General features: G+C 46.1%; 1 protein-coding gene across 1 annotated transcript; it reads left to right on the top strand.

The window, feature by feature from the left end:
• The first annotated feature begins 23,834 nt into the window (after positions 1-23,834).
• Positions 23,835-55,255, top strand: STK35 (serine/threonine kinase 35). The gene is made up of 4 exons (XM_084774234.1): positions 23,835-25,615; positions 26,197-26,800; positions 36,059-36,808; positions 55,047-55,255. The coding sequence occupies exons 1-3, from the start codon at positions 25,115-25,117 to the stop codon at positions 36,769-36,771; spliced, it is 1,818 nt and encodes a 605-aa protein (XP_084630360.1). The 5' UTR covers positions 23,835-25,114; the 3' UTR covers positions 36,772-36,808; positions 55,047-55,255.
• The last annotated feature ends 16,329 nt before the right edge of the window (positions 55,256-71,584 follow it).

Genomic DNA, 71,584 nt, shown 5'->3' with positions numbered 1-71,584 from the left:
AGAGAGAGAGAGAGAGAGAGGATATCAACATGAGAAAGATGTTCTACATCATGTGCCAATGGAGAATCACAAATGAAAACAATAGATCTATCTATGAAGCTTTGATACCTAGTGGTTAAAAACACAAAACTTGACACACAAAAAAAATACTGTGTTGAGCAGCAAGAGCTCTAATTTGTTGTGGTTTTTTTGTTTTGGGGTTTTTTTTTTTAACCTATAAAATTGCACAGTCATATCGGAAGACACTTTGCCAGTGTCTTATAAAATAAAACGTGCTCTTACTAAATGACCCTCTTATTAATGACACAGTGATGATGCTCCTTATATCCATGCACAGCCCTGCACATGGATGTTCATAGACACTTCAGTTATAATTGGGAAATTTGGAAATAACCAAGACAGCTATCGGTAAGTGAGTGGGTAGATAAACTGTAGTGCATCCAAACAGTGGAATATTATCCAGAGCTAAGAACCAAACTACCAAGCTATAACCATACATAAAGGAGATGTAAGCATCCGAGGGCTAAAGACTGTATGGTTCCAACCTTCTGGAAGGCATCATACAGAAACAGCCACAGTATCGGTAGCTGCCATGCCTAAGGGGGAAGGGCAAGAAGACAGGGAGACGGTTAGGGTAGTGCACTGCCCTGTAAGACCCTGTAGTAGCAGAATCATACTTCATCAAAACCCATAGAATGTACAACACCAAGAATGACCCTGAAGTGAACGGTGCACTCTAAACGACAATGCTCCATCAGTGTGGCTACAGGGGTTACCAACAAATGCACCGCTCTAGGTCACAATGTCGCCAGTTTGCTGTGAACCTGAAAGTGCTCTAAAAAGAAATCATATTAAAACTCTCAGAGAAAGAAGCTGGCATTTGCTGCAAAATGAGATACTAAATGCATGTAACGTAATCTAAACAGCAGCCCTATGATGTGGCTCCATTATCAGGTTGATTTGCAATGAAATACTGTACAGCAATTATAGCTTAAGCACCTAAAAGACAAAGGTAGGAGACAGGAATGTTACTGGAAGAATTTTCATGCCTATGAGAACCTTTTTTTTTTTCGCCTTTTGTGACAGTTCTTTTGTGTCCCAGGCTGGTCTTGAGCTGGTTATACGTCCCATGACCACGATGATGATGACTTTTATCTTCTGCTCTTTCTGCCTCCGCCTCCTGAGTGCTGGAATTACAGGAGTGCACCATCGTACAAGGTTTATGGGGTGCTGGGCTTTGTGCCTGCTAGCTAAACACTTCACTTTAGTTCTTTTCATATTGAGACCTGAAGCCACTGATTCCAGCCCTGACTGGTGTAACACAGATGAAAATGAGCTAGCTGGAAAATACCAAGTGTGTACCCAGGCCTGCCAAGGAGACTGAAGAAGCGGGTTAGGGAAGAAAGTGATATAGGGAGGGCAGTTCCTCGGGCGACGGCTCTACCTCTGTAATCCTACCTTGGCGCTTTCTAGAAACTTCAGAGCCCTGCTAAGCTCAGGTATAGAGACAGTCCAGAAATGCACTAACCCTACTCCTCCTGGAGTGGGCACACGGGAGAGAGTACAGCAGATGAAGGCTGTAGTACTCCTCTTGCTTCCAAGGGATCTCGTGAGAATTTGAGCATCCTGTTTGCCTCACTTTGCTTTATGATGTGCCCGGAGTGACACTTTTGTGGACTCTTCCACCTCCCTAACATTTTCATTATTTTATCAAACCTGCTTCACATGCAGGGGTTGCCTCAGAAAACCACTGCTATCCATTTCTCATTTCGAGTTCTCCTTTTGGGAAAACTCAGAGGAAGACAGGTATTCTGCAGATTTCCAGACCATGCTGGAAATCAAAGTATAAAGCTTCTCTGGAGGAGCAGGAGTGAGGTGGGGGTGGAGGGCAGTGGCACTCCTATTCTGTGAACGTGGTCAGCATCGTAGATGTGTGACCAAGCCTTCCTGCAGGAAGCTTAGCTGCTTCCTTGGCCTCACAGTCATCCCTGTTGCAGGAAATTAATCTCTTATAACTACTGCTCCTTTATTCCAGCCTTTTCCCCATCCTTTCTCTCCTGTCACTGTGCTGTGCTGAACTCTGAAGTGCAATTCAAAGGGACAAGCTGACTTGCTCCTGTCCAGCTCCCAGCCCAATTAACAAACACTTCATCCTGTGATGGAGAGCAGGTGCTGCTGGGAATTTGGTGCTGAGTTCTGCAGCCGGGCTGCTGGGGAAAAGATGAGCTTTTTTTTTTTTTTTAATCTGGAGGCAGAAGATACAGTCTTCCAAGGAGGTGAAGAAAGCTAAGGAATCCTCTACCACAAGTTGGATAATGAGTACCCAGAAAGACTTCTGGGAAAGCAGATGTTTCTTGTGAGTCTAGCAGGAAGAGCAGCAATCAGCTCCACCTAAAAGAGAAGATCTGGTCTCATTGAAGGGACTGCATGTGCAGAGGACTGAAGGCATGAAAAGGCAAAAGATGTGCTTAAGGAACAGACACAGGGAAAGTACATAGAGACCCAATCAGTAAGTGGTCTATCACTGCTTAGAGTCTCTCAGAGAATCATACTCTACCCCAGGACTGAGCCCCTGTCACAGAGACACAAGCTCCCATTGCCAAGGGGTGCAGGGGTGCCAGGTGAACCATCCATTCTGCAGGTCAATCCACAAACAGACCAGGAATAACTAGAGGCAGGAACTTCAGCCAAGCACCAACTCACAAGGATGCTGTGAATGGCTTCTCTCACTCAGGTCATGTATTTGCCTGGAGTAACTGATAATCCTTATTTCAAAGGGAAAGCAAGTAAAAGCTGATTGGAAAAAATTTCAAGCAAGGGGATTGTGTGGCAAATGGCACATGTCTTGTTGAGCAACTTGGCATCCAGCAAGCTCTTCCGTGAAGCAGCCTCAAGAACCATGACTACAGAATCTTCATCTGGGGCAGTTCAATTTGTTCATAAAAATATACTCTAATCTGTAGTGGAAATGTTGGGTGTTTAAAAAAACAACTCAGTTATGTTATGTAAATATGTTTTTGTTCAAATCCCAAGGGTGGGATATGGAACTGCGTTTACCCACAGCTAATGATCTCACGCAGCCCGGAGAGGGGCGTGGTTTTTGCCAGCTGCAGTTAGTTTAATTCTAAGAACTTGGAGATGGTATAAATATGAGAGCCCAAAGAGAGAAAGAGCAAACGTTTGAAGGAGACAGATGGAGGAGGAAGCAGGATGCTTGTTCATCCTTCTGTGTCTGTCATTGCTAGATGCTAGATATCCTGACGACTGAGATTGGTATTTTCCCAAAGAACCAATGGCCCTAAGTCTAAATAGGTCTGTGTACCCTTTCCCTTCTAGCCTTCTTTCTCTCCTACCTAGGGTTGGAGGATCAGGAGGGAGGTTAGAAGCTTAAGAAATCCCAAATAAAATAGAGTTTAAACAACAGTGTAGGTGACCAGGAGAACCTATATATGGTGTTATGAGCTTAGATGCAAGACTTCACACAGACCTTTCTTAACAAAAAGGACCATGTGTTGATGTGAGCACATTGCACCCAATCTTTGAGAGGTGACTGGACCATGAAGGCTCTGGCCTAATCAGTGAATTAATCCACTGATGTGTTCATAATTTGATGACATTGAGAGAAGATAGATATTTCTGGAGGTGGGGCCTGTTTGAAGGAATTAGGTCACTGGGGAACATGTCCTTGGGACTGTATCTTGCCTTGAGCTCCTTTCTTTCTCTGTGTGGCCTGATACCATGAAGTGAGCAACTCTGCCCCACTGGACAATGCCATCACCATGATGTCACCACCATGTCCAAACTCACCCCATCCATAGCATTGGAGGCAACTGAAACCTCCAAAACGATGGCCCCAGATAATTATTCCCTACTTTCATGCTGTTCTCTTGAGTATTTTACATGGCAATGAAAAATCTAACTAACACAGATGTGAAACTTCCAGAGCTGGTCTGTGAGTATAAGGGCCATATTATTCAGTGGCATTACATGGAAACCTGACAGAAAAACCAATCATTGAGTTCTCCCAACCCCTCTCCCCCAAACTTACTGTCTTCGTTTCTTTTCTTATTGCTATAAAATGTTCTGACCACAACAAAGGGCAAAAAGGTTTATTTGCCTCGCAATTCCAAGTAAACTCCATCATTCTGGGGAAGTCAGGCAGCAAAAACTTGAAGCAGCTACTTGCGTTGCTTCCACAGTCAAGAGCACAGAGCAATGAGTTAATGCACGCTTGCATGCATGCTAGTATTTCACTCACTTTTTCTACTTTTCTACAGTCCAGGATCTCATGCCTAGGGAATGGTGCCACTCACAGTGGTTAGGTCTTCCAACCTCAATTAGTGTAATCAAGTATTTCACAGTGCAGTGAAAAGTCTAACACAGATGTGAAATGTTCTAGAGCTGGTCTGTGGGTACCGGGGGCAGTGTTATTCAGGACACAGCTTTTTAGTTAACCCTGTTGTTTAGAACTATCCTCCTAACTTTCCATTTGCTAGGACTATCTACAGTCATTAAAATTCCTAAATTCCTAGACATTATTCGAGCACTGTCTCATATTCCAGAGTCAGGAAGCTAAAGGAGGAGTATTGCCACAAGGTCTGGGATACACAGAAAAAACACTGTCTCAGAGAAATTAGCAACGGTGTTTTTAGAAACCCTCTACATCTGGGCAGGCATCAGTGTGGGGAAAAGAATGAAATCAAGTATAGGCTGAACACCCAAGGAGAGTTCAACTCCCCAGCCTGGGAAAAGAAAGAAATGATGGAAGGAAAAGAAGAGGTGCCAGCATCCTCTGGGCACCAGGCAGTGACAGGGTAAAGCGCTCACCAGTTTATGTCCTTATCATGGTTAATTCTCACAGTGTCCCTGAAGAACCTGAGTTTTAGGGAAGGTTGGTAAGTTAGCTAGATAAGAAAAAATTAACCCATTAATCCACAAGTAGAACCAATTCCCTCCCCAAAGTCCCACGGGCCAAATATCAGTATCATGTGGCTTTCAGAATTTTGAACACATGAAATTTAAGGAACATATCCAAACAATAGCAACATTCATGAGTAAATATGAAACCTGAATTTAAATTCAAACCTTATGAAAAATTAGCTCAAAGTATGTCAAAGATCAGATGAGAAGGTCTTCAGGAAGTAGGGCTGAGTGAAAGTTGTTAGATGATCCTCTAAGTGAAATCTAACAAAGAAAAAATTATGGAAATTAACCATTCAAAGTGAAAACCTTTTGTTCTGAAAAAACATCTGTGAAAGGGATAGAAACAAAGGGAAAGTGTTTGCAAAGCATATATCTGACAAGGTACAAACATCCTGTGAACACAAAGAATTCTCAGAATTCAAATTAAAAGTTGAATCAGAAAGTGGACAAAAGATATAGGGAGTTACTGCACTGGGAAATATCTACAGTTGCCAAGTATATATGTGAAAATACTCTCAGTATCATTACATATTAGGGCACTGCAAATTAAAGTCAGTGAAGTATCAACTATAGCTACCAGGACTTTTAAAATTTTTTTTTGGTTTTTTTGAGACTGGGTTTCTCTGTGTAGCCTTGGCCATCCTGGACTCACTTTGTAGACCAGGCTGGCCTCGAACTCACACCACCTGCCTCTGTCTCCCGAGTGCTGGGATTAAAGGCGTGCACCACCACGCTCGGCTTACCAGGACTTTTTAAAAGAGAGAGATAACTCAGATGAAATGGAGGGAATGGGGGGAAATGAGGCAAGTGAGAATGCTGAGGATATCAAATAGCTCAGCCACCTAGGGTGAGGCATTTTCTCATGAAGTTACATGTGTGTTCATAATACAGCCAATGAGGGAGATTGTTGATGAGATGTTAAATATAAGCACACATGCCAGGCGGTGATGGCGCACGCCTTTAGTCCCAGCTCTTCGGAGGCAGAAGCAGGTGGATCTCTATGAGTTCGAGGCCAGCCTGGTCTACAAAGTGAGTCCAGGACAGTCAAGGCCACACAGAGACACCCTGTCTTGAAAAACAAAAACAAACAAGCAAACAAACAAAACAAACATAAGCACACACATATGAATGGATGTTGAACATGAATCTGAAGAAGGTAGGTAGATTGTGTCCACACCAATTTTGTGGTAGTGGTATTATACTAAACTGACGCACAGTATTAGTTCTGGGATAAACTGCTCTACAGGACTTCCCTGTACTCTTTTTCTTTCTCTCTTTCTTTCTTTCTTTCTTTCTCTCTCTCTCTCTCTCTCTCTCTCTCTCTCTCTCTCTCTCTCTTTCTTTTTTTTTTCAAGACAGGGTTTCTCTGTGTGGCCTTGGCTGTCCTGGACTCACATTGTAGACCAGGCTGGCCTCGAACTCACAGAGATCCAGCTGCCTCTTTCTCCTGAGTGCTGGGATTAAAGGCATGCGCCATCACGCCCAGCCCTGTACTGCATGTCAGTGTACAGTGGTCTCAAAATCAGAAGATTTTTTAAAAAATGTTTTGAGAACTGCAATGATATTTACTATATTAGAAATTAGACCAGGTAGTGGTGGTGCAAACTTTTAATCCCAGCACCCGGGAGGCAGAGGCAGGTAAACCTTTGCGTTTGCGGCCAGCCTGGTCTACAGAGTGAGTTCTAGGACAGCCAGGACTACAAAGAGACATTCTGTCTTAAAAAACCAAAAAAGAAAGTGTAGTGGTAGATTTTCCCTTCTTGACTCATAAGCTTCTAGAATAACAACTGATGAGACTCATTAACTATTATACAAATAGCTAGGTCACATAGCTAGGCTCTACTCTGACTAGCTCATAACTTAATAACCCATTTATACTAATCCACATCCTGCCACGTGGCTGGTTATCTGAGCTCAGGCACCATGTGTGTTTGTTCTCACGTCTTGCTGGCTCAATGTCCCACACCTGACTCTATCCCAGAACTCTTTCTGCCTGCCAGATGTTCCACCTCCTAATTATTGCCTAAGCTATAGGCCATCAGATTTGTTATTGACAGATGCTACATCCTTACAATACACAAGATATTCCTTCCATACGACAGACAGACAGACAGACCAGGTGTGGTAGCATACCCCTTTAGCCTCAGCACTCAGGAGGCAGAGGCAGGTGGATCATTATGAGTTTGAGGCCAGCCTGGTCTACAAAGTGAGTCCAGGACAGCCAAGGCTACACAGAGAAATCCTGTCTCAAAAGACCAAAAACAAAAACAAACAAAACAAAAAACAAAAACAAAGACAGAAAGAAAAAAGGAAAGAGTAACAAGGACATTTTCAAATTTGTATTCAGCAACGTATTTTTAAATAACAAATCATTATATATTAATTTAAACATTTTATGAACTCTGATTATATTTGGCATTGTTCTGATGTTGTGTTCAACTGGATGCTCATATTTGCTTCCACAAAACATGCTAGTCATGTTGAGTAGATGAAGGATTCTCTAGGGATGCATTTAAGAGTACGTAGTTCTGGGGGCAAGAGAGATGGCTCAGAGGTTAAGGGCACTGACTGCTCCTCCAGAGGTCCTGAGTTCAACTCCCAGCAACCACATGGTGGCTCACAACCATCCACAATGAGATATGGTGCCCTCTTCTGGCCTGCAGGTGTACATGCAGGCAAAACGTTGTATACATAATAAATAAATAAATCTTCAAAAAATTAAAGAAACTATAAAAAAAAAAGCCAGGTGTAGTGGCACACGCCTTTAATCCCAGCACTCAGGAGGCAGAGTCAGGTGGATCGCTGTGAGTTCGAGGCTAGCCTGGTCTACCAAGTCCAGGACAGCCAAGGCTACACAGAGAAACCCTGTCTCGGAAAAAAAAAAAAAAAAGAGTACGTAGTTCTGGAATAGAGTCAAAGGTATATTGCAGTGGAATTTTTGGTTTCTTTAAAAACTCAGTACTATTATATAAATATGTTTTTTGTTTTAATCCCGGGTGTGGGATATGGAACTGCCTTAGCTTATCTACAGCTGAGAATAGACTCCTGAGGCTCAGAGAGGGCTGCGGTCCTTGCCAGCTGGAGAGAATTTAACTCTGAGGACTCTGAGAGGGTATAAATACCAGAACCAAGAGAAGCTCCGGAGAGGATGTTCCAGGAGAGAGAAAATGACTCTTCAAGGTCGCTTGGGTGTGGGGGTGCTTGGAGGAGATGGTCGGAGAAGGAAAAAGGCTGCTGTTTCCTTTGCTGGTTTGCTGGGTATCCTGACAGCTGAGGACCCTCACCAGCCTTTTTAACCTTCTTTCTTTCCTGCCTTGGGGGCAGGGGAGGAGGCGGGGAGGGGTGGAAGGGACGTAGAGGCATTAAGGAACCACAAATAAAAAATAGTTTTAAAATGCACTCAAAGTATATGATGCCTCATTGTTACCATGAAAATAGTTTTCAACCTCATAGACCTATTCAAATAGCTTCAGGACCCCAGAACCCCTCAAAATGCATGTTGGAAAGCTCACGTGATTGTGACCTCTGTCCACATTTGCTCTGCACATACAGCTAGTGAGGCAGGCATCCTGTGCTTTCGCTTTCCTATTCCAAATGCCTTATATAATTCCTGGTGCTATGCAGATACCAAATAAACATTTGATGAAGCTATGAAATATTAATGACTTGCTTGCCAAGGACAGAGAGAGAGAGAGAGAGAGAGAGAGAGAGAGAGAGAGAGAGAGAGAGAGAGAATCTGACTGACAGTTTATTACTGTAGACTTCTAGCTCTGAGTCAGAGTAAAGGTCAGAATGCTCTGATCTAGCTTGGTCCAGGGAACAAACATTGTTCCTGGAGCCTCCTAGGGCATAAAAAAACAGAGCATGTTTAGTAGACCGAGTGGCCTTTTGAGAAAGGTCTTTCCCCCAGGTTTGAGCCTTGCTCTTACAGCCTCGCCACACCATTCAGAATCAGCACGAAGAAAGGGACTTAGCGGGTCCTGAGGAAACAACATGCGCAGTTCTTCCCTGCTGTGCACCTTTCTCATACTCCTGATACCTTGGGCTGCTCTCAGAGGCTCCATTGGCGGCCAAAGTCAGTTCACTGGACCCACAGCAGCTCTAGAAGTAGGAAAAGGATTTTTGGGGAGGGGGGTGCAGTTTGACTATGAGTGTATTATTAGTTCTCATTTAACATATTAACCAAGGCTTAATTTAGCTGGGGACATAGGTGAGGGACTCGGAATAGAACAATTCTTGCTGGCACCCACTCTGGACTGGATGGTGAGCTGGTCCTGTGGATTTGCCCAAGCGGAGCCCCTGACTCAGTGAAGCCCCGCCCTCTAGGAAAAGGACCCGAAGCCTCATTGAGAGGAGGGTGGGAACTCAGCCTTGTTGCCGCGATAAAATGTCCCAAGAAAAGCAACTACAGGGAGACTGGATTTATTTCGGCTCTAGTAGGAGGGTAAAGTCCGTCATGAAGTTGAGTCCCGGCACGAAGAGCCTGAGGCAGGTGGTTGGGAATCTATAGTCGGGATGGACGGCAGCGAATCCTGCTGTTTAGCCCCGTTTTCTCCTTTTTTGTGCTGTCCTGTACCCAGGGTGGTGGTGGTGGTGTGAGGCCAGCGGGGGCAGGGAGGGGGGCTTGTCTCCTAGTGTCCCAGATCCTGCCATCTTGATATCGGCGCTAACCATTACAAACTCTCAAAGCGGAGAGCGCCCATGGAAGAGAAACTGACTCTCTTGGGATTGGGGAATGGTAGCAGATTTAATTTTGTCCTGGAGAGGAAAACATGCCATATTATCAAATAAAAACAACCAGATGAGCCAGTAGTGGTGGCACATGCCTTTAATCCCGGCACTCAGGAGGCAGAGGTAGGCAGATCTCTGTGATTTTGAGGCCAGCCTGGCCTACTGCGTGAATTACAGGCTAGCCAAGGCTACACGAAGAACCCCTGTCTCAAAAACCCAAAACAAACAAACAAACAACAACAAATAAACCACCCAGATAAAAACTGTTTTACTGTTCTATTGCTGTGAAGAGACACCATAACCAAGGCTATTCTTATAAAAGAAAGCATTTAATTTAATTGAAGCTTGCCAGAGCCTTAGTCCACTGTCATCACAGCGGGGGAGCACGGTCGCAAGCATGGCTTTGGAACAGTATCTGAGAGGTACATCCTGATCTGTAGGCCCAGAGATTGAGACTGGGCCTGGCATGGGATTTGGAAACCCCAGAGCCTATCCCCAGTGGCACACGTCATCCAACAAGGCCACACCTCCTAATCCTTCTAATTTTATAAGGAGTTCCACCCCCTTGGTAACTAGGCATCCAAATATGAGCCCACAGGGGTAGAGAGGTAGTTCTTATTCAAACTACCCCACTGTATGAAGGTGTTGTGTGGAGAAAGTGTGAAGTCATTTGCTTGAACACACATCTAAAGTAGCGGTGGTCAAATGAAACGAGACCGTCTTCTCTTTGCTTTCTTTCTTCCTTCCTTTCTCCTTCCATCTGTGTCTTTAGACATTGATGTCCCTAACCACATTTGATATACAGCCGTTGACACAGTTCCCTGCTAGCTCTTGCCTCCCTGGAACTATAGGATTATTAGGTACTGTGTTCCTGTTCCTACGATAGGAGCATGCTGCTGTATGCAAATCAAGCATCCTAACAGTGCCTATTTCAACCAATTATGTACACCTATCCTAGAAGCCCCCCCCCACCCCCCTCATCCTTAAGGGCTATATAGCCTTTGCTCTCCCCAAATAAAGTTGAACTAGCTCCCTGCAGTGGTTCCCAGAGTGTTCGATCACCACTGTGCTCCAGGCCTTGTGAGCTCTGTGCCTCGCCTTCTGCCCCTCCTGCCCTGGTGATCTGGTAGCCAATAGTCCCCTAGGGAAGAAGAGACCCCCAGTGAGACACAGAGATCTTGTCTCAAAACAAACTACCCATGCTCAAGTGCAAAGATAAGGTTATTCAAAGTATTACTAAGCTTTCCATGGCTATAATTAAGTACTGAGGTAATTATTTATAAAGGGGGGGGAGGTTATTTTGGATTCTAGTCCAAGATTGAGGGCCTTGTGGCTTGAATGTGAACTGTCTTCGTCTCCAGATGGTGGCAGTGTTTGGAAGATAGTGGGACTTTTAGGAGGCAGATGGAGGAGATGGGCCACTCGGGGTAGATACTAAGATTTCTTTTGGCTAACACAGAGAAACCCTGTCTGGGGGGCGGGGGGGGGGGGAGACCAAAAACAAACAAACAAACAAAATTTATTTGGGGTCTTCTGTTTCTTTGTTTCTTTGAGACAGGGTTTCTCTGCAACAGCTGTGGCTATCATGGAGATCCACCTACCTCTGCCTCCCAAGTGTTGGGATTAAATAAAGGTGTATGCCACCACAGCTGGTGAGGTTTTAAGGTTTTGGGTGGGATTTTTATTTGTTTGTTTGCTTGCTTTTTTGTTTTGTTTTCTTTCTTTCTTTCTTTCTTTCCTTCCTTCCTTCCTTCTTTACAAAAATTTTTTTGTTTGTTTTTTGTTTTTCCAGACAGGGTTTCTCTGTGTAGCCTTGGCTGTCCTGAACTCACTTTGTAGAAGGCTGGCCTCGAACTCACAGTGATCTGCCTGCCTCTGCCTCCCGAGTGCTGGGATTAAAGGCGTGCGCCACTCTGCCCGGCTTTAAGACCAGCTCCTACTTCCTGTTCAATTTCAGCTTCCTGATTAAGAATGCTATGTAAAGAGCTGTCCTCAGCCTCCTGCCCCCCATGTCTTTCCTGCTTGCTGCCCTGGCTTCCCACCGTGATAGAATGATCCCCCTGAACTGTGAGCTATAACAAACCCTCTCTCCCTGGACTTTCTTCTTGTCTGTTATTTGATTACAGTACTGGTACAAACTCCCAAGAGGGCCCTCATCACAGCTGCAGTGCATGGCCAAGCAAACTGATCTCCTAAGGACCTCCCAAAGGCCTACCCCTCTAAAATGTCACCATCTCCCAATACCACCAACCTGAAAACAAGTCTGGGCCTCACATTGAGATGATGGCGAATGCCGCCCGTCTCTGCTGTCAAGAGATGGGAAATAGCTGGGTGGTGGTGGCGCAAGCCTTTAATCCCAGCACTCGGGAGGCAGAGGCAAGTGGATCACTGTGAGTTCGAGGCCAGCCTGGTCTACAAAGTGAGTCCAGGACAGCCAAGGCTACACAGAAAGACCCTGTCTTGAGAGAGAGAGAGGGGGGGGGGGACACTAACACAGATGCCATGCAGAGTGCACCAGTTAAATAGAGCATGGCAAATTTTAAAATGGAGTAATGAGTAGTCCTTAAATATTAATCAGGGGCTGATCGTGGGGACACATGCCTTTGATCCCAGCACTCAGGAGGCAAGAGTAGACAGATCTCTGTGAGTTCAAGGCCAGTCAAGGCTACATAGTGAGACCCTGTCTCAAAGACCAAAGCAAACAAACAAGCAGATCTAAGTGCACCCACTTAGAATAGACTCTGAGACTGTATCCTGTAGGTATATATGCGTGTACACATGTAATCATATGACCACTGAGATTATAGCTATCCCCTGAGGTTTGTTGTTGTATAATAGGATATTATACAAAAAACACACAGCTAACCACTGTGTGACATGCTATCATTTATAATATGTGGACATGTATCTATCTGAAAATAGACAGAAAAGCACCCTGCCTCTCAGAATAGGAATTGGGATGGCCCAGGCTGAGGGAAAAGACTTTTTACTGCAACTTTTTGTGTGCATGATTTTTTTTTTACATTGTGTATGAATTATTTAAACTCACAATGCTCCAACCTCTTGGGCATTAGGCATGCACACAGTGCACATAAATACATGCAAGTAAAACACTCTGCACACACAGAAGAAAAATAAATAAATCTGTTTTTAAAGAAAATGAATAACAATTGGGATGTAATCTGAATAAATTATTAAAAAATAAAGAAAAGACTGGGTGTGGTGGCGCACGCCTTTAATCCCAGCGCTTCGGAGGCAGAGGCAGGCGGATTGCTGTGAGTTCGAGGCCAGCCTGGTCTACAAAGGGAGTCCAGGACAGGCAAGGCTAACACAGAGAGACCCTGTCTTGAAGAAGAAAAAAGAAAAGGAAAATAAAGAAAGAACGAAAAGGAAACAATGATGAATAGGGGAGAGATTTTTGCTAACTTTACAAATTACAAGCTCTTTAAAGACAGAGCCTCCTTTGTCCTGTTTAACCCTTTGATAAGAATGGTTGCACATCTTATTACAGCTTTGTGAGTAGAATTGCTTCTTTACTGTGACCGGTACCACACCCCATCTGAAGTGAATAGATGTTTGCTCATATCTCCCCAGGAAATGTCACACTATAGCCCCTAATTACCTTATTCTAAACAATAAAGCATAATTTGGGAGAAACCCACATAGATGCCACCTAGAGATAATGGATAGAAAAACAAACAATTCTGCAATAGCTGCAAGTAAGTCATTTTATTGGGAGTTGGTCTCACTGTCAACTCTTCATGCATGTGTTCATACATATTAAGTTGCATATATGTGCACACCTTTGTGTGACAGTGTTTAACCATTCGAGCATAGGCCAAAGAAAACCTTGGCTAGTCTTTCTCGGATGCGAACTACTTTGTGTTTTGATATAAATTCTGCCTCAGAGCTGGGCGTGGTGGCACACGCCCTTAATCTCAGCACTTGGGAAGCAGAGGCAGGTGGACCTCTGTGAGTTTGAGGCCAGTCTAGTCTACAAAGTAAGTCTAGGACAGTCAAGGCTACACAGAGAAACCCTGTCTTGAAACACACACACACACACACACACACACACACACACACACACACACACCTAAAGAATCTTGGAGAAAAATAGCAAAATGCAGTGGTAGAAAATAATTGCAACAATGTTAAATATCACACATAAGCAAGTAAATATCTCACCTACAACGTTATGATAACACATTCCACTGGACACATCCCAAATGTTTTTGCAATCTTCTTACTCTGAAAAGTAGGACTGAGACAAACTTGTCTGCACTTTAGCGCCCTCATCTGTAAAATGGATGGTAACAGCAACCCTCCCATCACCGGCACGTGTTTGAAATAGTGCTTGACAAGTGCTTCTTAAAATTTGGTTCTGAATGTTGTTGGGCGGTGGTGGTGCACGCCTTTAACCCCAGCACTCAGGAGGTAGAGGCAGGCAGATCTCTTAGTTTGAGGCCAGTCTGCTCTACAGAGAGTTTCAGGACAGCCAGGGTTATACAAAGAAACTCTGTCTCAAAAAACAAGAACAAAAACAACCCCCCCCAAAAAAACCCCAAAGCAAATAGTTGTAAAAATTGTATTCACAAAGAACATTGTCTTCATTTATATTGAAAAATGTTTTAAGCCGGGCGTGGTGGCGCACGCCTTTAATCCCAGCAGTCGGGAGGCAGAGGCAGGCGGATCGCTGGGAGTTCAAGGCCAGCCTGGTCTACAAAGCGAGTCCAGGACAGCCAAGGCTACACAGAGAAACACTGTCTCAAAAAAAAAATGTTTTATATATTCTGAGGGTATAGATTAATGAATGAATGAATGAATAAACAAATAATAAATATTTTAAATTGAAGTCTACTAATTACATGTGCACAGCGTACAGTATCCCATCCATATATTATGTAATGTGTGGCAATTGCATCAGAGCAAGTGACATGTATCACCTTTGATGTCTACTATGTCTTTGCGCTAGAAATGTTTACTTGATACTTTGAGACACTCAATTATCATTGCCTACTAGCTGCCCTTCTCTGTGCTCTAAAATGCTGAAAGTATACCCTAGGACTTTCCCAGGTGCTTATCAGCTCAGCTGTCTCCCCATCCCTTGAGTTTTCCTAACATGAACCCCTACTTCCTGCCAGAACCTACACATAAGGCCTAACACCTACTACTGTAAATTTGCTGAGCTATTAAATAATCTCTACAGAGAAAGGCAACGTGCGTGATTTGGGAACAGCATAGACCCTAGTTCTGTGAGTTGGGTGGCACATGCTCTGCCCTGTGCCACAAGCACTTTTCTCACGGGCAAACCGGAGCCAGAAAGACTCCACCCACCCAGCTAGACCAGCCCGCTGAATGGACATTCCTCTCTGTCTTCACTGAGACCCTGAGTTCCTGCTAGACAAGAGCTGCTCCTAATCATCTCATTCGCCAGGCCAACGACAAAACGGGGTCCTAATAAGTATCCACTGTACAAATAAAGAGCATTCTGTATTGATAGATACTACTTTTTATTGAATTTTATTGTTTTTCACACGCGAAAAATTATTAAAAGTTAATGTCCCAAATACGTACACGAAATGTTCAAATCATACGTTATTATGTTGACTATGAAGGAGTCAGCGGGAAGAAAATTCTCCTTGGCTTTTGGAGCATTATTTACACAAAGATTCCTTTATTATGCAAAGCTAATTGTAATTACAAAGCTACATAAGTCATGTAATTGCTCAAGGTCAGGAGCCTTGGAATTGCATATGACTGTTTGAATCCAACCATCATTTAGGGCTGTGGCCTTGAGGAAGTCACTTAACCTCTTTTTGCCTGAAATTTCTTTGGGAAATGAAGATAGTGATCAAATATACCCCAAGATTTATTGAAAAATAAATTAGCTAACACATACAAACACTTAGGATGGTCCTAAATACAATTATAACTCAATGAAAGTTAGCAATTGCATATGCATATTTTTTAAAGATTTATTTATTTTTATTTTATGTGTATGGGTGTTTTGCTTGCAAGCATAATTATCTTGCACAACAGATATACATGCAGTGCCCATATAGGCCAGAAGAGGGCGTAGGGTGCCCTGGAACTATGCCTACAGCTGGTTATGAACCCTCATGTGGGTGCTCAGATGAAATCTGGGTCTTTGGCAAAGCGAAAGGTGCTCTTACCCACTGGGCCATCAATCCAATCCAATGCATATTTAAATAAAAATATGAGCTCATACTGTATATATCACATGCATTTTCTTTCTTTTTCTTTTTGGGTTTTTTTGTTTTGTTGTTTGTTTGGGAGGGGGTCTGGGGTTCTTGTTTGCTTGATTTTTTTTTTTTTTTTTTTTTTTTTTTTTTTTTTTTTGCTTTGCTTTGCTTTGCTTTGAGACAGGATCTGCTCATGTAATTCTGGCTTCCTGGAACTCTCTATGTAGACTGAGCTGGCCTTGAACTCACAAAGATCTGCCTGCCTCTGCCTCCCAAGTGCCCATCTCACCTCCTATTTGTTTTTCTCTGTAACAAAATATCACAAATATATACATATATAATGCATATATATTTACGTGGTATGAAAATATATTCATATATGAGAAGCAAATCTCTACTTTCTGGTGCCTATATTGCACTCTAACATATAGCTCTACATAACCAACCCCTACATAAGTGTTTCTAACAATTTATTACTATAAATAACTATGATCTTGCCACATATAAATATGTTTATGAAAGTGTGTGTTTATGTAGGGCCTGCATGGAGGTCAGTGGATAACTTCCCAGAACCAGTTCTTTCCTCCCACTATGGGTGCTGGGAATCAAGTCAGACGGTCAGGTTTGAGTGGCAGGTGCTTCACCTGTTAGCCATCACACCGCCCCTCCCACTTGAGTTTTTATTTTTCCTTCTCATTTTGTGTGTGTTTGTGAGTGCTGAGTGTGGAGCAGGTAGCTCGTGCATCAAGGGGCACGAAATAAAGGAAGTAATATATTTTATTTTAAAATTGTCAAATCGTTGAGCTGGGTGTGGTGGCGCACACTTTTAATGCCAGCACTAAGGAGACAGAGGCAGGCGGATCGCTGTGAGTTCAAGGCCAGCCTGGTCTAGAAAGCAAGTCCAGGGCAGCCAACACTACATAGAGAAACCCTGTTTCAAAAAAACAACAAAAAAATTAAAATAAAACAAAACAAAACAAGCAACAACAACAAAAAACCCCAAAAAATAAAATAAAAAATTTTTCTTTTATGTGCATGAACGGCTACCGGCATGAATATCTGTGCACCACGGGTGTGCCTGGTGTCTGAGGAGCTCAGGAGAGGGTTGAGATCCTGTGGAGCTGGAGTTACAGATGATTGTAAGTTACTACGTTGGTGCTGGGAACTGCACCTGAGTCCTCTGCAAGAGCAGCAAGTGCTTTACCCACTAGAACATCTCTCTGGCCCCTAATTGTCCTTTTTAACCAGTCTGTGACTTATTTATTTATTTATTTATTTATTTATTTATTTATTTATTTTTGAGACAGGGTTTCTCTGTGTAGCCTTGGCTGGCCTGGACTGGCTTTGTAGACCAGGTTGGCCTCGAACTCACAGCGATCTGCCTGCCTCTGCCTCCTGAGTGCTGAGATTAAAGGCGTGCGCCACCACGCCCGGCAGTCTGTGACTTTTGCCTTCCATGAAATAGCATATTTTGCAGTCTTTCGAGTGTATAAATGTTGGCCAGACTACAGTTCATCTCAATTTATTCACCTCAAATACCCCAGTAGTTCCAAAGCTGGCGAGTTCAGCTTGCTAGTTTTACAGCTTTCCTACAATTTATAAACGACCAAGGATTTACCAGTCACTATTCCACAACCAATTCTCACATACAACCTACAGATAATGTTTACGCTAGCCCCGATGAAAAAAGATGAAAAGTCTTGGGAGATGTGTATTTTTTATTATTATTATTATTTATTTATTGTTGGCTTTTCGAGACAGGGCTTCTCTGTGTAGCCTTGACTATCCTGGTCTCGCTTTGTAGACCAGGCTGGCCTCGAACTCACAGCGATCTCCTGCCTCTGCCTCCCAAGTGCTGGGATTAAAGGCAGGCGCCACCACCGCCCGCCTTTGCACTGTGTATTCAAATGCTGATTTCTGTAAGCAGAGACCTGGTTACAGTTGGACTTTGGCATTGTCATTTTAAAGTATCTCCTGTCTTGATATGTTGTAAACATTGTTCTCCAACATCTTCTGAATGGTTAAATAAGGAGCTGAACAGCCAATAGCTGGGCAGGAGAGAATAAGGCGGGACTTCTGAGCCCAGAAAAAGGGTCTCAGGTGGAAACCAGAAGGACACAGTTACCTCGGGGACACGGACAGAGAAGGAGCTGCGGGGGCGAGACTAAGACACCAGGTAACGGGCCACGTGGCTGCGAAGTAGGCCAGGCTGGAATTGCCGGGTTAGAATAGCTAAATGTCAGCCCAGCTATAGTGCCCCAAGCTTTGTTATTGTTGTTGTTTGCTTTGCTTTTTGAGACAGGGTCTCTCTGTGTAGCCTTGACTGTCCTAGACTCACTTTGTGGACCAGGCTGGCCTTGAACTCACCAGCGATCCGCCTGCCTCTGCCTCCCTCAGTGCTGGGATTAAAGGCCTGCGCCACCACGCCCGGCATGCCTGAAGCTTCACCAAGCTAGCTAGCAACTCCCACACAATGGTTAAGGGCAGGCACAGAAAAACCCTTGTATCTTACAGAAATGGGAGTGTTTTGTAGCGAAGAACGTTTGGAATTAAGGTCATTCAGGGTTTGGGAGACCGGTGGCATCTTTCTGGTTTTTTGTGACAAGCACACTTATTTAATGCACAAGAAGCCTTCCTTCTCTGTGGAGCCTTTCTAGAAATTGTCTTTAAGCCAGTGTGTGATAAGGTTTGCCTGGTAGCCCCCAGATGAAGGTAGGTGAGACAGGTGTACCTCTTGGTCAGAACCTGTTCAACAGCACCAAGTAGGAAGACCAGTTACTTTACTGGTAGTTAAGGTCTATAGGAACTTTCTAAAAATGTTTATTTGTGTGTGTGTGTGTGTGTGTGTGTGTGTGTGCGCGCGCGCGCGTGCGCACTCGCCTGCCGTGTGTATGTTTGGTGTCGGTGGAGGTCAGAAGAGGGCGTCGAATCCTCTGGAACTGGAGTTGCCGATGTTGTGAGCCAAGGCATGGGTGTTGAACTGGTCCTCCCAAAGAGCAGCAAGTGCTCCTAACTGAGTGATCCCTCATTGGTGTGTGCGTCACTTTCATAATACTCTGGGAGTCCTGAGACCTTACTCTCTCTGCCTTTTCACTCATTAAATCAACAGAGAAAAGAAACTCTGCAACCATAGAGGGCTCAACCTTGAGGGCAGCCTTACTCCCAAGCCCAACCTAGGGGCAGCAACTTTAACTCTATAGTTGCTGGACCTTACCTGATTATCATGTCCTAGGTCTCCTTCTCTTTCCTCTTTTTTCCCCTTCCTTGTCTACCTACATTAAACTCTTCCTGTCACAGCCTCCTGAGCTCACCCTCACTCCTGTGCCCACCACAATGCCTGGCAAGTGTCACTTCTTAATGTCTTAATTTTAAAGCTTTCCTATGATATGAAAGATAAGGATTTTCTTTCTTTCTTCCTTTCTTTCTTTCTTTCTTTTTTTTTTTGAGACAGGGTTTCTCTGTGGGACTCACTTTGTAGACCTGGCTGGCCTCGAACTCACAGCGATCCGCCTGCTTCTGCCTCCTGAGTGCTGGGATTAAAGGCGTGCCCCACCATGCCCAGCTCTCCCCTCTCTAATTTTCAAAAAATAATCAGCATGGCTTTTGGTTAACTCAGTGTGTGTTTTACATTACACTACAGTCTTATTAGTCTCAAAGGCGCATTTAGTTAATAATGAGTACAACGTTTTTCTGTTTATTTTCTTTTTTGAGATAGGGTTTCTATGTGTAATAGCCTTGGCTATCCTGGAACTCTCTTTGTAGACCAGGCTGGTCTCAAACTCAAGAGATCTGTCTGCCTCTGCCTCGAGTGCTGGTTTGTTTGTTTGTTTTTTCCCTCTATTTTTGGTTTTTTAAGACAGGATTTTGCAGGGCATGATGGCACATGCCTTTAATCCCAGTGCTCAGGAGGCAGAGGCAAGTGGATGGCTGTGAGTTCGAGGCCAGCCTGGTCTACAAAGTGAGTCCAGGACAACCAAGGCTACACAGAGAGACCGCGGCTGTCCTGTAACTTGATCTGTGTAGACCAGGCTGGTCTAGAACTCAGATCCTCCTGTCTCTGCCTCCTGAGCACTGGCATTAAAGGCATGCGCCACCACTATCAGGCTTCAGGCTGTTTTTCCCCTCCTGATTTGAATAATCACATTAGGTCTTATCTGCTTAATGGTTTATATAAGAGCTCCAAGTAAGACCAACATTTGTTGCCAGACCTCAGACCCGCATCCACTGCAGTTACCTTTGATTTGTGCTCTGCCTACGAGTAGGGAAACATCAGGCATTCATTCCCAAAGTGGGATCTCAAGGAACCAGCAGATCAACTTGAACATCATTGGGACTGGAAAGAATTGCAAGTCATCACATCCTTAGTGAAGTTTCTATTGCTGTGATAAACACATTTACCAAAAGCAACCTGAAGGCGAAAAGCTCTCTTTGGCTAAGCAACCACCATCTTGGAGAGGTTGGGTGTGCCCCCTTGCAAAATGATTGCCTCAGCTGCGTTTGCTGTTTACCACCCCTCATAGAAGTTTGGGGACAGTCACAGGACCATCACCTAAGGATCCAGCCACTCTCTATCACCTGTTTTATGCAACTTTGCTTTAATTACATGTGGCCTGGGGTGGGGTGGGGGCTAAAGCATACAGGTTGAGGGGTTCCATCTGTGTGGCTACTGGGAAGCCTTCATTTCTACTGGGAAGCCTTCATTTCTGCTGTGAAGGCTTCCCAGGTAGGGCCTATTGGGGGGAAGGAGCACCCACACCCCTGTAAGTAGCCCCTCACTATGCTCTGTAAGGAAACCTAATAACTTAGTGGTTCCCCAGGGTGAACTTGAATAGTGTCTTGAGATCCTAGGAGAAGGGGTAGACATTGCTTACGCTCCCCACTGGGAAAGAATTTTAACAACAGGCTTCCTGGTCACCGTCCATCATTGGGGGAAGCCAAGGGAGGAAGTGGAGGCAGGAAGTGACACAGAAGCCATGGAGGATCACTGCTTACTAGCTTGCTCTCTGTGGCTTCTTCAGCCTCTGTACTCACACCGACCAGGATCACCAAGCTAGCTAGCAACTCCCACACAATGGTTAATCAAGAAAAGGCCACACAGACTTGCCCACTGGCCAATCTGATGGAGGCAATTCCGCCCTTCAGATTCCCTTGGCCCAGATATGTGTCTCTCTTTCATAGGTTTGTGTCAAGTTGAGAAAACCCACCAGTGCTCATCCTGTCCCAGACTAAATGAGTGGCTCTGCAGAGGACCTAGGAATCTGGGTGTAAACAACTCTAAAGAGGGGCAGGGCGTGGTGGTACACCACCTTTAATCCCAGCACTTGGGAGGCAGAGGCAGGCAGATCACTGTGAGTTCGAGGCCAGCCTGGTGTACAAGGTGCATCCAGGACAGCCATGGCTAACACAGAGAGACCCTGTCACAGAAAACCAAACCAAACAAACAAAAAAGAAAAAACTCTGAGGAATTTTTATGGGCACTCAGCTTGCAAGCCCCAGTCTTCTCATTCATAAAAGGAAGACACAGTCTCTTTCAATTGTGAGTGGCATGGTGGTAGGCATTACAGGAAGTTCATTTCTCCTGGAGACTATACTCATTAATCTTGGATTGGATTAAGAAACACCTAGGGCACCACTCGGTGGTGGGCATGCCTTTAATTCCAGCACTCTAAAGCCAGCCTGCTGTACAGAGTGAGTTCCAGGACAGCTAGGGCCACACAGAGAAACTGTCTCAAAAACAAGTTTGAGGTGGGGGTAAGGGGGAGGGGGAGAGAGGTGGGGGTGGACTTTCATAGGGCATTAATGGGGCACACACATCCTTAGGCATGTCTTTCAAAGAGATTGAACTGAGAAAATGCAGCCTGTATGTGGGTGGCACCATCCCATGAGTTTCCAGGTAGAAAGAGAGTGTGCTCCTTTCTCTACTTCCTGGTTCAGTAACTTGGACCAAGAGACTTCCATCAGCACACTTTCCTCATCGTGATGGATGGACTGTGTTCCTCTGAACCGTGAGCCAGGAGAGTAAACCTTGACTTCCTTAAGTTGCCTTTTGTCAGATATTTGGTCTTGGAGATGATAAAAATAGATAATGAAGAGTCCTTGGAGTTGCAGTTTTGTTACTTAGGGGAGCTCCACAAACTAGCTGCTTCATCTGCCCATTGTCTCTCCCAGCGTCCCTTGCTCAAGCCTCACTCCACTGAGGTACTCAGGCATCTGTCTTCAACGTTCCTTTATCTCAGAAGTCCCTGCCCCACATCCTGGTCTTGTCTCTCCCATCCTTAGCCCACTCCCACCCTCACATCACCCTATTACAATCACCATTCCACACAGTGTGGCCCAGAGAAGCCCTCCTGACGCCTCCCTCAGGCCCCTAAAGCTCTTCTCTTACTCCGCCATTCTTCTACTCCCCACAATTTTTATCTACAAGCCAAGAACCCCCCACCTTCTCATGGAACCAGACCCAGAGCTGGTGTTTCTTGGGTGTTCTTAGCCCAGACAGTTGAGAGCTGCCATGAGTACTGAAAAAAAAAAAAAATGAAACTGGGTCCTCTGGAAGAGCAGCCTGTGTTCTCAACCTCTGAGCCAACTAGCCAGTCCCAATTTGAGGTATTCTAGCATTTTCTATGAAAACTATCACCACATACAATAATGAACATATTGTTCACCCCAAAAAGGTTTTGTCTCTTTTTCCTCGCTCCCTCTCTAGCATAAATTAGGCCACATTTCTCTCTAGAACTGTGTGATAGTCACCCAGCATGTGCTCTTTCATGCCCGGATTCTTTCACTCAGCATTATTATACAATTATTAAACAAAAAGGTCATTATATAACCGTGCTGTAGAGTCTCAATTCCATTTTGTTCCCGTTGTCTGGAAGTGACACAGTTTGTTTATTTGTTGGTGAGCACAGGAGAGTCTCCCAGTTTGTATTTATCACTGTGTTCTTGTTTTTTGTTTTGTTTTGTTTTGTTTTGTTTTTGGAGACAGGGTCTCTCCGTGTTAGCCTTGGCTGTCCTGGACTCACTTTGTAGACCAGGCTGGCCATGACCTCACAGCGATCCACCTGCCTCTGCCTCCTGAATGCTGGGGTTAAGGCGTGCGCCACCACACCCGGTGTGTTCGTGTTTTTCAAGGATGTCATCATCACTTTTTGCTCATTAGATAGAAAATGTTAGCTATCAAGCATAAAAGTGGAGGTTACTTTAGAAATTAAGTAATCACACAATAAATAACACTTGAATCCAGGATTTATCAGCTAATCCAACAGCTACAGGACTCAGGGCTTTGAGCCTTCAGGTCTCATCACCAGTCTCTGTAAGATTGTGGGCACTAGGGGAGAGGACACACAACTTGGTGGAGTTGGGTTTTTTTTCCACCTTTTTGTCAGCTCAGAGAATTAAAATCAAGTCTATATATTCACTCGGCAAATGGGTTTACCACTGAGCCATCACCCAGGCCATTTTAAATTCTAATTTTCTCAGTCTCTCTCCTCTCTTGCTGGCCTTGAACTCAAGAATCTGCCTGCCTCTGCCACACAAATGCTGGGATTAAAGGCACGTACCACCACACCCGGCTCTGATAGTCTCTTTAATAGATAAAGCTTAGCACCAGTCTTGTTCCATCACTTTCGTACTTGCTGTTCTTTTCCTTGCAATGTCCCCACCACTAGCTTTGGCATGACTAGCTTTCTTGCCATTCATTACTCAGACCAATGTCATTTTCCAAAGAGACTGCTACAACTGAATTATGTGCCTACCTCAAAATCTTGTGTGAAAGCAGGGTGTGGTGGCACAAGCCTTTAGTCCCAGCACTCTGGAGGCAGAGACTGGTGGATCTCAGTGAGGTTGAGGCCAGCCTGGTCTACAAAGCGAGTCCAGGACAGCCAAGGTTCACACAGAGACCCTGTCTCAAAAAAACAAAACAAAACTATATATATATATAGTGTGTGTGTGACATCTAAATCCAAAGCATTTATAAAAGCATATACACACACATAATGTTTATACATATATATTTATGTACACAGAAAATGAAAATATAGCAAAACAATGTAATTCTGGCAAAAGGGTGAGACTTCTGTACCATTCTTATACTGGGTGTACACGTGACTATCTACATACACAAAAGTTATAGAAATTTCAGAAACTCATTTTTTGTTTTGTTTTATTTTTAGGGTTTTTTGAGGCAGGGTCAGGGTTTCTCTGTGTATCTGGACTTGTTTTGTAGATCAGACTGGCCTCGAACTCACATCAATCCGCTTGCCTCTGTCTTCCAAGTGCTGGGATTAAAGGCGTGCGCCACCAAGCCCAGCTTCCGTTCACTCTTTTACATTACATTTTATCTATCTTGTGTGCTTGTGTGCCTACAATGTCTACTATTTATTATGTAAAACTCTTCTGTTCTAAGTACTTTAACTCTGAAACCTCTACTAAGACACAACGCTGATTGACACCTTCAGTGACAAAGAACCGCAATTAAGTCCGCTGCTCTGCTCTTTCCCCAGACTTAAAAATAGGGTGTAGCAGAAACTCTAGTTATGATCCTTCGATATCTGGAGAAATAGCTTACAAAATATTTACTGGACATCTAGGCACTGGAGTACAAAGCAGGGCACAAAATATTTAAAAACCCATGCCTAAGAGCTTTCTTTGGTAAAGCGCTTGCATAGCATGCACAAAGCCCTGGGTTTGATTCCTAGGGTGTAAAAACTGGGTGTGGTGGTGCATGCCTTTACTCTAATTACTCAGGAGATGATGGCAAGAAGAAGAGTCCAAGATCATTTTTTTGTTTGTTTTTTGAGACACGTTTCTCTGCGTAGCTTTGGCTGTCCTGGAACTCATTCTGTAGACCAGGCTGGCTTCGAACTCACAGAGCTCCGCCTGCCTCTGCCTCTGGAGTGCTGGGATTAAAGGCGTGTGCCACCACTCTGGCTGAAGATCATTCTTAATTACATAGCCATTGTGGTCCCTCCCCCTGCAATGGGCGGACGGGAGGAGGGTGCCCAAAATCCAAGCCCAAAGCAGCTTATATCGGGCACTTCAATTAGCCAGCCATCATATTTCATTTACTTCTTTGCCCCCAGGGGAAGTGCGGACCACCCGATTCGGCAGAGGATATAGAGGATTACGCGCGGCTGAGATCACTGGGGTCATTAGTGGGCGTGAGGATCAGCGTTTTTAACCCAGGCCCGAGCTGTGAATCAATTAAACCGAAGCCATTCACCCAATCAGCATAAAGTGCCGAGTGCGGGCGTGGAGGCGAAATGCAGCGCAGGTCCGGAAAGGCGTTTGCGGAGCGCAGAGGACTCCCGAGGGCCGTCGGCACCAGTCGCGGGATTTTGGCGCGCTCTTTTTGTTGGTTGGTTGTTCTCGCCGGTGATTGGTTCCGGGCTGTCGCGGCTGCCGGGTCGGCGTCGGCCGTGCAGAGGCGGCGCCGCTGTCGGCTGGCCTCCTGGGGGATGGGCCACCAGGAATCTCCACTGACCAGGGCAGCGGCGGGAGGTGCAGCTTACATAAAGAGGTTACGTAAAGTGCTCAGCTGGCGCGAACTCGAGGACGGCCACGGGAACCTGGAAGCCGAGGCCTCCCCCGGGAGCGTCGCTGTCATCACAGGAGCCGCGCCGCGGCCGGCTACACGTCCAATCCGGCTCGGCATCTCGCGACCCGCTCGCCTCGGCAGACAACTCCGGCTTGGAACGGACCATCCTCCGGCGCGGGCTCCAGCGGGGAACCGGTCCGCCCGGAAGAGGAACAGCGCCGGCCAGGTGAGAGCGAGTGGAGGGAAGGAGGGAGGGCCGAGGCGGGAGCCCCGACGGCTGCACAGCACGCCGGGACGGCCGTCGGGGCCTCGGCTTGTCGTCCTCGGAAGCCGAACTTTTAGCCAGTCTCCACCCGCCGGCCCCGGGGGCTTTGGATCGACCCACTGGGCTCGGCTGGGTTTAATTCAAAGGACTGTTTGACCCCGGGAGAGAACTCCGTTTAGGACGTGGGGAGGGGGCGGATGGGAGGCTGCTGAGCATCAGAAAAGTTTGAGCGGCCCGAGTCGCTCCTGAAGACGGGTGTCTTAGGTGGTGAAGCTCCATGCTGCTTTATTTTCCCGTACAATTGACGGGTAAATCAATGGAGAAAGGGGACGGTTTGTGCTTCGGCTTCCGGCCCTCCCTCTGTACTTCCCGGTGGTTCCGTCTTTCCCGCTTTCCTTTTCCCTTCCCCCGTTCAATCCGAGGCGGCGGCTCCTTCTTAAAGGGGCCGCGACTGGCGGCGGAGGTGGGACTCTGGATACTTTGAGCGCTCCTTGTCTGCCCTTCTCGGCCTAGTGGTATTAACTTGATTCTTTCGCCCTCAGATCACAATCCAAGGTCCCGCTCCTCCGCATCTCGGGGCTAGACGGAGGGATGAGGCAGGGGGGCCCCGGGCGGCGCCGTTGCTGCTCCCCCCGCCCCCCGCAGCCATGGAAACGGGGAAAGAGAACGGAGCCCGCAGAGGGACAAAAAGCCCGGAGCGGAAAAGGCGAAGCCCAGTGCAGCGGGTGCTCTGCGAGAAGCTGAGGCCGGCGGCCCAGGCCATGGATCCGGCTATGGCCGAGGCCTCGGGCGAGGCCTTCCTGGCCCGGCGGCGGCCGGATGGCGGCGGCGGCGTTGTTAGCCCTGCGCGGCCGCGCTACAGCCTGTTGGCGGAGATCGGGCGCGGCAGCTACGGCGTGGTTTATGAGGCTGTGGCCGGGCGCAGTGGGGCCAGGGTGGCAGTCAAGAAGATCCGCTGTGACGCTCCCGAGAACGTGGAGTTGGCGCTAGCAGAATTCTGGGCCCTGACCAGCCTCAAGCGGCGCCACCAGAATATCGTGCAGTTTGAGGAGTGCGTCCTGCAGCGCAATGGGTTAGCCCAGCGCATGACTCACGGCAACAAGAGCTCACAACTGTACCTGCGCCTGGTGGAGACCTCGCTCAAAGGTAGCGTACTGCAGGCAGCCCTGCCCTGTCCTGGATCCCCCTGTTCTCCGAACTGCTCAGCCCTAATAGCTGTCTCTGGCGCGCTGAGGCCCTTGTCCCCAGCCTTGGGGACACCGCAAAAACACAGTCTGTACCCCCCACAGTCTGTTAGGGCAATCCACAACAAGCTCACTAAGTGCTAAGCTTTTTGTTCACTAAGTTTTTGTTTTTGTTGTTTTTTGAGACAGGGTTCCTCTGTGTAGCCCTGGCTATCGTGGAAGTGCTAAGCTTTTTAAGTACTCACGCAGTGGGGTTTTAGCCATAATTACAAGTCCAGCGTTTTAAAGATGGGTGAAGAATAGGCCTGGTGGGATTCAAAGTTGTTGGCAGACCTGCAGAGCCCCCTTATGCCTCTTTCTCTCTTCATAACATTGGGGAGGGGGGGGAATTAGCAGACACACCCACACAGTCTCCTTTCCTGGTTTCTACTTTTCTGGTAACTTCCAAGTCCGTTCCCAAACCTAGCCTCCCAAGTGTGAAGTTTCCTCTGAGAACCCCACCCCTTTACCAGAGGGCAGACAATCATTCAGTTGTTTCTCAACTTAGTCTCTGAGGCACGAAGGTTAATCTCTCTCTCTCTCTCACACACACACACACACACACACACACACACACACACACACACACACAACCCCTACAGGTGGGCCAAGAGCTGTCACATAACAAAACAGTGTTACATCTTTTCCTGTTATTTTACAATCTCAGTCCTTTTCATAACTTCCAGGGCTGGCTGAGAAGTGGTTTTGCACAAAAACAAAAACAGAAAATGGGCTTCTTGAGGCCAAAGGGGTGGTGTTGCATTTCTGGGTGAACTACTAGAGGAGAGAGACAGTGGGGGAGACAGCGGAGGCTTCCTGTGGCAGGAGAGTCCTGGCGCAGAGTGACTCACAGAGCCCCAGCTATAATCTGAGCGCTAGAGCAGTGGTGGATAATAGCTATAAAAGTAAATTCTGTCTCCTCTCTATAAATAGAGAAACTAAGCCTTAGAGGGAACAAATACAACTTGATTAAGGTTAATCAGCTTGAAAGACATGGACTCCTGGCTTCAATTCCTGTGTCCTTGAAGCTGAAGTGTTTTGAACCCAGACTGGTCAGCCTCAGAGGGCTTCTCAGGTGTAATGCCGCCTTCCCCACCTGAGGGTGAACTTAGACGAATGGGTAGGATTTTCTGCTAGATTTCCTAAAATCTTTTTGGAGCATCTGTCAGATTTTGCCGTAAGATCCCAGGAGAACCCCTTGCAGAGTTTTGAAGTAATTTAGCAATGGATGGGTGTGACGGAGATGTCTGCGGCCTTTCCTGCACGGCTTGTCCGGTCTGAAAAGGAGAGTGGATGCTTTTTCTTTTTTAAAGACATTCTAGGGAGAGTCTTCTGCTTCGTCCTCATTCTCATCACTTATTTTCGTAGTCCTTTTATATACCAAGTTCTTGATTGAGTACAAAGAAACATACTTACTGTTTGGTATGTCCCTATTTTAATACTGTGTTTGGGCTGTATGAATTTGCATTGCCAACAATACTTTCTACCTTGAGTTAACAGCCCTTGCTGATTGTCCTGGTATACAAATAAATGCTTTAACGCTTTTCTCACAGTAGCATTTTAAAAGAATCTTAAAGCTGGGCATGGTGGCACACGCCTTTGGTCCCAGCACTTGCGAGGCAGGCGGATCGCCGTGAGTTCGAGGCCAGCCTGGTCTACAAAGTGAGTCCAGGACAGCCAAGGATACACAGAGACCCTGTCTCAACACCCCCCCCCCCCAAAAAAAAGAATCTTACAGCAGACAGTGGCAACATAGCAAGTGTTGAACGCCCTGGAGTTTAGGCCTCACTTGCAGTCCTGGCTTGTTCTGAATTGTTTGATGACACGGGACAAGTTCAAAACCCACAGGGAGCGTGTCTTTATCCTAAGATGGGCTGTCTCTGTCATGAGGTGGTTGTACATGCTGAGAATAAGTATTCTATAAGGAATCCACTGCCTCATTAAGTTCAGGCTTCTTTCGGAATCGCTTCCATCATTATCTCTTATTGAAGTCTCCCAGACGTTGACTATGGAACACGTTTCCTGTGTGGTTGGAACAGTAGTTGAAAGCAGCACTAGTCTTTTCATCCTCCCTTTGTTAGCTAAAACTAGAGAAATTATTTTTTTTTTCATTTGGGTCACACACATACTTAATATTGTCTGTTTTAATTTAATTTGGAGTCTTAATATGTATTGTCTCTCCTTGTGAAAATGACAGTTAAGCTGTCATATGCCAATTTAGCAAATAAAATAGTACATGGCCAATTTTTCCTTGCTAACAGTAAAGTGGAAAACAAAGACTCAAACTTCTTTATCACTGTTATCTGTCCCGTGGCCCTGGGTTTTTAACATGCTGTTGCTGTCCAGTGATAGCAATGCTGAAAGGAAGTCTAGAGATAACCAGGGATAGCTTTCCTTAAACCCAAATGGTTTCTTTGCAACCATTCTTTGCCCTGTTTCTCATAATTGAGAATGATTTCCTGCATGCCTCTGGTAGTATTGGGAGACGGGACGGGACCGGGATGGACACTTTTTTAGCCATTATGGATATTTGGAAAGTTGAAGGCATAAGTGGTGATCAGGGTCACTGTCCAGTGTGACAGGTTAGCTCATTAGCCAGAGGGTTGTAGAGCAAATTTTAAGAGAGAAAGAGAAGGGTTAGCAGAAGGGTGATGTGAAAAGGACAGTGCCCTGGCCTTAAGTGGCAGAGTAGTAGACCACTAGATTAGGTGCTTTCCCCCTCTTACCTCAGCTTCTAGTGAATACACAGAAAGCAGTTTTATAGTTTACAGCAATAACTTGATGTATAAATAAGTATCCAAAGTAGATTTTAGCTGGGTTGTGGTGGGGCACACCTTTAATCCCAGGACTTGGGAAGCAGAGGCAGGTGGATCCCTGTGAGTTCAAGGCCAACCAGGTCTACAAAGTGAATCCAGGACAGTCAAGGCTACACAGAGAAACCTTATCTTAAAATTTTTTTAAAAAGAAAGAAAAACTACGTTCTTAGTCATATCTCACTCCATTAGCTTCTGTGGGTTAAATTCATCTTTTCTGAGCATGGACCCAACAAGTCCCACCCAGAAGTACACTGCGGTCAGAGTATCTGTCTCATACTGCTTTTGACCTTTTGTGGGGGTGCATTATGGGGGAGAGGGTCTCAGGTAGCCCAGGCTAACCTCAAGTTCACTATGTAGCCAAAGATGACTTTGAACTAAGGATTCTCTGCCTTGAGTGCTTGGGCTAAAGGTATGCACTATCATACTTGCTATATGTGCTGTTGAGGATTAAAGCTGTGGCTCTGTGTATGCGAGGCAAACACTCTCCCAACAGGGTTCTGTCCCTAACCTTTAGCCTCTGTTTCATAAGGGGCTCTGAAAAGATAGGACTTGACCAAGATGAAGTAGTGGCCCAACACTAACTAGCTGTAGGGCTTTTAAAAAACATACTAAGGCTAGGTGTGGTGGTGCACGCCTTTCATCCTAGCACTGGGGAGGCAGAGGCAGGCAGATCGCTGAGTTCGAGGCCATCCTGGTCTATAAAGAGTGTATAGGCTGCACAGAGAAGCCCTGTCTCGAAAAACAAAAACAAAACAAAACAAAAACCATATTATAGTCCTGTAAATGTGATTGATGGGTTAGTAACAGGAGTTTTCAACTTTGAAGTCCTTCAAGGAAAAGGGGAATTAAGGCATCAACAGTTGCTTTTATCACCTTGTTTTCCATCCCTAAAACCCCCTGTCCTGAATGTACCTAAAACAAAGCTTAAGGTCATTGTCACTTAGAAAATAGCAAGCTCACCTCACTCCTTTTCACACCCAGAAATTTTTTGCCGTAGTCTAAATCTTTCTGACAAACAGGTAACGTGTTCCCCAAACACATAAAAATTGTGGACTAACTCTCTTAAAACTAGGAATTAGAGCTGGGCGGTGGTGGCGCACGCCTTTAATCCCAGCAGAGGCAGGCGGATCGCTGTGAGTTCGAGGCCAACCTGGTCTACAAAGTCCAGGATAGTCAAGGCTACACAGAGAAACCCTGTCTCGAAAAACAAAAGAAAACAAAACAAAAAAATCCAACCAGGAATTAGAAGAGCTGGGGGACTGGCTTGTTATTTGATAAGCTCTGATGTTTATTTAGACTGCTTTTGGTGAGCCAGGTTTGATGCATCAGAGGCTTTGCAGGCTTTCCTCCAGAAGCCATGTGCACCTAAGTGATTTGGTGGTGTCCTATTGAACAGGCTCTTGTTGAGAGTTTCATTAGTGGCCCAGGCAAGCAGGCACAAAAGTAGCTGACCCAGGAGCTTGCGTAGGGGAACCGGAGTCTGCAAGTGACTTAACTGCAAACTCTTGGGTTGCTGGATGCTAAGGCAACCTAAGGGGCTCTGGGCAGGGTGGTCATCCTTTGCCCAGGCTTCCACAAAGCAACTCTGAATTCTCCAGTGCTGTGACGCAGGCCTTGGGATTTAGAGAGCCTAGTTAGTGGAATTGCATGGTCTTTGTCTTGACATCGATAAAACTGGCACTGGGGACCTTCAGAATTAATGGGATACAATAAGACAATGCATTTAGGGTCCAAAGGTTTTATTCCCAATTTTACTAAAAATTACTGGATGAAACTAGTTGTAGCGGCTCATATCTGTAATCCCAACACTTTAAGCGTAAGCCAGGACTACAGAGTGAGTCCTAAATCAGAATGATAAATAAATAACAGAAACAAACAAAACCTTGCTGATATGTGTCTGGTATGTAAAGGCTTTATGGCATAGCTCAGTCAGCCTTCTGATCATCTTTTGAAGTGATACTGTGTTTTTCCGAGGGTGAGGTATCCAAACTATTGAAGTTGATGAAGTGTAAAATAGCTAAACAGGTAACCCAGCCAGGAGTCAAGTACAGCCCTTCTGACTTACTGTCTTATAATTGCTAGGGGTATGCCTGAGAACGTGGCTGCAGGTCCAGCACTGTGGTTTATTTGTTTTGCTTTGTAAAATGTGTGTAATTATACTTACTAACAGAACTTAATCCTAATGTATTAATCCTACCCACTAATTGCTGCTGCCTGTGTTAGATGCTGCTTACTGTACTGCCAAAGACACTGCACCTGCTTTCGGATCTGTTCTTGGATGCCTTGGGGCATCTATGTGTAGGGATTTTAGGAACCAGCCCCAGGAGACAGACACCACCCTGTCTTAATTGAGAACATTGGTTAATTGGGGTTGCTTTGGGTAAGGTTTTTTATAGTGCAAATTCTCAGGGAGACCGTAGCTTCCCTCGTAGAGTATCAGTTCACCTTGAGTCTGCCCTTCAGCCCTGTCCTTAGGGCTGGGAACCCTCCCGAGTGGCTCACGTGCTGGGTCCCTGTTTAGCTGAACCCTGACGAATAGCTCTCACAAAGCATACTTCAGTCAATCAAAATTCCGTACCACAACAAGGAGTGTATTTTCTGTTGTTGGATGATCCAGCACTAGGGACTTGATGGAGCTTAAGTTATGTGGTGTATGCGAGTGCCTACATGTAAGGAGCTTGTTTAACAAGGAAAATAGAATATCCCAGTGTGAAATTGCTGCTAGCACCATGAAGCAATCAAGCTTTGAGGGAGGAATGAGGAGTCGTGCCCCGAGTTAGCTTCAAGATGAAAGACAAATAGTTAAATCTGTTGAGCCTCAGTCTTCTCACCTGAAAATGGGGTGGGAAGTACCAGGATTACGGGTGTAATTACCAGGATTACAGTTTGGAGCAGGGACAGTTGGAGAAATGCTTTGAGTTCTTTGATTACCACAAGAGATTAGCTACTAAATTCTGATATAAGCCTTCAAATGGTTTGCCCTGTCCCACTCTGGCTCCCTCCCTTGACTGCCCTCATTCTCAGTTTCAGACCCCCTAATGACTTGTTAGCTGCCCAGCTGTCTTCCATGCCTTTCCTCCTCCGTCAGTGGGAACTCCTCATTCACTGTCCAAGGCATGCCTGGCAGTTAACCTCTCCTGGTCTAGCATTTGGCTTCAGCTGTCACAGCCCAAGACATATGATGTAGATGGGACAGTCTACCTTTCTTTTTGTTGTAAATGTCATCTTTTGCCTAACAAGTAAAATATTCTATGGCCTGTATTGTTACGGGATTATTGAAGTCAATAATTTCCAACTTGAGTATGGTGGCGCACCCGGGATTCCAGGGTGTGGGGACAGCCTGGGTTACGTATCATGACTGTCTCAAAAATAAAAATAAATAAATAAAATATAAAAGCATAAAGCTGGGGGCTGAGGACATGTTCAGTGGTTGAGAGGATTTCCTGCTCTTCCCGAGGACCTTAGTTTGGCTCCCATCGTTGGTGCTAGGTGGCTTACTGCCTCCTGTAACCCCAGCTGCTGGGAATCTGGTAACACCCTCTTCGGGGTTCTGCAGCTGCACGCCCCACTCCACCCCACCTTCTTGCAGGTGATTTTGAGGGACTTTAATGATGGTCAGTATACAATTCTCCACAAGTATCTTATGCTCTGCACAATATGTTCTATACCCATGACTTAATTCACTGACCGGTGTCGGGTACTGTTAAATACTCAGATTCAGTGGGTAAAAAATCTGAAGCTGAGGTCAGATGTTCCCAAGACCTGGTCACCTTCCATGTGAGCTAAAGAGCTAATTAGCCACGAGGGTGGAGGTGGGGTCTGCAGTCACTCAGACTATTTTCAGGTCTGTGTTTGTTCTGGTTACTGCCCTTCAGCTTGCTTCTCCATAGACTCCCACTCAGTGCGAGACACTGTCTGTGCCTCCTCCCTTGGTCTCGGTCATGAGTTGGCAGAGGCCCAGGTAGGTTGAGGCTGGGATCCTAGTGTGGGATCCTAGAAGTGTCCTCTGTTCTGGGTGGGCAGCTGGGAATCCTACAGGAGCGCATGCTTGCTCTGAGGGAACCCCAGCCCTTGCCTGCTCAGAGAAGGACCATTCTGCTGTTCCTACCTGTTTGGTCAATGGTGTTGCCTGGGTTCTGAGGATGCTGCCCTGTCCCGCGTTTCTGTCACAGGGCTCCTCCGGCATCTTCAGGCTCTATCTGCCCCACCTACAGACTAGCTTAGATTGCTTTTCACCTAACTTCTCTTCCCCGGGATTCTAAACAACCTAGATCTGTGTTATAGTTCCTTTGGCCAACTTCTTTTCCTTTTTTCCTCTTTGTTACCATAGTTATTGGCTTTGTGTATAAATAATAATTTTCCTGTCCTCCGTATCTCCTAATAGAAGTTCCCTTGCTATCTGATGTGTTCTTTGCAGAAAGGAATGCGATGGCTGTCCTCTCTCTCCGTACTGTCAGGGAACATTTCCTGCTGTTCCTTTCTGTCTGTCTGTCTGTCTGTCTGTCTGTCTGTCTGTCTGTCTGTCCGTCCTACCATTTAGATGGGTTTGGGCTTCTGGTTGTGGTTTCATTTTTCAGCTCTTTAGGTAGACTCTGCTTGCTTGCTAGCTAGTGGCCAAAAAGAGGATTATAGAGCAGGAAATGGGGGTAATGGAACAGTTCAACCCTGGGTTTTTAAAAGAAGCCGTGTGCCTTGAACTGGTTCTGTTCAGTTTACTTGGATTGTGAGTAATATAAACAAATAAATTGTACAATTACAAGGGAAGTGAGGTCAGCCAAAAACTTTGGTTGTGTCTTTTCCTACCTCTGGCTTTTGTAGACTCTGATTGTACTGTGGTGATTTAAGGGCCATTGGGGAAGCAGAGCCTGGCCTGGCTCGTAGGCTCACTGTGGCATGGTACTATAGTAAATGGCTGGGAAAGGAGCCTCCTTCCAGAGGCTGAGGAAGCGTTAGCCTTGTCTATTGGATCATGGCTACTCTGAGCCAAGATACCTGTTTGCAGCTCTTGACTCACTTAACAAATGACTAGTGTATATTAAGTCAGTCTGTCTGGCTGTCTTCCTTTTGTTTCTGTTTGTTTTTGAGACAGGGTCTCAACTATTGTAGCCCTTAGCTGTCCTGAAACTCCTAGAGAGCCACCTGCCTCTGCCTTCCAAGTGCTAGGATTAAAGGCATGTGCCTGCACACATAGTCTTTCTATTGTCAAAATAAGACATCTGCCCACTTGGACTTAGCTTATAGAGCATTTGTCATCCAGTAACTTCCACATAAGGACTCAGTGTTCCATCGGTTGCTTTATGAATGTTGGGATTACCATGGAAGTGCCAGTCACTAGCTTTCCTGGTTTGAATCCATATAGCCCAATATTAACTAATGCATCTGCGTCAGATCTCACTGTCCATCAGGCTAAGTTTCCCTCACCACATCTCCCATTTATTTATACCTTCCCGGTCCACTTGTCCCCGTGTCCCATTATCTTTTTCATGTCTGCCTGGAGTTCTTGTATGTGTGTGGTGATCTTCGATAGAAGTTGACATTATTGCCAGCACGCCAGTTAAAGATAACTGCTGTCATAGGTACTTGTGGAACCAAGCATCATAGAGCCAGGAGGTATGACACAGACCCAGCTTGGACTAGGCACATGGTGAACTAGCAGAAGATAGGGATGGATTGGAGTATACTTGTGAAATAAAATTGTAGTGCCATTTTGTTTGTGTTAGTAAAGTTGCCTCAGCGCATCAGGGAAGAGAACAACATATGCCTGGAACGGATTAGCAGTCAGAGGAGCTGGGCCTTTCGGCAGCAGTGTAAACAGTGTGCGTTTATAAAGCTTTCTGTATGCTTTTATTCTTGTTCTTTCCAGCAGCTCTACAAAGAATTGATAGAACCGTATACCAGTTTGAAAAAACGTAAATAAACAAAATGGCCTCACCGCCAACTAGGTGGCAGTAAACTTAAAACTTAAGATTCTCTCTCTCTTTTTTTTTTTTTTTTTTTTGTTTTTTCGAGACAGGGTCTCTCTGTGTAGCCTTGGCTGTCCTGGACTCACTTTGTAGACCAGGCTGGCCTCGAACTCACAGCGATCCGCGCGCCTCTGCCTCCCAAGTGCTGGGATTAAAGGCGTGCGCCACCACGCCCGGCCTAAACTTAAGATTCTTAAATTCAAACCCCAGGTGCTTGACCCCGGGCCGTAAGGCCACTGCCTACCGTGACTTGTTCTGTATGGGTAGAAGTGGACTGTGGCCATAGACTTTGCTTGGTGCCAGTTGTATAGATCCTCTTGGCCCAGTTATTTGTCACCATCTTCTTTCTTTGACATAGTGATCTGAATGTCCACTCAAGCTCTCTCCTGTCCTTTGGTTTAGGAGAAAGGATCCTGGGCTATGCTGAGGAGCCCTGCTATCTCTGGTTTGTCATGGAGTACTGTGAAGGTGGAGACCTCAATCAGTATGTCCTGTCCCGGAGACCAGACCCAGCCACCAACAAAAGCTTCATGCTGCAGCTCACAAGCGCCATTGCCTTCCTGCACAAAAACCACATCGTGCACAGGGACCTAAAACCAGACAACATCCTCATCACAGAGCGCTCGGGCACCCCCGTCCTCAAGGTGGCAGACTTTGGACTGAGCAAGGTCTGCGCAGGGCTGGCACCCCGAGGCAAAGAGGGCAACCAAGATAACAAAAATGTGAATGTCAATAAGTACTGGCTGTCCTCAGCCTGTGGCTCAGACTTCTACATGGCTCCTGAGGTCTGGGAGGGACACTATACGGCCAAGGCGGACATCTTTGCCCTGGGCATTATCATCTGGGCAATGATAGAGAGAATTACTTTTATTGACTCTGAGACCAAGAAGGAGCTCCTGGGGACCTACATTAAACAGGGCACCGAGATCGTCCCTGTCGGTGAGGCGCTGCTAGAAAACCCAAAGATGGAGTTGCATATCCCCCAGAAACGTAGGACTTCCATGTCTGAGGGGGTCAAGCAGCTCTTGAAAGACATGTTAGCTGCTAACCCACAGGACCGACCTGATGCTTTTGAACTTGAAACCCGAATGGACCAGGTCACATGTGCTGCTTAAACTCCAGGGCTGAACGTCTTGGGTGTTTTTAAACTAGGTGAGTGCTTTCTTATTATTGTGCATACACACTCCCTGGGCTGGCGGTGTGTCCTGTGCTGGGCTGCACTCGGGAGCTGTAGGGAAAATGCGGGGTCAGGAAGAAGTAAGTCTTGTTGATCGGTCCCCTCGTATTGGTGAGTGGAGAAAGTCAGGTTATTGGAGTACAAGATGACAAGTGTAGACAAGTGTCAAGAAGAAATTACACTTGCTCAATCTGCCAAGTTCTGTAGAAACACCTTTTGTTTTATTAATTATCAAGTAATAATTCTTCCTGTAGAATGGCTGAAAGGAATGTAGTGTTTAGAGAAGGAGCTTTATCCCAACTGGGTTTCTGCTTTTCATGTGTCCAGTTCTATCCAGATGGGACCTGATGCTGGAGGAAATTGGGACTTGAAGCGACTAGAGCAGTTTGGCTTAGTGTGGAATATAGGTAATATGGAAGTGGAAGAGGACAAGGACCAGCCAGGATGAAGAGCAGACAGTCTCCAGAGGTGTTTGTTTTCTACCCAAAACAGACACCAGAGTCTGAGGTGTGGACAAAGGAGGATATTAGAAATTGACTGCCATATTGTTTATTTTTTTATTTTTTATTTTTTTGAGACAGGGCTTCTCTGTGTAGCCTTGGCTATCCTGGACTCACCTTGTAGACCAGGCTGGCCTTGAATTATCAATCTGTCTGCCTCTGCTTCTCTGCCACCACACCTGATTGTGCTGAGTGTTCTTACATAGACTGTGATTTATCTCATCCCATAAAATTAAGGGCAAGTACGTATTAACTGAGTTCACCTCCTTTTTCCTGGGTTATGAAGATGACAGGGTAGAAATAAGCGGTACTTAGTTTGCCGATGTCTTGAGGTGAAGTGGTGGGGACAGTGCTGGTTTCACAGTCACAGGAATGGGCCATCGGCACAAGGTCCTGGCTCCTCCGTTCCTCTGAACCTCTGCAGAAGATGACGTATACTGAGCTGAGCAACTTGCATCTGTTCTCAGTAGAGTTGGCTGCCAGTGCGCTAACTGTATATCGAACCGTAACTTGCCACTTCCATCCTAGCCTTTGCATTTCTGAACAGCATAAGAGAAAGATTGTCATTGAGAAAGGACCTGAATTTAGGTTAAGATTATGGGACTGTCTCAGTTGAGATCCAGGCTCCTATTTGGATCAGCACATGAGATTTGTGCTGGTTTACAGGGCAAAGTTGTAGCTAAAGAGAAGAGACTTCATTAAAAGAAATAGGTGACCTTGAGAGGAGTGGGGTGGTGAGGGACTTGGTTTTGGGTTTTGGGTAGGTAGCCCAAGCTCTTGGGTCGGTTCATTTTGTGGTTCCGACAGTTAATCAGTGTTGTGCTTATGGTGCCAATTTGACTGGCTTGTTTTGTTCTGTCCTAGTTGAGCACTTTGAATTATGGGACAAAGGGTCCCAGCTGCGTGACGGGACCCGGGCTCGGGTTGTATTGTCAGATGAGCCATATCTGCTTAGCTAGAGAAGCAGAAAGAAGCTGGAGGTGGAAAGGAGGGCCTTCCGCCTCGTTTCCTCTCCCATCGCCAAACTAATTCCATTTATTCAATATTTTTATTGGGAAACATTTTTGCTAGTTACTGTTTTGGGCAAACGTGGTGCAATAGTAGGCAAAGCCAAAACTGCACGGTTAGAGTTTGTATTTCATTGTGGAAGCTGACCGTGAACACAGGCCTGAGTTTGGAAAGGCGAAGTGTGTATATAGATAGGGTCTTTTAGACAGACAAGATCAGGGTGGGTCCCCAGCAGTGCCCTCTAAGCAAGCACCTCTAATAGCTGAGGGGAGGCATCCTAAGACTTTCTGGGGGAACTGTCTTAAGTGTAACACATGGTACACTGACCGGAAGCTGGAGAGGGGTGTATGAAAAGAAAACAAGAAGCAAGGTGGCTTAGGTAGACGCTGTGCGCCCGCAGGGTGATGGTCCCCGGGAGTTACAGGTGTTTGTGAGCCCCTGATGTAGGTGCTAGAATCCAAATTCAGGTCCTTGGAAGAACAGCAAGCCGCTTAACTACCGAGCTCTCTCCAGCCCCAAAAAACACTTTTTAAAATGTTCTCTTTGGATGAATGAATGAATGAAAGAAATAGTAACAATATTGCAGTTATTGTCATAAGTAACTATATTTTAAGAAAAATAACTATTTTTTTAAAATTGGAGATGACTAGTATTGTTGTTACAAATCTGCTTTTAATTCTTTCCTTCATCATCTCACTGGCTTCTGCATTCTAATATGGTACAGACAACTTATCATCTAAACTCTGGGAAACATTAGCATTGTATACTAAGGGAGAAGGAAAGTGGAAAAGCAATGGCGTCCTCTTGTCATGATGAAAAGTATAACCTCAAATTCCCAAACTAGATAGCACGTAGAGAAGCAGCAATGCAGATGGCTCTTTCTGAGGAAAATGCTGTGAGGAGGATCTGAGAAGTGGGTGGTAGTTAGAAGCCTGCACAGAAATGGATTTAGCTTGAGGACTATCACAGATAAAGGGCTAGAACTTGAATGCCCTGGCCTCTAGGTAACTTTGGGGATGGTAAGTGTAACTGGCCCAGCGCTAGCATGAGCAACCCAATGGGATGACACTCAGGTGAGTGCAGAAAGAGGAGGAGTTGTTGTTGTTGTTGCAGCAACAGTGACAAGAGGGGAGATTGTACCATGGAGAAACAATTAGCTACAGTGTAGGGACTGAGTCTTATTTCTGTGGTTTATTGGCTATGTGACAATCAGGCTGGTTATTTCACCACTCTGGGCTTTGGTTTTATTACCCACAAAATGGGCTTAACCATGTATATTTTACAAGGTGTGAACGTGCCTCAAACAATTTGTAGAGTGAGGCAGTAGGTTTAGGTGTGTCCTCAGGCTGAGAGGGAAGCACGCAGATGCTTAGCACCTTTGCTTCTGTAAGCACATTGGGTAGTTTGTCTCTAACACAGCCAACCTGTTCTGTTGATTGTTCTAGAAAGGCATATCTGGGTTTTGTTGTTGATGTTGTTGTTGTTTAAGTTTTTCAAGACAGGGTTTCTCTATGTTATCTTGGCCATCCTGGATTCACTTTGTAGACCAGGCTGGCCTTGAACTCACATCGATCCACCTGCCTCTGCTTCCCAAGTGCCCGGCTGGCATATCTGTTTTTAACAGTTGATCAGTATGGCCTATCTTTCTCCCGTATTTGTCACTGTTAGAAGAGAGCCATTTCTAATGAATCCTATCAGTCAGCAGCCTTATCCCGAGTAGAAGCCAACCAAACTGATGTTCTTGTGCCATAGCCCACACTTTATCAGGGAGGGTGCTGGGCTATGAAAGCCTTTGTATTAATGACCATGCTTGTGGTCCAGTACACATGTTTCTGTTACTAGGGCCTCTTGAAGCCAAGCCTCGATGACGTATTTGGAATGGGCAACTAAAGCCTGCTGGAAGAAATCAGATGTTGGGGTGTGTGCTGAGGTGTCTGGAGAGGTGGGGTCATAGAAGATATGAGGTCTTGGTAGTTGCCTAACATCAAAGCATTAGGCCTGGCTGTTGTTGAAGGCCATAAAGCTAATAAGGTATAGAGTTTAGATTTTAACTGGAGTCTCCAGCTATCTTCATAACTAAATTCAGAGAGTGAGTTAGCCCGGACCAGCTTGATGCTGGCTGTTTAGCTCTAAGCATTGCAAAGTGCAGGCAGAGACTGGAGAACTTAGTAGGTTTCCCATGGAAGGTAGTCTCTTCTGTGAGAGTTCGTGGTCCAAGCGAGGCCTCAAGGAAAGGTAAGGTGGCTGAAGGGCCAAGGCTTCTGCCCCAGATTAGCCTTAGTCTATGGAGCATTGAATTGGCCACAATGCCCGTTCCTTAGGTGAGGGGGTGGGGGGAGGGGGCAGGAGGAGGGACTTGCTCTTCTGTGGCCTGAAATAGATTGTTGCACCCATAAGAGTTAAGAATGAGGCCTTCATTTAACTAGACTGATCGCTTGGCTACAGGGACTCCATTGATTAACAACAGGGTTTTTTTTATTTGTTTGTTTGTTTGGTTGGTTGGTTTTGGTTTGTTTGGTTGTTTTGGTTCAGGCAGTGTTAGATTTGTGAGTCTTTCCCGCCCTGTCTGTATAGGGGCTAATTAGGGTCAGGGCTGTGCTTTGTCTCCCTAGCACTTCACAGACCTGTGCCGAGAGAGAGCTTGAGGATGCGGTGGGGGGAAGATGCCATATTTGGTTCTCATGACCCGGGAAATAGAAGCTTTGTCTTTTGACTGTGATGGCTTTGGCTTAGGTACCAGTGCACGTATATGTCCCTTGGGGCCTTGCCCTTCTAGTTGTTTTGGAGTTTTCCTCCACAGATGGGGAAGGCAGGTTCAAACAGCTTCCTGGGGCATCCTCTAAGACAGGAGAAGCTGAGCTGTCAGTTCTGTAATGGGTTGTGCACCCACCCAGAGGTCCTCTGTTCCCGCAAGTTAGATAGATACACGCAAGCATGTAGAAGGAACCGGCCTGCCTTGGAGCTGTTGGTAGCAAGGCCCAGACACTGCTCAGAGTCTCAGCTTTCTCCAGCATCCTTGCCTCCCCAGCAGAGATCTCATCCCTTGGGCAAATCTGAGGGACTCTGATAATCATCCAGCTGCCAGCAAAGCTGCCTGAAGGTTTGGCTTTCTTCCAACTTGCATCTCTTGGGACCCCAGGGACATGAAGACACTCCCACTGACCAAAGTAATAGCTTCATGTTATCAAAGAAGCCTGCTTTGAGGGGCCTGTGAATTGGGGCCTGAAGTAACTTATTCAGGGAATAAATTGTTGTTACGTATTACGTCACCTATGTAGTTGTGCTGTTTGTCCTCGTTCTGTGCACGAGAGAGCAGTGCTTCCCTCAGAAGCTGGTCCTGGGGATGTGGTTGAAGGCTCCACCCTTCCATTCTGCCTTCTGCAGTCTCTTGAAAGCCACTTGTGAGTGAGTTCATGCCTTGAGGCAGGTAGTGCTTCACTTTCGGCCTTGCACGCTTAGGGCTGCAGGTGTCCTCCACAGCTGCAGCTGCTCCCAGCTCTGCGTGCTCAGCAGGACTCCAGATCAGCCATTTCTTCAGGTAACACAGCCTGTGAACAGCTGCAGTGAACTCTGACACTGCCCTAGACATGGGCAAGGGAGGCAGGCTAGGATAGAGACACCCGTATAATCAAGCAGTGTTCTCATTCAAGCAGTGTGGCACCAGCTTGAAAAAAGAAGAAAAGTGCCATGGCTTATTGGCTGCGGCCTATTCCCAAGAGTCAGCCAGAAATTTCAGGTAGACAGGGCCCAAAGCAGAACAGCAGCATTGCTATATAATTCTCAGTGGCAGCTCTCCCAGATCCCAACAAAAGCTGGGGACGCCATCACTCTTGTCTGGTCTGATGGGTGGGGCTGCCTGCAACCCTGTGTTGAAATATTCCAGGGCCAAGGCAGGCAGGCAGTGTAGCCCATTGGTCACATTGGCCATTTGAATTCACTGAGAGCTTGCAGTTTACTTATAGGTGATGGCTCAGAGGGTAGCGGTGAAGCCTTTGGGGAGGGGTACTTAGGACTGGTTTTTCTTTTCTTTCTTTTTGTTTGTTTTGTTTTGCTTGTTTTTCGAGACAGGGTTTTTCTTTGTAGCCTTAGCTGTCCTAGACTCTAGACCAGGCTGGCCTCGAACTCACAACAAACCGCCTGCCTCTGCCTCCTGAGTGCTGGGATTAAAGGCCTGCGCCACCACCCGGTGAGCTGGTTCTTGAGGAAGTTTGGGAACGTCTTATCATAGTTGATATGTGAGGTGATTACTTAGGTAGGTGCTGAGAGGCTTTGTTCAGCAGACTCCTTAGGACTGCTCTGCTGAGCCGGGAGGGGGCGAGGTTCCCAAGCGCTGTTGCCCAGATTCGGCCCTGGGGAGAGAGAGTACCCTTGACAAAGTAGGGACGAGCAGATAACTTGCTGGCCCCTCTTCATTTCAGTAGTTGCTGCATAATATTCCAAAATCAGAGGAAATAGAGGTTTCTTTGAGCATTTCTAGGGCTCAAAGGCATGGCAGGTCTTAAAAATGCCAACCAAGTTTAAAATAAATCAATACTATAAGACACTGCAGTGAATTTCCCAATTTTAAAGGAATTTCACTTTCAGTAAGAGCTACCAGGGGAAAGCTGTAACTCAGCCTGCAACATAAACAGGTCAGAAAGAATTCTGTGTTTTGTGTGTTTGTTAAAGAAAATGATGTCTAGGGACTTGGGAAGGCTGCATTAGAGCCACCCAGGTGCCCCGTAGGCATCGTAAGGAAGAGAGAAGTGCTTGTTTTCTGGCTACAAAACTAATCTTGATTTGAAGCTAGGGGAAGGTGTCTTGTGAATGAATGATGGTTGGATTTTTTTCAGTTTGTTTTCTGAACTCAGAGGCATGGTACTAGAGCAGCGATGGGGAAACAGGTTGCCTAATTCATTTTGGATTTTAGTATTTATTATTTTGCCCAGTGAGTAAAATTACCAAGATGATGTGAGGTAGCTACATCCATCCTTCAGGACAGATACAGCCTTAGCACTCCTTTGCTTTTCCTTTACTTTTTACCGGACATGCCTAAGACATGCCCTTCCAGAAAACTGAAGTCTAGGACATATTTCAGGCATGGAGTAGGAGTGTGCTGCTGTTGAGATCTTGGCAGATTGCACAGACACTGCCAGCAGGACCCAGCCCCTTGTACCAGACATAAAGAAAACTGGAAGTCACAAATAAAGGCTCATTTGTTGTTAGTAACCAGATTGCCTGTTTGGATCTGGTGAATGTTTGGGAGAAACTCTGGGTTTGTATGGGGCAGCAGAAATGGGTGTGAAAATACCACACCCCAGACAAACAGCAGGGTGACTTTTTACCTTTATAAAACTTGTTCTGGGGTTTATGCCAGCTGTCACCATTGACACAGTCCAGAGGTCCTCCCTCCCTCCTTCCCTCCCTCCCTCCCTCCCTCCCTGGACCACATCAAGGCCTAGGTTCATTCTAGTGTGGTATAAAAAGCCTTTGGAGAGCAGGCAGCTCATCCCACGTTAAAGAAAACCAGAAGCCCACTTGCCCACCTGTTCATAGAATGGAAGTCTTCGGTTGACCATTGGCCTTGAGAGAAAAGGAGCTGTGTTGGAAGGCTGTTCCAATTTAGCAGTGTCAAAACCTTAAGGTGGCCGGAAGCAAGGAGGTTCGTGTAACTAGACTGTAATTCCAACCAGATAGAGAATGTCAGGCTATTGTTTCAGTCCTAGTCAGCTGCCTTTAGGACTATAAGTACAATTGTCAAAAGCTGAGGGGTATCTCGGTAGCCTTAAGTTGACCTCTAGCAGGTGGAGGAGAGGCCTCTGTCAGTCTTTCAGCATGCTTTCTCACCATGATTGGTTTAAAGGAGGGGCAGACCTTGGCCTTGGAAGCCAGGAACCCCTACGTCCTCTTTCTTTGCACTTACTGATCATATGATACCCATATCCTTGCGGTTACTTGTTTGCTTGTACAGGGAGCAGGTTGTGGGACAAGCTGGCCTCCTTTTTTGTTTTGTTTTGTTTGGTTGTTTTTTGTTGTTTTTTGTTTTGGTTTCTGTGTAGCCTTGGCTGTCCTAGACTTGCTTTATAGACCAGGCTGGCCTCAAACTCACAGCAATCCACCTGCCTCTGCCTCCCAAGGTGTGCTATTTATTTATTTATTTAGAGGCAGGGTTTCTCTGATAGCCTTGGATGTCCCAGAACTCTGTAGACCAGGCTGGCCTTGAACTCTGAGTGCTGGGATTAAAGGCGTGTGCACCACCACAGCCCTGCTCGAATGATGGGAATCCTTTTGTTTGTTTGTTTGTTTTTGTTTTTGGATACAGGGTTTCTCTGTAGCCTAGGCTGTCCTGAACTCGCTTTGCAGACCAGGTTGGCCCCAGACTTCACAGCCCAGGTCCACCTGCCTCTCTGCCTCCCTCAGTGCTGGGTCAACACACCTGGCTCAAACTGGCTTCTTTATCACAGGGGAACCCCTGCTGCTTCCTCAACTTGCTGAGCTTGCTAGACTAAGTACTCTGTTTATCTTGTTGAATTCCTACTTGTGTCTTGGTATGGCGGCCCCTCCTCCCTGCCCTCACTTCCATTCCAGAGAGGAAATGGTTTGGCCACGGGAGTGGCAAGTGCTCACTAGCTCTGGCTGGGGCGCCCCTCCATTGAGCTTTGAAAGGGAGGCCATGCAGGCAACCCCAGGGGGATCCTAAGCTGTCTTGGCCACTAGCAGTCAGAGAAAAAGCGTTCTGTCTTTTGTTGAAATGGGTGACAGGAACGGTAGGGACTTACATGTCTAGATGGACTGGAGAAAAGCTATCTGTGGCATCCTGAGCAGAGCTCAGGAGAGTGTTGGCAGAGCCCCAGCTGGCTCATACAGACGGAGGAGGAGGAACTTCATCTTGCATATAAGGTGGGGCTGGAGAGTGGGCGGAACAGTGTCTCTAGCATTGTGGGAGGATGGCTCAGACCTGGGAAGGAGCTACAGTACCACGCCGGGCGGCATGCCTCTGTAGAGGGGTGAAACGACATGCACAGTTCCCTTTCTAGGAAGGAAGATGACCAGACAGGAGTGTGGAAGCCCTGCAGTTTTCACAGTGGTGACATTTAGAGACTTGTGGAATCTTCACTTAAGCCACCTGCTTTGGGTACCTCATCTCTTCTCTGGGTTGTGTACTGTGTGAGATGCAGCTCAGAGTTCTGTCTCCATTGCGGTTCACGAGCAGGGAGTTCAGTAGTGGCAGTGCCATGTTTTACTCCCATCGTGGTGTTCTGCCAGACCTTTGTAGGCTAACCATGAGTTTGACTCTGCCTCTCCCTAGTGATTTGTGGAGCCCTTCTTTCCCCTAAGAATAAGCCACAGACTCCCTAACAAGAGCCCCCAAGCGTTTCCCTTGGTGTGCTTGGCTGCGAGCTGCAATCAGAAGACCATATGGGGTTTTTTTGCCCAGACCATTCTGGCCTTGAGTCTTTTAGAACCACAAACTGTCCTGTCACCACATGGAATTGTGACCTCTCCTTTAGTAATAAGGACTTAGATGGCTTCCTCCTGGTGGGAAACTATCCTTGGGGGAAATCTCAGGATCCCTGACTTTTCCCTGGAGCCCTTTCTCTGCTAATCATAGCAGCTACAGTTGAACCTGGTTCTGTGGGGGCCAACTGAGGCACTTAGCAGCTTTTATTTCAGCCCCACACTTAATAAGCTTGAAGAAGGGCATTTGTTGTGGTATCCACCTGTCTTAACTGCCAGTTTTTTAGAGCTGTTTCTAGAAACAAAAATGTTCTCTGTGATCTAAGACCTGTTTACAGCTAAAGTGCTGAGAAAAACAGTAGCCCCAGCCCCCGGACAGAACAGAGGTCTCAGTGCAGTGGGTCCCAGTTCTTACACGTAGTCAGGATGACCCAGCTGGCAGCTTCTGCCTACTGTTGGTCACCATGGAGCCTTCCCTTCTGTGTTGGCCAGTAATTCTTCTTTTTGTGTATTTGGTGAACTTTTAATGCTAGTAATTTTGGCAGCATACTTTTTAATCAGATGACTTAAAATAATATTAGGTCAGTAACACAGGCAGTGTGACCAACCACGTCAGTCTCCATGTCTTCTGCTGTGCTGTTGCCATAGCCTCCCTCACTGCCCTTACAGAGCCATCTGATACAGTTGAGTTTGAAAAGCTGGTATGTTTTCAGTAGCATGCTATCCTGACTTTAAATTCTGCTTACGTCCTTTCACTCACCTTGTCCTGACCTGGTGTCCATTAGTCCTGGCGGCTGTGCTTTAAAGAATGTGTTTCTGGGGGAGTAAGGTCTCTGTGGATCCAACTCAGACGATGGGCCTTAGAGGCCATGCCCCTCAACGGTGGTGTGCCTGTTAAAAGGGTCACAGGTTCTGCTTGAAGACCTCAGAGAAAAGGCAAGGCTCTGGCGTGGTGAGGTGAGGGTGGCCTGGTCTGATTCCCCAGCATCTCAGCCACACAGGCTGTGCCGTTTATCTGCGCCTACCTACAAAGCCGTGGTCAGGTCATGGGCTGCCTCTGGGTAGTTTCTGCCTGCATAAATCCGGCTCCGGTCTTTCATTATTCATTGTGTCATGCCTGGTTCTTAGAATCTGAGTATTAAGACAGTCTATAGGATAATTGCACGTGACTTAACTGGTTGAGTTTTGTTTGTTTGTTTGTTTGTTTGTTTGTTTGTTTTAGACAGGGTTGCTCTTTGTAGTATTGGCTGGACTCACTTTGTAGACCACGCTGGCCTCAAACTCACAGTGATCCACCTGCCTCTGCCTCCTGAGTGCTGGGATAAAGGCGTGCGCCACCACACCCAACAACTAGGAGAGTTTCAGGCCTTCCAGGGCTTCTAGAACCTATGCTGCTTCTAAGATGAGAAGAGCCCTGGATTCAAACTGTTCTCTGCTGTCAGCTTCTTCATTGAGCACTTGGGGAAAATGAAGTCTCTAGAGGGAGAAGCTGTGGCCCGGGAAGCCAGGCCCTCGTCTCTGCTCCTACTGCTGTGTAGAGATGTCGTTTCCTGTTGCTTTTGAGTAGGCCTGCACCAGGGAGTCTGTGCCTAAGCATTATTTGTGCTATTGTAGCCCAGGCAGTGTTTGTCTTTCCCATAGGCGTCAGGCTGGGCTCCTCTGAACAGAGTAGGTGTATAGAGTGTAGAAGACAGGAGCGTGGGCTCCCTGGCCAAGGCCGAGACCCCTGGCTACTGGTGTGTAGACTGCTGGTTTCCGTGGAGAGCTGCCATCTGTCCACTAAGAGTTATGACCGAGAAGTCCGAGTCCTTCTGGCACGGCCAGAACACCATTACTACTCACTGAGCTGCTTGCCAGCTCAGGAGGGGAAAGCCATTAAAAACACTAATTGTTCTTTATTTGCCATCTTACAGATGGATAGTTGCCAGATTCTAATTCTGCTCTTGACATGACTTAGACTCTGGGGACACAGTCTGAAGCCGGCCTCCTCTCAGCTTGGCCACACTTGGGTTTCAGAAGCTCTCCACATGAATACTGTGTGGAATCTTCTTTCTCTTTAAGGGAAGTTCTTACATCGAGAACCTGGGGAAGAGAAGATGGAGGCAGGAACCTTTTCCCCCTTAATGTTGCTATCTTGTTGTTGACCGTTTCTGGGAAGTTTGTAAATTAGTTTTATATTGCCACGACAGTTTCTATCAGTCACTGAGTAGATGAGCTCGTCGTAGCATCCAGCACCACTTGGTAATCTGAAAGTCATAAGAGAACCAGCAGACCACAGATGAGGTGGTGAGACCGAGGCACACATTGTGGATAGTGGAGGCTGACTGGGAGGCCTGCCCGCTCACTGCAAAGCAAAGTCCTTGCAAAAACTTTTTTTTGGTCATGCTTTCTCAGAGGAGGTGTAGAAGGGGACCTGGAAGGCCAGGTGACAGCCAGATGGGGAAGGAAACAGAACAGTGGTAGCTAAAACCTAAAACAGAGAGGCTTTCACATGCAGAGAAGGCTAAAGGGACCAAGTTGTACATTTTGCTTGAAGCTGGGCATGGTAGTTAGTGTATGCCTATAGCGTTTAAGGGGCTGAGGCAGGGAAAATTGTCTCTGGAACCATTAAGGCAGAGATGTATATGCTCTGAATGGAACTCACCACCATTTATTTATTTATTGTCTCACCTCACATGGAAGATACAGCGTAGTTCCTGGCTTAAGCCTTGACTTGTGAATTCCAAGCGAGTCACGATGACTTACTCTTGTAATCCCAGCGTTCAGGGATTGCCTTGACTCAAAGACCAGTCTGAGTTCTAAGCCAGTCTGGGCTACAGAATGCGGTCCTGTTTCAATAGAACAAAAAACCTTCAGTTCTGCTAGGTGTGGTTGCGCACACCTTTAATCCCAGCACTTGGGAGGCACAAGCAGGCGGGTCAATGTGAGTTGGAGGCCAGCCTGGTCTGCCAGGACAGTCAAGGCTACACAGAGAAACCCTGTCTTGGAAAATAAAAATTAAAAAGTTCTCGGTAGTCCAATCTGACACTCTAAGAGCCCAAATGGAAGTGCAGGAATTTGAGTGCCCACTGTGCCAGTTGAGTAGTGAGGAGGTGAACAAGAAGATGGACGGCTGGCAGTTTGTTGGAGCCCCAGTCCTCACAGACCTCCAAGTGTAAATTGCACTGTCTGCATTTCTGAAAGGGGGGCACACAGATCATGGTTGTGAATAGTAGGTAGCAGCTAGGGCCGAGCCCCAAACCCTCAGATGCCTCCTAAGGCTGGTGCCTTTCCTTCATGGAGTTGAGGAATGAGAAAGCTGTATTTTACATGCCATGTTTTAAGATGCATTTCATAAGATAATGCAATTTATTAATAAACTAGGGGCCAGTGGAGGGAACCAGTTTCAGAAACAGTTCCTACTTATTATCAACAGTTGTTGATAATGACACTTAGACACACAGGGAGGGAGGCTGCACTTTTAGAATAAAGGACATCCTTTACTCTGTCTGTAGGGTTAAGAATGGGGAGGAACAGGAGGCTGACACACTGTTCTGTCCTTAGTCATGTGTTTCCATCGCTTGTCACCTCTGCTCACTCTGCTGTCTGTGCTCTAAGATGCTCATGGCTTTAGTCAGAACAGTTCCCTGACAACTCACAGACTAGAACAAACCACAGCTCAACTGCAGAGGAACTGCTTGAGTTCCTGGTGGCCAGCACATCTTTCCACCTCTTGTACCATGGGCATACAGCAGGTGCCTAAGCCAGACTTTCCACAAGCTCTTTGCTGAGCTCTCTTCATAAGTGTAAGGGCTTAATATGTTTAAGCAGTAGCACTTAGCTCTGTGTCTCAAAGAATAAAGTTTACACTTCAAAGGTACATGATGAAAGCAGAGGCTGTGGAAAGAGGCCGCCTTCCGATAGCCTGTGGACTCTGCTCTCCTGCTAAGTGACCTGGAGCCCTTCTCTGAGCTTCAGTTTCCTGTTCTTTAGGGCCAGGGTAACACTACCTCCCACCTCAGAGTTGCTGGAAGATGCCACTTGTGATTGAAAAGCTTTGTAGGAGGGTTGGAAGTTACCTCACTGGGTTACCTAGACAGCTGCTCAAAAGATGTGCTATAGAGAAGTTGAGTTGTACTGAGGGAACTTAGTGCAAGATCTGAAATAACAAAGATAAGATTTATAAAAATCTGACAGATCACCTTCTACCCAAGGCCATAACTAATGCAAGCTGTTGGACCAGTGGCCTCCCCAGCTTTGAAGCACACAGTACAGGTCATCCTAGGGGGAAGGCTGGAGAAGTTCTGGTTAAGAGCTAGACCTACTACTCTCACTTTGCGATGTGAGCCAGTTGCTCCATCTCTCTGGGCCTTTTCTTTGGAAGAAGAAGTGAAGCTCATCTTGACGCTAATTGTAGGATGCAACTGCAAAGTGTGAAGTCCATATAGATGGTAACCGTTCTTCATTGTGCTTGCTTAGCAGATGTGGCTTTGACGTTCGGGAGGCCTCTGTGTTTAGGGGTCTCACTGACAGCAACAAGGACAACCCTGGTTGATGCTAAGAACCACCTCATGCTATAGCCTGGTCACCAAGGGAGCCATGGTTTGGTACCTGCTAGGATGAAAGGTGATAGGCAAGGGCTTCCAAGGCTGGAGCCTGTTTAACAGAACTAAGGGCTGGCTGCTGGGACTCCAAATCAGATGGTCTTTATCTTGTTGAGGTGGTTAAAAAAAAAAAGCACCTCCCCATCTCTCTTCCTATGAGCATACTGTGTTGTGGACTCCCTGGGGAAGGTGTGTCTGTCTGTCTTCTGTTTCATCTACTGGTCTACTGAAGACTTGGGCAGAAGGCACCAGGCAAAAGCTACATAAGGCTAGGATGGCTGCCAAGTCATCAGGGAGTATGAGTTTTTCCCCAAGTTGAAAACTGGAAGGAAGTCCCCAAGTAGATTGTGTGAAGATCTCTTAATTTCTGCTCCTAGTAGGGGAGCAGAGGCATCCAATGACAGAGTAGGCCTTAGAGACCTGAATTTTCTTTCTAGAGTGCATGTTCTTTATGCACAGACTTGGGTCTAGTTATTTGCTTGTTTATTGGTTTTCTTTTTTCGAGACAGGGTTTCTCTGTGTAGTGTTGGCTGTCCTAGACCTACTTTATAGACCAGGCTGGCCTCGAACTCACATCCACCTGCCTCTGTCTCCTGAGTGCTGGGATTAGAGGCATGTGCCATCACACCCTGCTAGGGTCTAGTTAATTTTGGCGCATGCTGATTCTGTTGTTTGCTTATTTTTTAAGTGAAAATATTTTTATATAGTACGTTCTGATCATGGTTTTCCTTTTCTCAGATTCTCACAAATTCTCCCCACTTTCTCACCCACCTAACTCTACTCCTTTCTTTTTTCTGTTTAGAAAGCAAACAGACAACAAAACAAGTATTAGTTAAACAAAACAAATCAAAACCAAAAACAGGAAAAACACAGAGAAAGACGGTCATACACAAAACCCAAAAAAACACAAAATTGGCAAGGATAACTTGGAAGCAAAAGACCAGTAAGTGAAAAATGCCCTAACAAAACAATATGAGACCAGAAAAAATAAAAACAAAAACCCTCAAAACTACCATTGAGTTTGTTTTGTGTGGGCCATCTGCTGATGAGCATGTGGGAGCATCCTTAAGTGTAGTTTATATGCTCAGACTATTGGAGAAAACTGAGTTGTTTTGTTTTTTGTTTTTCTGCAAGCTGGTGTCAGTTGAAGATAGCTTCTTGGTTGTGGATGGAAACTCCGGTTCTTCCTCTCAGTGCTGGGACCCTATCTAGCTTGGACCTGTCATGCTAGCATCTTGGTAAATTCATATATGCACCAGTCCTGTTGTGCCTAAGGCCTTGTTCCCTTGGTGTTGCCCATCTATTGTGGCTCTTAAAATCTTTTCACCTCCTTTTCCGCAGAGAATGTAGTCTGTCATTTTCTGATGATGGCTGAGCAAGACACTGATCTATGGGCTAGCAAAAAGTTATTGCTGTGTTTCTTTACCGGAGCAATAGTATTTGGCTTCCCTCTAGGCCCGTTGCCTTTCTATCTAGTCACCTGAGCAATGTCAGGCATGGGCTCCAGCTCATGGAGTGGACCCTAAATCCATTCAGATAGTGTTTGGCTGTTCCCAGTGTCTGTTCCACTATTGCACCAGTGTATTATGCAGGAGGTTAGCACTGTGGACCACGGGCTTTGCAGCTCCCTTCGGCTCTGGTAGCATGCAGAGAACCTGCCAGTAGGAGTGAAGGCTCCAGGGAGGCACAGCCTGATAGCTATCTAAGTGTTGTTTTCAGCAACGGGGCCTTACCATCAGTTTGCAGACGGCAACTAACATCCTTGGTAGTACCCTGGGTTGTTGGGGCCTTTACATGGGGCCCCTTTGGCCAACAACTCAATTAGATGTAGCGCATTCCTGGCACTGGAAATTTTACTTAATGAAGAGAATCGTCTAGTTGGGGCACTGTCAGCTCCACTATTTGGTGACTCCATTAGATTTCTTTCATGCATGTATATATTTTAAGAAGCTCCTACAGTAGTAGGTTTCCACGTGGCCCTCCAATGCTCCTTGGTCTTAGTTGTCACTGTCCCCTCTCCCGGATTCCCTTCTTCGTCCTCCCTTTTCCTTCCCCTTTCAGTTTAATCCTCCCACTCCAGTCGGCCTCCCCTGGAAGCCTATTGACTGTATATGCTATTTCCCCTTCCTTGGGAGTCCTTCTTACTCTGTACCTAACCTCCTCCCAGAGCGCATGCTTTTATGTGTAGATGTTGGATCTGGTTAGTTTCAGTGCATTCTGGTTTTCATGTACAACTTGTTTTTGGTGTTTGTTTTAATAATAGTTTATTAAAAATAAGGAAAAAGGGGACTCTTTGTTTTAGTCCTAAGTCATAGGCCATCTAAGGATGGCCCTTCTTGCTGCTTGCTGCCTGTCTTTTGAGGCAACACAGACAACGTGTGTGGGGTGTCTAGGATCCCCCTCCTTTCATTTAGATTTACTCATTTTATGTGTATGGCTGCTTTGCATACACGTATGTGTGTGCATCACGTGCAAGCCTAGTTAGTTCCCGTGAGGTCAGAAGAGGGCATCAGATCCTCTGGAACTGGAGTTACAGGTGGGTGTGAGCCGCCATGTGGGTGCTGGAACTTGAATCCAGGTCCTCTGGAAGAGCAACCAGTGTTCTTAGTCACTGAGCCACCTCTCCAGCCGCTAGTATCTCCCTCTTAAAAGACCATCGTACTCAATCATGGGATCCTATCCAAATGACCTACGCAACCCTAGTAACATCCCAAAGGCCTCATCCATCCAAAGACCACAAGTTTTCACCATCTAATTACCTTTGCCAGGACTTCAACCTCCATCCTGAGCTGTAGAGACACTGTATTCCTTCCTGCTTTCTACCACACAGCTTTGTAGCGTACGTATTCCACTCGACACGTTAGCAGGCTTCTTCCTGATGCCCAAATGCCACACTCCTCTCTCATTGGTCACCACAGCAGTGAGTAGCTGGATAGTTCATTATTTAGTCTCTTTGTTTTGCACTTTGGAGGTATTTCTCATAATTGAACATCTTTACTCATGGATCCTCTTCCATGAGTTAGCAGAGAAGCTCAGTTTCCACGAGTGTAACCACCAAGCCCTAGGTCTCAGAACACCTCAAGTTCTGGAAGCTTTTTTACCAGCTGCTTCCCACAGGCTGCTGCCAGTCCTCCATCAGTGTGGGGATGCCTTTCCCACGTTACCCACAGCCGCCTGTGATGGCCAAATGGCTGACGATATATTCTGAGTTTAGCTGAAGACACTGGCGAGGGAGAAATGGGCTCATTGAACGTGTCAGAACTGCTGCAGGTCCTGTACTTCTTACTCATTCCATTCAGAGCCCAAAAGGGACAGAAGGCTTCTGGAGGAAGAGACAGAGGCAGACAGGCCGCTCTACAGTCACTTTGTGAATGAGCTAGGGCACCTGCCCAAGACCTGAGGCTGTGGGGCCAGTGCTACCTGACTGTACTGACCGCAGCTCAGTGGAGAGGAGGGTGCACACTGGCCAAGAGCCACAGTGTCCTTCTCAAGCTGCAGACAACAGGGAGGGTGTGTTCTTGGAGCAAGGGAGCCACCGAAGGATTGCAAGCTACAGGGAAGGCCCTGTTCGGGTCAGTTATCTAGGGTGAAACTAGGCACTTTCAAAACTTCAAAACGTTCCTGCCCAGATGACCTGCCCTGCCTAAGACAAAGCTAAACTTAGCTATGTGATTAAGTGGCTCAGAATATGGGGCTGACCCAAGGCTAATCTCTATAGGCTTTTGTGTTCTAGATTTCCTTTAAGGGCAGCTTCTTGTCTTCTTCCTGAGGCCTGGCACCGAAACAGTTCCCAAATAGCAGCCAATGCTCACAGGACCAGAAATTCTAAGTATTATATGTACAGTTACACGTGATGATGTTTCAGGCAGTAGAAGACAGTAAGCAGTGGTGGCCCCATAAGCATACTCTGATGAGGTTCAGGCAGCCTGGCAGTTCTTATGTCATTAAGCCATGTGTAACTGTGTTTACGTCATCTTTAAAACAGCTTGTGACACAGGTGTAGATTATGAGAACAAAGGGCTTGACTTGGCACAGTCACCTGCCAGCTTGTTTCCTCAGACAGTTTTCTCTCCAGGACACTTAGTTTTAACCCCGGTAATTGATGCTGTGGGCAGAGTGGGACCCATTGCTTGGTTCTGGGTCTACCTGGCCTCAGAGGAGGAGGTAAAACTTGTTGGCTAACTTACTGTAGGTTCTCAGATGCTAAACGCCATGTTCTCATCTGTAAAGAAGGATAGCAAACCCTCATAGGGATGCTGTGAGGCTGTGACAGTAGTTATCAGTGAGTTAGAGAAGAAAGGCTACATATACATAGGACCAGGACCACCAGGGTCCATTGGGAGCAACCTATCTGGAATGGCTCCCTGTTGGGTACCGGAAGCTGGAGTAGGAACCAGGTGTAGGATTTGTGATCAGATTGGCAGCTGTGGAGCCAGCATGCTTTACGTTCCCTCTTCCAGGGTCTGTCCTTAGTCATATGACCCAGGACACATCCGTTTCCTTACCTGAGAACTGAGAGTGTGTCTTTACAGTTTCTGGGAAGGTAGTTAGAGGCTCACTCATCTTTAGGTAAAGTGTTTAGAAAACCCAGCACACAGAGCTTCAGGGTCAATTGTTTTGGGTGCTGGCTCTGTACCCTCACCACTGATCCAATGTCCACTCCTTGCCTGCCTTCTGTCTTCCAGGTCGATCCTTCAGGACCCACAGTCTCATCATGTCTCGGACATACGGCAGAGAGTACAGGTGGTGGCGATCTCCTGACAGCTGGACCTCCCACAATGTGAAGCTTTTGCCTGGGTTCCCCTCTACCCTTTTCTTTTTCCTTTATTATAATAATTTTTTTTTAAACATTAAACCATCAAGACTTCTGAAGAGCAGAAGGCTACACTCTGGACAGGCACCTTTTATTGTTTGAGGTTTTTGTTTGTTTTTAAGAACATTGAATGTGGACAAAACCTACGCATATATTCACTGTTAATCCATTAATTTCTTAAGTTAGGAAGCAGTTTTGGTTTTCTCTTTCATGTTGTGTTTTCTTACACATCTCTCAGTTCTGCTTTTTAGCATCCCACTCCCCAAAGAAATTCTGTCTGCCCAGAGTTTTGGTATTTTTCCTGGAAAGGGATACGAAGATATCAGGAAGCAGCTCTGAGTTACCGCCTACCAGCTGTGGGAGCTGTGGGAGTCCTTGGATGGGCTGGTCCTGCCAGCCCTCATGCCCAGACGGGATCGGAGATGACGCCTCTCAGAAGAGGATCACCAGGGCTTGCCCAGAAGGACTATAGAAAAAAGACCGAAACCGTGGGTTTTGGTTTTCTTTAAGTTCTTGGGAGCCCCAGGCCACACTAGGCTTCACTGTCATGGGATTGTTTCCCTCTTCTGCCCTTCCAGCTGGGGTCCCTGAGGAAGGAGATCAAGATCCCCGTCACCCCACCCCCGCCCTACTCTCACAAGCCTATCTTCTGTTAGGACTGTTGAGCTAACACCTAGCCAGACTTGGTCTTCCTTGGCCTCTCGTCACTATATAAGGCCAATACCTTTCATCCTCTGCCTCCTGGATTGTCTTCCCAGTTACAAGTCCAGCCTGTCACAGAGACCACCTAGGCCCCACGATCCCGTTTCAGTCCTTGCAGACCCTCAGCTGATTGCTGCCATCCTTTCCTCACATTGACAGGTGTTCCCTATGCACCAGGGTCCATGGTGTCACTCACCACTGCGTGACACTGCCAAGCGCCATCTCTCTTACCCCAGGGACTAAATGTTAGGTGACCAACCTGTATGTCACTATTGTCTGATGAGACGAGGAGGCCTGCCTTGAACAGGGAGGTGTGAGGCAGATAGGGGTGCCCATGTGGCTAGTAGAGGGCCCACATAGCAGGAGCCATATAAAGCACCCCCAACCTGGGTCCCTGCGACCGACCACTGCCTCTTTGCATAGCCTTTCACTCTTAACTCCCTTGCAGTGTTGTTAGAGCCTCCTGAGGGACGATGCCCTCCCTCGACTCCTTCACGGACTCACCATTCTCTGGTGTTGCCTTCTACTTTGATGCACCCTTGGTTGCTCCAAAACTTTTCCCAGACTTGTCACCTTGTTCTGGCCACATGGGATGGGGTCTCTGGACAAGGAAAGAAGGTATCTGTTCATTCTTGTTTATTCTTCCTAAACTAGCATAGGGTGGGTAGGGAAGTAAGAGGCCAAGGGGAACTTCTCCCTCAAGCAGGAGTCCCTTGGTCCTGTAGTGTGGGAAGGCCAGCACAACACTGAACCCTGCTCAGCATTGTCCACTTACATCTTCCAACCTTCTCTCAGGCCACTCAGCACCAAAGCTTCTCTCTCCTCCTGGCCCGAGGTCAGCTGCTGTTCTGTGGGAGCACAGCTGCAGCTCGTGACCTAGGCCCTCCCCTTGTGCTGCACTGTGGTAGCATCTCGTCCCCTCCAGTGACTTTTTAAGCAGCCCCCTGAGCCCAATCAGAGGGGCACCTGGGAGGGTGGGAACAGCAGCATCCCATAATTGCAAATACATTCCATTCCTGTTCTTCTGCCCTCCCTTCCCTGGGGTGCTGCCAGCTCTTTGTGCCTGAGCAAATGGGAAAAGCAGTCTCTGAGCTCAGGACCCTAACTCTTCCCTCCTGCAGTCCTGCTCTGGGTTCCTGGGAAAGGCTCAAGGCCTAGAAAATCACTATTCTTTCTCATCCCTGCCTCTTAGCTCTTGGTCTAAGATTTGGGTTATAGTGTTTTCCCACCATACTTTTCTTGGTGTCAAAGTGGCCCTCCTAGGTTGCGTGTGGGTAGCCTGGTGAGGGGTAGGTAGCCTGCTTCCCTGCACCTTAGCTTCCTTGACTTCCAGCTGGTTCTGGCCTGGTGATTGCACCTCTTTCTTTGGCTCAAATGAGAGCCAGGTCTTGAGCCCCAAGTGCCTGTTCCTGCTTTTTTCTTCCTCCTTCCCATGCAATATATATGCTGTCACCTGCCAGCTAAGTGGAAGCTGGCCCCGGCCTGTGACATGGCAGCTGTACTGAGGCCTGTGGGTCAGCCCCTGGTGGGCTCTGTAGTCTTCTCAGAGCCCAGTGCCCTGTCTGTCCCTCTTGGGATCAACATCCTTTTCCCTTGTTACTTCCCTCTCTGCCTCTGTATGGGTTGTAGGCCTGCCAGTAGCTCTGTGGGGCGTCGTCTCAGGTGCCCCAGGTTTTGTTAGATCTGTCCACAGTCTAGACATTTGCAGAGCTTCTAACATTTGTCCTTTTGGGGGATGCAAGGATGGCCTGTTGGGAGGTTTCCTGTGCTCAGAGCTCAGCTCCCTGTTGGGGGAGGAGTCAGCAGGATAGATGATAGTGCCTTATTCCATTGTCCGCCTCCCCCCCCCCCCCCCATCCAGACTCAGCCAGAAGCAGGGGCTGTCCTCTGGGTCCATTTGTCACTTTGTCATACTCTGCCACCTCCCTGTATATAGCCACAAGGGAAGGAAAACTCTGAGCCCCCACCCACCCCCTGTGGGCTGTAGACAGACACACCTGCCTCTTTCCTCCATGGCCCTTACAGCAGCTCTAGACCAGGACCAAATGCTGCTGCCCACATCTGCACACTGCCTTTGTCCCTCCCTGCTCTTACCTCTAGCCAGGATGACTCCGACTGCACCATCCAAACTGGCTCCAGCTAACCCCCTCTGGCCACAGGAGACTGCGGTTTAGGCTATAGCCTCACCTAGCTTGGGGCATTGGGGCAGGCCGTGGGAACTCTTCCCACCATGGAAGGTTTGCCCTTTGGCTGCCTGAGGGATGTTTTAATGTTTACTTACAGAAAATACGCTGTTTACAGCTGGAGGAGAAAGGTGCCCGCACTAGGTGAAGATCTGACTGGATAGGGCCTGGCCGCGTCTGGCACTGCCAGTAGTAACTCCAGTGGTAGTGAAGGCAGAGAAGCTCAGAGTGAGCAGAGACCCTTGACTTACTCTGCTTCCTAGCCCTGTGGTGCTAAGACCACTCCCCATCTTCCCCAGCCTTCTTGCCCACCATCCCCGCCTCCATCACCTCCCTCCTCCAGGGTTCTCAGCTCTTAACATATCACTATTTTAGAAAACCAGTGTTTGCAGCAATAAAGTTACGTTGTTTTTGTGTGAATCTTTTTCCAAGAAGAGGAAAAGAGCACTGTGGGAATCTGTCTATGCCATTCTCTGTTTACTGTTTCAGAAGACAGTTTAAAGGGATGGATTCTATGTGGGTTTTAACCTTTAGGTATCTTTCAGAAACATGAGAAGATCAAGAGGCTGACTGGATCCTCCAAGGAGGGGACTTTACTGCCCTTGCCTTACTCTGTCCTGCCCCTTCCAACCCTTCCCACCACGAGCTCTTCCCACCTCTCATGCTCATTTGGCCCCCCTCCACATCTGGGGGCACTAGTGACCCAACTCTAGGTGGGTCTTTGGGTTACCCCTCCCCTGGGTTCTCCCTGTCTCACAGCTGCTGGGAGTCTACCTCAGAATTGGCCCAGCTTGGTTATTCAGCTCTCCAGGCCAGCAGTCTCCTGGAGGCTGATGCTCTGCCCTCCCTGATTCTCAGCTAGTCATACAGCCTCCAGGTCAGCACGGGCCCGACTCTGAGGGAAAGGAGCCTTGTCTGGACACATGCTCGGGAAGGGAACCCAGTAGGTACTCTTAGCATTGGCTGCTGTCAGCCTTACAGCCATCGCTGCTGGATGTGTCTACAGGGCCCTAGGACTGGGGAGAGTACCAGCAGGAGCGGGCCACTTTTAAATCCAGATGAGATCATAGAAGGAAACCTATTTAGGGGATATTTTTTCAAAACCCTTGTACCCCAGGGGGTGCTTGCCATCAAAACTGGAGGACAGTTCAGTTACTCTGAATGCTCATGTGGGTTGGGCTTGGTTTTGAAGGGAGGTTTAAAGCCAGGCGCAAGGTTAGTTCCAAATACTAGTTAATCTTTTTTTTTTTTTCCTTTGCACAGAAGCTGGTAATATAGGACCTATGTGTGAACAACTTTATATGAGTATTTTTTGTACTTGGCTTACTTGGGTTGGTATGATACATCCTATTTAAGTTCTTTGAACACTGTGGATTCCCCCTGATGTGTATGAGTGACTGAAGCTTTGTAAATTAAGGGACGTTTGTGTGAATAAAGTTATTTGATGGGGTCAAAAAAGCCATATGCCATTTGAAAATGGACATTTTGTGGTTTTCTTTTGTTACTGGTTTGGCCAAGTGGAAAGGCCGCAGCATTGTTATTAGGGTTAGAGCCTGGGCCCTGCACCTCTGACAAGCTAGATTTGTTGATTTGCCTGCCCCAAACACAGACCAGTTAAACAGAATCCTAATGAAAAGCTTGCCAGCTGGGACAGACTACAGCCTCGATGCATCTGTCTTTTCATACGAGGTGGAAGCTCTGATGGCTACTTTCAGAGCAAGCAAAGACAAAACCAGAACCCGGCACTGGGCGGGGCATGGTGTTGGCTCTCAACATTTTGTAGTTCTTTTGTGCTAGGATTCTGGTAGTCTGGAAAGCTGAGCTCTGACTTTGGTTGGGACTGTGTAGCACTTGCTGAAGCTCGCCTGTCTAGTAAAGATTAATGTTTGACAATAGAGTCCATCATTATGAGTCTTACCAAAGAAGATCTGTGAGTCTCGGAAGGAAAAAAAGAAAACAAAAGGAAAGAGTTAGGGCACTGGTACATGTGTTAGAGGAAAAGACTTATGACACAAACTTGGACTTGTGTAAACTCCATTCTAGAGCCTGGATTTAAGCACAAAAGCCGCCTTCAAAGGATTCTTCTCTTCTTGACCCTTGGTGTGAGTTGCCACTTGAAGAGTGTGACCCTAAGTTTAGTGGGTTTTTACATTTGCCTGTTATTGTTAGTGTGTGTCCTAAGATTCTGTTTTATGTGGCTGAGTGTTAAGATTTGTTTAGAGGCATGCACCACCAGGCCTTGCTTTTGCCAAACTTTGAAAGAGGCCGGATCATTTGTACATTTCCAGTGAATGCTTTTTTGCCATACGCCCTTATAGTTAGTTGAGTGGGCATGAACTGTAGATGTCTACTTCAATGTCCAGCCAAGGGGAGGGAGACCAGCCCGCAGATTGTGTAGATTCAGCCTCACTGATCGGTAAGTAGGTGCATGGCCCACGCGCAGCAGGATTAAAGGAACACAGATGAGCTCTGCTGCTTGCTGGTCCTTTAATCTTGGGCACTTCGCTTCCATCTTACTTTCTCACCCATAAAGTAGTAAATAACCACACAATAGGTTGATTAAAAGGACTATAAACACCTTTTTACAGGAAAAGCATGATACCCCTTCTCTTCCCAATCTTGTATCTGCGACACTGGAGTTAGGGAGATGTTTGAAAGGGAAAGTGGAGGTTGTGTTCGGCAAGGCTAACATGAAGGGTGAGATAGCTCTGTAACAAAGCACGATGCACCAAGGATTAGAGGTGTGTCATTTAGACCTTTTGGGGAAAGATCTAAAATACCCAACATCTCAGTTGCACTTGGCATTTTGTTAAAATACCCACACAGAAGCAACTTAGCAGGGTGTGGTGTGGTGTTGTACACCTTTCGTCAGGATACCTGGGAGACAGGCAGGTGAAACTCTGGGTTTAAGACCAGTCTGATCTGCATAGCAAGTTCCAGGTTAGCCAGGGCTATGTAGGGGGACTTGATGTGTGTGCATGTGCGTGTGCCCAATTTCAAGGGGAAGGGGTTATTCTGATTTCCTTTAAAGGTTGAAAGTAAGGTGCAAGAGCTTCAGGCAGCTGGTGACATCTACAAAGGGACAGGGGATGGAGACGCAAAGCCTCTTGTTTTCTCCACTTAAAGACCAGGGTGCAGGGTCTTCCCCCACGTGGTAATGTAGTCCAGAAGGTCTGCTCAGAAGCCCATCTGGATTTTAGGGTCTGGCAAGTCTACAATGACCCCAACTCCACCCCTTGTCACCGACACAACACCTCACTGTAAAGTGCATTCAGTCCAACTTGAAAAGTCTCCATGGTCTTTTCGAACCTAAGACCCAGGGAACGTTGCGGGAACCAGGGGCAGAAACACTGTAAAAGCCAGAGAAGAGGGAGCTTGCTGTCCTTTAAGGAATGTGGAGAGTGAGAGAAATAGTCTTCCTCAGGGACGAGCACACACATTGATGAATACCAAATGGTCAGCTCTGAAAACACATATAAGTAACACTATGCAGACTGAGAAAGTTGAATTTATATGTACACTTCCATACATACAAATAAATGTATATATGTATGTACTAATGTATGAAAAAGGAGGCTATGAATTTGAAAGAAAGCAAGGAGAGGTTTATGGGATGGTTTGGAGGGAGAAATGATGTAATTATAAAAAATTTAAACATCTATATGTCCTTAAAGAGCACAAATTAGCCTGATGTGGTGGCACATGCTTTTAATCCCAGCATCTCCCTCCTAATTTCATGTCTTTTTATTTTTATAACCCACTAAATCCAATTAGTTCTGTCCATATGTGTGTGGATGCAGAGGGGCGGGGGGCAGGGCATGGGGAATCATCCAACTGGGACATGGGCAACCAACCAATGGCCACTCCCTACAGCTGAAGAGAAAAATGATTCTTCCCTCCATACCATCAGCTGCCCCGCCCCCCATTACCCAGGTGGGGGAGGGGTATCAGGAGACTAACTATTTTGATCTTGATAAATATAACTTGTTCAGATAAATACAACTGCTGAGAGTTCATATATCATCCATGTCACGTCCAAAGGCTAGCCTTTCACAGTTCTCTTCCCCTGTCCTCTGGCTCTCTCACATTGTCTCCATGCCCATTTCAGCCATGTTCCTTGAGCCGTGGGTGGCGTGGTATATAGTCCATACATGGCTGAGCACTCAGAGTCACTTAGTCCTAGTTTTTTCCAACAGTTGTGAGCCTCTAAATTAGCCACTGTTCTCTACAGTACATTCCTGATTAAGGTTAAGAGCAACGCAACTCTATGGATAGAAACATGCATCTTTAGAATAGAGTTTGACATTACCATTTAGCAGGATGTCAACGGGTTCTTCCTTAGGGCCTATGGCTTCCCAAGCCAAGTGGTAGAGGAGGCATGGGAGCAGGCAGCTGAAGGAAGAAGCTGAGAGCTCACATCTCAACACAGAAGCAGCAGAGAGCTGACCTGGCTGGGGCATGATTAGCAGCTCTCAAAGGCTACACCTTCTTTCATTACCTCCCCAGACACCACCACCAACTGAGAGTCAAGTGTTCAAACACGTGAGCCTAAGGGTGGCATTTCTCACTCGAACCCCACCTTTATTTTACAAAATTGGAAAACCTAAAATAAATGCATGTATTACTAGAAGCATGCAACATACCAAAAGTAAGCCAAGATGAGATAAATAGATCCGCATCCAGCAAGCAATGAGACTGCAGCCATAATAGTCTCAAAAACAAACAAAACAGTAGGACCAGCTGGAGACACCACAGAATTCTCCCAGAACTTCAAAGCACTAGCACCAACACTACTCTAATTATTCTATGAAATAAAAAAGGGTTGCAGGCTTCCAGACTCTTGATGAAGCCAAAATATACTCTGATACCAAAACCAGACAAAGAAAAAAAAAGAAAAAGAAAAGAAAAATTACAAACATCTTTTGATCAACATAGCAAAAAAGCTCAGCAAAATATGGGCAAAACCTCATTTAAACTCATACAAGAAAGTTCATCTATTGTGATCCAGCTTTACAGAGATTCAGGGAAGGGTCAATATACATGGAGCTGTGAGTGCTCGCCATCACACTACTGGATTAAAAGACAGAAAAAAAATTATCATTTCATGAGATGCAGAAAAAGCCTTTGACAAAATCCAATTTTTCATCATGAAAAGGACATGAAGAGGTTAGGGATGGAGGGGTCATTAATGAAATGTAAAAAGGCTAAGCACACATCATGCTAAATATGCTTCAATATAGTGCTTGAGGTCTTAGACAAATGGAAAGGACACAAATAGAGAGAATTCAAAATAACTGCTATTTGTAGATGATATTATTGTGTAAATGAGCTCCAAGAGACTCCACCAAAACACTTGTAGAGTTAATACTTTCAACAGAAGATCAGGACAATAGCCACAAAAATAATAAAATCAAAGACCCAGGAGTAAGCCTAACCAAGGGAATAAAGGACTTCTCCAGTTTAAGGCACTGAAGCAAGAAGCTGAGGAGGTTACCACCAGAAGGAAATACCTTCCAATCTCCTGGATTGGGGAAAAAAATTAATATTGTCAAAATAATCACTATACCAGTTTAAATACCAAGACCTTTCTTCATAGATGAAAAAGAAATATTCCCCAAAATTTATATGGCAGCCCAAAAGACCAAGGATAGTCAAAGCAATCCTAAATCTTCCAGCTCTGATTGTGTTTTCCACATGATCTTTCCACTAAGTTTTAATTTGGTTTATTGAATTTTCATTTCCAGTATGGCTTTTTATCAATTGTTCTCTTTGCTGAATTCTGTTTTCATTTCTTTTATTAACTTCCTATTTTCATTCATTTATTTCTGTTTTCTCTTTTAGAGAATATTCATTCTGCCATTGAGCTGTTTGGATGGAGTAAAAATCACTAGCTTGAATTCTTTGTCTGGTTTTTGTCTGGATTAGTACTTTCCGGAGGAGACGTATTGTCTTAGATGTTTGTGTTATTTTGTTTCTGCACTGGAATTTGCACATCTGGACTCGCTGGCTGAGTGGAAGGGTGCCTCTTCTGAGTCACTGAGTCCGCGACTGCTCACCTGTTGGTACTGGGAGTGAGTAGGCATTGGAAGTCTCAGGGCCTGGGAACGCCTCACCTGTCCATGTTGGGAGCAGAGTGGAGGGCAGAAATTTAGGTCAGTTTCTCTGGGTTTGAAGATGCCTACTTGTCAGCTCCTGGAGCTTGGGAGAAAGTCAACATTTGGGCTAACTGCTCATGGTCTACGGACCCCATATGTGTCCTAGTTTTGTTTCTTAAGCCAAAAGGCACCCCATGCGACACTCTTCAAATAAAGAGGTTCTAAGTTCAAATAATGTTAACTAATGTTTGCTTTGTTTCTCTCTTGGAACTTCTGTGCGTCTTCCAGGCTCTGAGCAGTCTGGCTCTGTGCTCTTCTTCACACGTCTCAAGTCACTAATTGCACATTGTATACAACCTCCTAACGTCTCCTCGCACTAATTTTGTGAGAGAAACGCTTTAAAATCCATGCTGGGACATGCTGAACAAGATCCTTGCTGCACCTCACAGATGCTAACTTCCTTCCAAGGGGCTTTAGCTGCCCATCCTGTTTCCCCTGAGGCTGTCATCACGCCCCTCTTGCATAAACCTCAGTCATTTCCTCTGCTTGTTCTTTTGGCTCCCTGAGGGCGGATAAAAATATTGGGAATTTAATAAGCACAATCTAGGGCCCTTGCCCACATGTTCTGCAAGCACTAACCAGAGGATTTGAATGTGGTAAGAACACAAGATAAGCGCTCCAGTACCTAGTGTGGCACCAAACCCGCAGGATCCTGGCCCTGTCACCTAGTGTCCACCTAACACCAGCACATCCCGTTCGCCTTTGCCAGGAGACACCTGGAGTTTGGTGGCTCTGCACCCTGGGTCTACGGTGAAAGAGCCTGGGTTCCAATCTAGTTGCATTACTTTTCGAGAACCTAGTTTCCTCATACAATCCTCATATATATGAGGGTGATAATGACCTATGCTGTAAGGGTTGGTCCTTGGCGCACAAGTGGGAGAGTCCTAGATAGCAGTTGCTGAAACAAGACAGACTGTCTTCCGTCACACGCAAGACGAGGGCAGCACAAGGCTCACGCTGAGTGTCCCAAGTCAGCAAACTTTTACCTGCTTGTCTTCAGTCCATGGCTTCCTGGTCTCTAAGGTCACCTCCCAGTGCAGAATGGATGCTGGAGTGCCACACATCTCATCTTCATCCCAATGGCAGCTTAAAGAAAGGGGAGGGCGGCTGGAGAGATGGCTCAGTGGTTAAGAGCACTGACTGCTCTTCCAGAGGTCCTGAGTTCAATTCCCAGCAACCACATGGTGGCTCACAACCATCTATAATGAGATCTGGTGCCCTATTCTGGCATACAGGTGTACATGCAAGCAGAACACTGTATATGTAACAAATAAATAAATCTCTTTTTAAAAAATGAATGAATGAATGAATGAATGAATGAAAGGGGAGGGGAAATAGCCTGCTCCCTCTGCTTTCACAACTTTCTCCTAAAATAGGCAACACTCTTCTTTCTACATGGGCTAGCTAAAAATTAGTCACATGGTCACATCTGTTGCTAAGAATGCTGGAAAACAAAGTTCACAATAACTTTGATATTAAGGTTGAAGGAGACTGGATGTTGGGGGAGGGGCATCTAGCTGATTTATGATATCAGATATTCCACTGGTGTAGTAGGATAAAAACTGCTACTAATAGCTGTGGTGGTGTGTGCCTATAATTCCAGCACCAGGAAGTCTGAAACACAAGGATTGCAGCATGGGTTACATAGTGTGTTCAAAACCATCCTAGTCTACATAGAAAAACCATACCATCACCACCATCAACAACAACAACAACAAAGCAGATTTAGCTTCAAAACAATGCAAAAGCAGCAATTAAAAAGCCACAAAAAGCTTAGGGGTAGGAGTAAAGAAAAGAGAAAAGAAATAACTAGACCATATTCAATCTCCAGGCCTACTCCTGGTTGCACAGTCTGTGTTCTGGTCCAGCATCATAAACCTACCTGACTCCCTGGGCCTTGCCCAACCCACAGAATCCATATCCCATATTCAGGCTTAGCCACATCTCACATCCTGAGCTCTGGTCCAGCCTGGTGAATCTACCTGCACCCTCCCGATCTCCAGGCCTAGTCCGGTTCTCACTTCTTGTCTGCACAAGCCCAATCTACTGAGTCCTGCTTACACAGTTCCCAAGCTCCAGACTGGACCCTAGGAATAGATATAACTAGCCCAGCCTGCTGCATCCACCAGGCCATAGACTATCCGTGCAACATCCAACCTCCAGACTTAGCCCAAGTAGCACATACTATTGCTAGGCCAGTTTGGTGAGTCCCCTGGAGGTAAGCCAATCTGCACTACACCCAGTTTCCAGGCTAGGGAAACACATTGTGTACCTATATAATCTGGTGAGTCCCTGGAAACCTGAAAGGTCATATCAGCCCACCCCTCAGGTCTAGCCTCAGTCACACAGTATGTATGCTGGCCTCGTGAGTATCCAAGACCCTGGTCCAGCCACATCATCCTTCCACTCCCAGACAAAAACTTGGAAAGCACAGCCCAAGCAGATGCAGCTATGGGTCCCATTCACCTGCTTTCACGTTTACCTGTGAATTAGAATCACCCTCATTCCTCTAATTCAAAAACAACACTGTCCCTCTAGAGGGTTGACCTACCAAAAGTTCTCATACATGATCTGAAATAAACCAGATTTAAACAGCCAAAACACAACCAAACTTCCACTCTACAAGGGCAGTCTAGAACCATATATAAGATACACAACCGGGGGAAAAAAGTCCATCCATCCAAATCTCATCATAAAAACACAAACATGAAAGGCCAAGACAATATGACTCTCCTTCCTACCCCAAATCCACCAGTCCTATAGAAAGCGTGTCCAATGAGAATTACCCAGGTGAACACCAGGAGGCAAAACTTAAAGAAAAAAAAATCATAAAGTTTGTTAAAAAAAAAATTCAAGGAGTTTAAAGAACACATCAGTTCCAAGAACTTTTGATGGCTACCTTTGGTTCTTAGCCTGACTGTATATGTAATGTAGGGACAGGAAATGGCTCAGCAGAATATCGGTTGCTCTTCCAGAGGGCATATGTGTGATGCCCTGTGCCCATATGGAAGCTTGCAGCCACCTGTAACTCCATTTCTAGGAGATCCAATGCCCTCATCTGTCTTCTGTAGGCACCAGGAATACAATGTGCACTTGGATATATGGGGGCACAGATATACATGCAGGCAAAGTCCTGTACATAAAAAAAAAATTAAATTAAAATTTAAAAAAGAAAAATCTAAAGGAAACAGACAAGTTTCTAGAGGCATCTAAACCACCCAAGTTAAGAAGAGATCAACATTTTAAGTTGGAGAGGAATGTTAATTCAGAACATGGCCGCTCTGGCAAGAGATCACATCCAGAGACCTTCTAGGTCTGTGGGATCCAGCTGGAATACAGACATACCTTCAACCCAGGAAACAGAGGCAATCAGATCTGAGTTCAAGGCCAGTCTGGTATAGAGCAAGTTTCAGGTAAAGAAAAGCATAGGTCCAGGAGTGGTGGTACACCCCTTTAATCCCAACAATGAAGGTAAAGTTAGTTTGCAGAAGGAAGCACCCATGTTTGAAAGTGATGTCTAATTGAGTGGCAGAAAAACTGACAAATCAGAGGAAGATTTGATAGAATAGGATACGCCCAACTCTCAGGAGAAGAGAGAGGAAAGGAAAGGTACTTAAGGGGCAACGCAGAGAGAAGGGGAGGGAGGGAGGGGAAGAGAGAGAGAGGGTGCGGGGGAGGTTGAATGAGAGAACAAGCTGGACACAGGTGAAGACAGAATGAGCCAGAGAATGAGAAGGAGCCAGAAGATTAGAGCGGATTGCTGGAGTAAGTTTGAGGCCAAGCGGAGCAATTCAGAGCCATGGGAGAAGAGCCAGACTGACTAAGTCAGCTGGGGGAGGAGTTGGAACTAGAACAGCTGAACTGAACCAGCCCAGGGTTCAGAAGGTGAGCTTATTCAGCAGTGAGCCTCAGAGGCCGGGAACATTCTAGGCCTAGGTTAGCTTGTACGGAGGCTAGAAGCTTCAGCAGAAGGAGGCAGTAAGCCTCCGAGACCATAACTGAAACAGGCGAATAAAAGTTCCTGTTACACTAAATAGAATGATTTTTTTAAAATTGAAACTGTGATGACAAGCTTTCTGAATAAAAGACAAAATCTCAGGCCCAGATGAATTCACAGTAATGTTCTACCAGACTTTTGAAAAAGATCTATAACCAAAAATCTTTAAGTTACTCAAAAAAGAAAAAAGAAACAGAAAGAACACTTCAAAACTCATTTTACAAATCCATTATCAGTCTAATAAAAGAAGCAGATTTTACACATACACACACACACACACACACACATTATAGAACAATATCACTGATGAACATAAATGCAAAAATCTTTAATAAAATTCTTGCAAATCAAAACTAGGTCTATATCACAAAGATCATCCACCATGATCAAGTTGACTTTATCCTGGAGCTGCAAGGATGATGGCTCAACATACATAACTTAAATAATCATAATAAGGTGTGTAAATTGGCTTAAAGTGAAAAAAAAATCACACTATTATTTCAATAGATGCTAAAAAGACCTTTGACAAAATGCCACGTGTTTCAGGATAGAAGTCCTAGGGAGAGTGGAACTAGAGGGAATATTCCTCAACGCAACGAAGACTGTGGCAAACCCGCAGCAGAGATCCTGTGCTCTGAGCAATGCAACAATCAAGCTTATTTGCCTTGGATTTCCCATGTGATCAACTTTTACAAACTACCTAATGCCTAGCCATAATCTTAAATTATGTACGCCTTCACGCCCTTGACCCAGATAGTGCATATGTATCCTTTGCCGAAAGCATCAACTACAGGAGTTGAGAGCAACTTCTAAAATCTACCATCAATGTTGAATGCACCCATTTATGGATACTAGTTGATAAACAATGGTATTTGTTATCCGAGTCTGAGAGAATCAGAAGGAGCCAGTGACGTAATCTCTGTACACCTCTGTTAAAGATTTCGGTGAAGTGCCCTGTCCCTTCCCCACATGGTGCTTTCTGTGCTGTTCAAAAATACAGAGCAAGGCCCACTGTTAGAGACAGACAGACAGACAGACAGACAGACAGGGACAGACACAGACATAGGGACAGACAGATTCACAAGACACGCTTCTGGCAGTAGCCAACTCTGACTTAGTCAGCAGGCTGACAGAGGATGGAAGACACAGGGAATATACAGTGTGTGTAGCGGGGAGGGGGATCCAGTTCTAGACTCATTCTTGGTTAAATGGCTCCAAGGGAAGTGCTTTGATTTCTTTCTTTAACATGAAAACTGTGTTAGCGGTACCTCAGGGCTAATCACAGGGCTAATGCATATAATTCATGCAGCTAGGAAATATTTTCAAGAGTTTTTGTCATTCTTAGCAATTAGGGAAATGCAAATCTAAAACACTTTAAGATAAGTAAAAATTTAAAACTGGGAGCAAGTGTCAGTGAGGGTACTGGGAAGAGAGAGACCCTCACTCAGTCATGGTGGGACTGCAGACTGCTGCGGCCACTCTGAAAATACTCAGGAGGCTAAAAATAAAGCCACCATATGACCCAGCAATGTCATTTCTTGGTAGAAGCCCAAAGGACTTGACATCCTTCTCCACAGATACTTGCTCAGCCATGTCCGTTGCTGTCCTAGTCACAGTACTAGGACATGAAAGCAGCCTGAATATCCTTCAGCTGATGAATGGATAAAGAAACGTGGCATGGTAAACACGATGGAATACTCTTCACCTGTACAAAAAAAAAAATTTACAGGTAAATGGGTAGAGCTAGAATGCGTTGTACTGAGGGAGGTGGTCCAGACCTGGAAAAGCAAAGGCTACTTGCTCTATCTTACTTTGTATCCTACCTCCAAATTCCTTACACGTGATTATTTATAGCCTGAAGCAACCACAGAAACCAGGCACACAGGAAGGGACTGTGTGGAGTGGAGAAGGGTCTGTGGACAGGGTTAGTTGGCACAAGGTGCTGTAAGGGAGTAGATAGGAAGAATGGGACAGGAGTGTGGAGAGCTTCGAGGTGCCACGCCTTAATATGGCGTAGGCTTCCGCCTTCCGCCATCCCAACAGCTAGCGCTCTCTAAGATAAACAAGTCCTTATATGGCAAAAGGCTGTGCAAGGGTAACAGGTGATCTGATGATGAGCAGTCCTGCTCTGATGCGGACCTATGAGGAGGTGACACCTGGCATGAGCTGATTGGCCCTTGAGTTGTACTTAAACTTGGCCCTTCCCTTCTTCGGGGCCATTCCCACTGAGCTTAATCCTGAGTAAAGGTCTTGAGAAGAAGTCTGGTTGTTGGTGTCTTATTTCCGCTGGACGGTGCGGCGCCGACAGGGGAGCTCATCTGGGAGGAGGAGAGTCAGGGACACCTGAAAATGAGGGGCGGGAGGAGAATAAAAAACACCAAGGACGATTGAAGAAGCCATAGGGAAACACAATCGTATATTTACTTAAACTACTTATATATATATGCAATGTGTCTACAATATGTAAAGAATTTAAATCAAGGTATGCCTCTTGGGATAGTAATTCTCCCTCCAAAAAACCATAGATGTACCAAACTCCTATTGTCAGACAGACAGTGGAAACCTCCCTTGTTTGTCAGGGGAGTCCATGAGACTCCCAAAACAGTGTAGACTGTTGCCACTGCTCTTGTGTGCCTCCCAAAACATTAGGACAAGACCCTATTGCTGGGGACATCACACTTGGGACACAGGACTTGGAGGACCAGAAAAGTAACTGAACAAGCTTCAAGAAGATAAAACTAGGGGCTGGGGAGATGGCTCAGAGTCTAAGAGCACTGACTGTTCTTCCAAAGGTCCTGAGTTCAATTCCCAGCAACTACATGGTGGCTCACAACCATCTATGAGATCTGGTGCCTTCTGGCCTGCAGGTGTACATAGTAAATAAATCTTTGTTGTTTTTTTTTTTTAAGATAAAACTACACATCTAGTAGACGGGCTAAAATTAAAGCTGGCTGCACAAATGCCGGTGTGTGGAAGAACCCAAAGTCTTAGATCTGCTGATACGAATGGAAAATGATGCTACAGTGTTTTTTCAGTTGTCAGAAATCAATGCAGTCAGTCAGTCATTCTACATTTTCTATCCAAAATAAAAGGTAGTCTGTACCCATACAAAGGTCTACACAGATGTTCATAGCACACCCCCAACACACACTTTTTGTATTAGCCCCAAATAGGACCATATGTGTGTCAGCTAAGCAACACCTGGGTAATCATATTGTGGTGTATGCACACAGTGGAGGTCTATTCAGAAAGGGGGAAAACCCTATTTGGTGCATACAACAGCACCTTGAAGCCTTGACACAATTGTGCTGAGCAAAGGGAACTCTACAACCCTAGAGAATACAAGCAAATGTACAACAGGTGAAGGCAGGGC

Source organism: Acomys minous (assembly GCF_964271855.1).
Source record: "Acomys minous genome assembly, chromosome: 3".
NCBI lineage: Eukaryota > Metazoa > Chordata > Mammalia > Rodentia > Muridae > Acomys > Acomys minous.
This window is presented reverse-complemented; position numbering and strand designations above follow the sequence as displayed.

Bases quoted from the DNA above. Each gene is read 5' to 3' on its own strand.
- STK35 (XM_084774234.1), top strand. From the start codon at position 25,115: ATGCAGCGCAGGTCCGGAAAGGCGTTTGCGGAGCGCAGAGGACTCCCG. The intron at 25,616-26,196 runs GTGAGAGCGAGT...TTTCGCCCTCAG, and splicing joins AGAGGAACAGCGCCGGCCAG to ATCACAATCCAAGGTCCCGC. The intron at 26,801-36,058 runs GTAGCGTACTGC...CCTTTGGTTTAG, and splicing joins GGTGGAGACCTCGCTCAAAG to GAGAAAGGATCCTGGGCTAT.